We start from the raw sequence: 70,298 nt of genomic DNA, 5'->3' as shown, positions 1-70,298 counted from the left end.
GGAAAGTGCCCAGGTTGGACTCCTGAGAGTGGCTTTGGGCAACTGATTCAGCCTGTCCCAGCCACAGTATTCCATTAGTCAAGTGGGAATCATGGTAGAGCTCACCTCATGGGAGTTGTTGGGAAGATTAAAATGGGTTAATTGCTACCAGGCAAAGCACTTTCTTATGCCTGACACAGTGACCATAAACTGGCAGTCATTGTGGCTTTGGGGAGGACTCAGGTCTTCTGTCTCCAAGGTGGGGACGCAGTGGGGACGCTTGCGGGAGTGGGCCAAGGGGATTCCATCCGCCAGCCCGAGGATGGGGCCAGTGAATGGGCGTGCCCCGGCTCGCGGAAGAGCTTCCTGGGGTGGGCCCTGGCCGGCTGCGACCGGGTCTTGGCGCCAAGCCCACTGCCAGCGCTTCTGGGCTCGGGTGCTGGCCGCTGCCTGGCTTTCGTTCATTCTTTTCCGGTAATACTTGGGTCGGCGGGTTCACCTGCCTGCGGCTGGTCGCCGGAAGTTGCGCAAACGCTTGTTACCTGAAGCCCAGGTGGGCCGGTCTGGGCCGGAGGAGCTCAGTGTAGCGGTGCGGGCGCAGCCAGGTACGTGGGGGCCTGGGCTGGAGGCTCCGGGTCAGAGCACGGGGTGGTCCAGGCACTCCTTACTTCTCAGGAAGCCAGGACCGGGCAGGGCTCACCTTCCGTCCTGGATGGAGACCGCAGAAATCGTGCCGTCAGCCCCCTCACTTAAGACCCAGAGAGGGGCGGCCAGCGCGGCCAGAGTCAGTGCGCCGCCAGGCTCGCGGTTTCCTCCATCGCTGGGAGTCCCCAAGATCGCCTCGAAGTGGGGAAGGGTAGAAGCCAGACCTGGATCCGAGCTGCCCCTACTCCCTCTCTCCTGAGGCTGCCTTCAGGGAAGCAGGTAGGGAGGGGCAAAGTGGGGATGCATGCCCCGGAGATGCCAGCGAGAAGGGCCCGGGGCCGGAGTGATTGGAGCCATTTGTGGGTATCATTTGAAGTCTGTGGATGGCGCGTTGGGTGATGAGAGGAGGCTCATAGACTCAGGACGAGTCCCACCTGGGGACTGGGACCCCTGGGTTCAGGTCGCAGGAGCCGCGGCACTTCCATTTGCCCACCTGTGAAATGGGGCTTGTTTAGATCAGCTCATGGATTAGCCTTTGGCCCGTGCCTCCCTCGTCTGTGGTCCCAGCTCGAACAGACCCTTCCGGACGGGCTTAGAGACCCTTGCGAGGAGGGAGGGGGACGGTCTGCGGAGTTGGGTCAAAGTCCTAAGAAAAACAAGGAGTCCCCTTCATGGAGAGCCGCCTTTGTAGCCAGATGCTGAAGAATGCCCTCGACCTGTTTTCTCTCTCCATCCTCACAGTGACCTGGAGGCTCAGGGAGGTCTATTTTTAATCGCATTTCACAGATAAGGAAACGAGTCTGTAAGAGGCGCAGCTGCTTGCACAAAGCGCACAATTGGTGGGTAGCCAAACCCAAGACAGGCGCGCCAGCGACCCCAAAGCCCCGCATCTGTCCCTGGAAGGCCCTGGGGCCAACAGGTCCAGCTATAGAGGGTAGGGGCGCGGGGCTTCCGCCCTTGCCCACCTGACCGCCTTCTTCCCTGTTTCCCCAATAGTGGGAAAGTGCCGAGGAACCACCGCCACCGACGGGTTGGACTGGTTTGGGAGGCGACAGCCGGAGGTGGGGCAGTCTAGCTATTTCGACCGGGCTCAGTGAGGCTGCCATTCCTATCAGACCCTTCCCACCTGAGGTCTCCTGGGGGTCCGCTCTGAGTGGGGTGGCCTTCCTTTCCCACCTACTCCATTCCTTCTCTTTGGGAGCAGCTCTGGCTCTCGGCCAACAGCCTCCAAAGTTCTGCTCTCAACTTGTTGTTGTAGCAAAGGTCTCAGACTGAGTCTAGGGGCCAGATGGAAGGGGGCTGGTGACAGGTACGTTTGCAAACATGTTTTGTTTGCCCTGTACATGCAATGTTTTTAAAGTTATTATTATTATTATTGAATGTGGTAACATTTAAGAATCTAGGGTTTCCCTGCATTTGTGGATTTCCAGCTTCCTAGAATGTCCTACACTTACCACCTTGGACTTGTTGCCTGCAGTAGACTGGGTTGTGCCCCTCTTTAGTTTATACCTGGTCTGCCCATTCACATTTGGCCCCCATAGGCATTTCAGGTCAATAAAATTGTTTTGAATACCTATTATGTGTCAAGAGCAATATCTTGAAACTTAGATACAGTGAACAAAACAGATAGCCCGTGCTCTCACGGAGCTGATTGATATGTTAGAGGCATGGGAACAACATAGAGTAAAACTACCATACATATAAAAGATAAATGATTTCAGCTTCATATGAATTGGGTCTTATTCATCTGCTCTGGGACCTCTGTTGGTCACTTCTCTGAGTCTCAGTTTCTCCATCACCACCAATGAGGTGACAGTGACCCATCTCACTGGCTTGTTGGAGGATTAAAGGAGAGAACAGTGTCAAATATTTAGCATACAGTAGGTATCCCTACTTCCCCACCTCAATCTAGACTTTCCCTCCTGGAATTTTTGGTGAGTAGGTGGGGCTGTCCAATATAGCTTTCTGCTGAGGATGGAAATGCCCCACTCTGTGCTGTCTATTATAATGACCACTAGACGTGTATGGCTCTTGAGCACTTGAAATGTAGTTAGTGTGATCCAGGAACCGAATGGTAAGTTTTTATTTAATTTAAATCTGCTCCGGCTGGTGTGGCTCAGTGGATTGAGTACCAGCCTGTAAACTGAGGGGTTGCTGGTTCCATTCCTGGTTGGGGTGCGTGCCTGGATTTTGGGCTGGGTCCCCTGTTGGGGGAATGTGGAAGTCAGCTGATTGATGTGTCTCTCACACATCAGTGTTTCTCTCCCTCTTTCTCTCTTCCCCTCTCTCTAAAAATAAATTAATAAAAATTAAAAAAATAAATTAAAACTAAGGTTATGGATAGTGGCTATTGAATTAGACAACACATCTCTAGATGGCTTGAACTACAAGTCCTCTTGGCTGTCACCTAGACAAAGCCTTCCTCCCCCAATTAGCAGATGAGAAAGTTCAGGACTTGGTCTACCGGTTTTCTTCTGGCCCATCTCCAGAGAGGCTGCGGGGTCACTTTATGGCCCCAGCTCTTCTTTGCAAAAGGGGCAGGGCATGGCCTGATGACCGGGACACCAGGTTCTGATACTTGTGCACCTGGGTGTGGGCATTCCTGCCTGCTGGCAGATCAAGAGCTGTGTGATCTTCGGCATTTCCAGCCACTCTTGGAGCAGCACAGCTTAGGGTTGACGCTGCCCTGTGATGGGTGTTCATGGATCATCCTAGGCCTGGCATTGCAGTCCCATACTGGAAGCTGATGATATCTGTACTTCACTATGTGTGTGTGGGGGGCATTTTCTGCACTCCTCCCCCACAAGCTCTCCTGCTGTGCCTGGGGCCTGGCATGTCTAGGCGGGTGAATGGCACAGGGTAGCTTCCTGCCTTAGGTGCATGAGGGTTGGAGGAGTTACCAGGCTCCGTGTGGGCAGTCCAGATTGGGTTGGACCCCTTTCTCTTGGTCACCCAATCCCAAGACTTTTGTGCCAGCACCTCCTTGCATGGAGGCAAGGAGGAGAGCCACCAACTTGCTGAATTAATTTAATCAAGTTGGTTGCCTCCCTGGGCTTCTGTTTCTCCATCTGCAAAATAGAGTTGTTAAGAGAACTGTGGGGGTTGAGCCGGCTGGTGCCCAGCACACGGCTCAGAGCCCGTTTTGCTTCTTTTAAAGTGTGCCTTACCCTGTCTTTTCTGCTTAGGCTGCTCGTGTCTTTTTCTTCGGCAGCTTTTTCCTCTGCCAGAACAGGGCTACTGGGACCTCGGAGGAGGGCAGGGGTGTAGGCGGAGCCACAAACCCCAGCTGCTACTTTCTGCCTTATGATTGGATCCCTGTGAGCTAGGGGCGTGGCCTTCACTTTTAATGGGAAGGCGTCTGCCGCCTCTTCCAGTCGTTGCGGAGCCTTTGTCTGAATGTGCTCAGACCTTCCTTTTCTTTCCTCCCTAGCAGTCGTTGCCGGCGTCCAGTTGCCAACTTTCTTTCTGGATCTCTGTCTCCTCATTTCTTCGGTCTCCTCATACAGAAAGCCTTGGAATATGTAACAGCCATGCCTGTGGACAAGCTGTCTCCTGGTGCCCGGGACACCACTTCCCTACCTTTCCGCTTGCGGACCAAGGTCCCCGGCTACCTGCTACGTCGGCCAGCAGACGGTGGAGCCCGGAAACCTAGTGCTGTGGAGCGCCTGGAGGCCGACAAGGCCAAGTACGTCAAGAGCCTGCACGTGGCCAACACCCGCCAGGAACCTGTGCAGCCTCTGCTATCCAAGCAGCCGCTCTTTAGCCCCGGGACTCGCCGCACTGTGCTCACTTCTAGCCGCCGAGCCCTGCCTGGCCCCGGCCGCCGGCCCCAACTGGACCTGGACATCCTTAGCAACCTCATCGACTTGTGTGATAGTCCCGTGTCCCCTGCCGAGGCTAGCCTTACCCCCGGACGGGCAGAGGGAGCCCACCAGGACCCTCCAGCCACCCCACCACGCCCCCCACCCAGTACGACCGCTGTCCGCAGAGTGGATGTCCGTCCCCTGCCGACCTCACCTGCGCAGCCCTGCCCATCACCAGGCACGGCTGCCTCCAGTCCAGCCCGGCCCCCAGGTTTGCAACGCTCCAAGTCAGACCTGAGTGAATGCTTCTCTCGGGCAGCAGCTGACCTGGAGCGATTTTTTAACTTCTGCGGCCTAGATCCAGAGGAGGCACGGGGGTTGGGTGTGGCCCACCTGGCGCGGGCCAGCTCAGACATAGTGTCTCTGGCTGGGCCCAGTGCTGGGCCAGGCAGCTCCGAGGGGGGCTGCTCCCACCGCAGCTCTGCCACTGTGGAGGAGCGGGCTGTGGAACGCGTCCCCTATGGCGTGTCAGTGGTTGAACGCAATGCCCGGGTGATCAAGTGGCTGTACGGGTTGCGGCAAGCGCGGGAGACCCCAGCGGCTGAGGGATAGGCTTCCACTGGATTTGGCATTTGGCACAAGACAGATCTTAGACAAGTGGCGCTTTGACCTCTTCTGCATCCTTTCCCTGGTTTGGGGCAGACCAGAGACTGCTGCCTTTTGTGAACTTGGTCTAGAGGCAAAGGCTCAGAGGCTGGACCAGCATCCATCAGGCACAGAATGACCCTGGAGAGAGTTGCTTCTTGATCTTGGACCACTCCCCGTTCTTCACACATAGGGGTTTTGACCTGAGTGTACCTCTACTTGGTTCCTCTCATGGGTTTGAGGCACTTCTCCCTCCTCACTGAGAGTGAGGGACCAAGTATCTCTAGTAGGTCCATCTACCCAGTGGCTCTGTTTCCTCCTTCCTTGGCCTCTATCCTTTGCTGACTTCTTCTTCCTTAATCAGTGGGCCCCAGTTCCCTGGGAACTCATCCTGGGGTAGGGGCAGGGAAGAGTGTTCTTTCCAGGCCTTGGCAGCCTGGCTGAGGTGGGTAGACTACAGAAAGAACTGGTAAGAGTCTGCACTGTTCTGGCAACCCCCCCTTTGGTTAATAAACACAAATGCTTGTTTTTCAAAGGCTGGGTCATCAGATTCTTCTGTGTTCACAAGGGGTTAGAGGTGGGAGAAGTCTTAGGGTAGGGCCTTCCAAGCCTAGTAATTTTTTACCCCAGGATCTGATGGGCCATGAGGTCAGTGGTTGGCCTGGCTTGAGGGATCCTTAGGGAGGCTGGTGCACTTCCTTCCTAAAAGAAGAAACTGAGTCCGGGCGCTGAGTAAATCAGGATAGAGCTGGGACTGGGACTGGGGCCTTTCACCTGGACCAGGAAGAGGAACTGCAGGGGAAAGGCTTACATGGTCATGGACCCTCCCGACCACGAGTGTTCTGATTTTCCCTGTCCAGTTCCCAAGGGGACAGAAAGCTCAGAGAGGTCAAACTCTAAACTTGAGGTTACACAGGCCATAGAACTGGGGGTTGGAAGCGTGAGTTCTTGGAGGAAGAGGGTCTTAGAGTAGACACCACAAAATAAGTGGACTTGCCTCCAACTCTGGGTGACCCTGATCAAGCCAGTATCCCTCTGGGCTTCAGTGGAGGAGCTGGACAGCAGTCTTCTCTGAGCTGGAGGAAGAGGAAGAAAGTGGCCAGCACTAGGCTATGAGGTCTCAGCTCCTTCCTGTCTCCCTCCAGGTTAGTTACCTGTTAGAAGACCTCACCTTGGCTGGTGGAGCAGCCAATGCTAGGGTCGGGGACACAAAGGATGAAAGCCTGGGTGGCCTCTGCCCGCCCTTGGGTGGGAGAAAGGAGGGGCTGCGCGGTGCTTCCTTTCACACTGGCTGTCTTGGCTGCCACACTCAGAAACAGGAAGCTCTAATGGGGGCCCTGGTGACAGGTTTGATGTAGGTTTTATTTTAAGCATAAAGAGGAGATTTCCGTTGGGCTGTTGACAAACATCCAGGTCAGCCCAGCTGTCTGTCTGTCTGTCTCTCAGAGTCTGCAACCAGCTCCTGGGGGATTGGGCTGGGCCTGGTAGTTCAAGGAAACAAGAGGAAATTGGGTAATAGAAGAGGAGTCTGTAAGAGCCCTTGAGAATGGAGTCCACCCCCTCACGATGCAGATGAAGAAACAGGCACAGGGAGGGTGATGACCTGCCCACAGGTGCCCAGCAGGTTTGATAATGTAGAAGCTGGGCCTCCTGGTTCCTACCTGAAAGGAGTGATAAGGACAGATGGATAATCCGGGCAGGCTCTGCAAAGGTGGTGTCCTTTGAGGTGTCAAACCAGCCCCTCTGGGCAGCATGGCCAGAATTTTGTGCTAATCATTGCCCCTTGCTGTGACCTGCCAGCCCCTAGACACATGAGAGGGTGGGTTGCATTTTACCTATAAAGAAATTGAGGCTGGGAGGCCCTTTGTTCCTGGAGGAGGCTTAAAGTGCTAGACTCAGACCCTTTATACTCATCCTGTCATTGAGTCCTCAAGGTGACCTTTCAAAGGTCACCTTAGAAGGCCACCTTTTGTCTTAGCGCAGGAGGCATAGTAGCTGTGAGCTGCTCCAGAGCAGGTTTGTGCTCTGATCTGTGGACACCGCACAGTCAGGAGCACTCTGGCTCCCTGATTCTTTTGACACGTGCCTCACCTCTTCTGCATCCTGGCAGCTTTTCTTCCTGGTCACTTTATTGAGCACCTACTGGGTGCCCAGCAGTGGGTAAGACAAATGTGGGCCCTGCTCTTGTCTTGGGCTGGGGAGGGGACAGGCAGCTGTGCAGTAAACACATAGTCATATATCGTGGAGCAGATATGTTTAGGGACTTCTGACTGAAGACCAAATCTGGACCCGGGGTAGCTGAAACGGGAAGAGAGCAGGGAGGGAGTCTTAAAGTGGGGAAGGTGCCTTCTCCAATGGAGGTTTCCTGGTACTGGAGTGCTTTCCCTCTGCCAGGAGTTTGGAGCCTACCATCTCCCCATGTGGAGATCTGTGGATGCAGCAGATGGGGCTCCCACCACTCCCTGCAACCAGCCCGCTAGCCTCGACAGCCTCACCTGCCTCTGCCTTGGGGATCTGTGGAAACAGCCCCTCTATTGTTCCCGCTCCAGTTGGAGTGTGAAGGGCAATAAGAGGCAGCCCCTGCCTTTCAGCACCTCTGAGGGCCTGCAGCTGCTGCCCAGTCCCTTGGGCTTCCTGGCCCCCATAGCAGCTCCCCCAGGCCAGACTGGCCCCAGCTGCCTAGCCCCTAATTAGGCAGAGATGAGATCTGCCCCTGATCTATTTCCCACCAGCTAATTATATACACGTGGGCTTAGGAGACGGACAACCTGGCTGTTCACTTCTGTCATGAAAGTGTGATGGGCCCCTGGGAAAGGCACCCAACCCCACTTGCCAGACCTCAGTTTACCCTCTTGGCAGGGGATGGGGTGTAGCTAGAGGGCCCTATTACTGTCCCTGTACAATAAAGAGCTTCTGGTTCTGCTACTGAGGCATTCAAAGGGACCAGGGAAAGGAGATCCCCCCAGGGGGAGGGTGGAGGGGCTGGAGAATTAGGCTCTAGGTCCCTGACTATAGGGTCCCAGGGTACGGTGGGGACCTGGGGGAGATAATGGTGACAGTTGTCCCCGCCAGCTGGACATGCACGTGGGAGGGCTTAGAGTTCTGTGGGTCCATCCAGGCCCAAGGCAGAACACGCCACTCAGGTTTTTAAAAATTTAATATTTTTCAGATAATATAGTCATATATTTCCTCCAATACTTTATCAAGAAAAACTTCAAACTTAAAGGAAATTTGAAAGAATTATACAGTGAACACATGCCTATTTACTAAATGAACAATTCTTATCTTTTTGCTAGATTTGCTTTATCAGCCATCTATTCATCTATCCATCAAGTAAGACAGCTTATCTTTTTGAAGTAGCAAATATTAGTATAATTCCCCTTAAAGGCACTTTAACATACATATCATTAACTATAGTTTAATAGTATTTGTTTACAGTTTGTTTCTTTTGGGGGGACGGTGAAGTTTACATACAGTGAGATGCATAGATCTTAAAGGCACCCTTTCCTGAGTTCAGACAGGAGCATATTCTACCTCAAACTCCAATCAGGATACAGAGACAACACTATCAATGAGGAAAGTTCCTTTGTGCTCCTCTTTCAATCCCTGTCCCCTCCTCATGGGTGTATATCTGTATAAATTAAATAGTACTAATAAAAAACATACTCTTGCCCTGTCCTTCTCACTCCGAGCCCAGCTCCCCCAAGCAACCACATTTTGCTCTTTTAACAATTTCTTCTGGTACTTATTTCTAAGTAACATGCTTTTCCTGCTGTTTTTTAAAAATTAATTTTAGGCAAATATTTACCTACTTTCTGGTCTGATGTCTTCATCTATGGCTTCTGCCGACTGACTGCCTATGTTCGAATCCCCAGCCCTTCCCCTGACTGACCCTATGACCTTGGGCAAGTGACTTATCCTTCTTGTGCCTCAGTTTCCTCATATGTAAAATGAGAGTAATAATAATATTTAAGTTGCTGGGTTATTGTGAGGAGTCAACATGTAGAGTGCCTAAAATAATGCACATTACTCAGTGAGTGGACAAGACTGTTTCTGTTTATAATTATTATCAAGGAAGATTTAACTGTATTCACCCTCCTCTCTTTTCAATTTATATTTGTCACAATTTTCCATTAAGTGAATATTTAGTGTTATTGATATTATAATTATATAAGAATTGTTTCCTGCCAACACAAATCACAAGTTATGGTTACATTTCCTTTCTTGTGAAACTTTCTTTTTTTCCTGGAGTTATCACCTACCTGCTTTGCTTTTATTCCCTTAGTTTTTTCTTAAACCTTCCTTAATTCTCAGACATCCTCAATTTCCCCATAGTTACACATAGAAGATAACTTACTGATTCCAGTTGCTTTCCTGTAAACCTTCAAGTGCTTTTTAACAACCTTCACTTTTTAATAAAAGCAGAGGAACCAATTTTACAAATAGAATCTCAGGCACAGGGACAATTTGTAAGATAAGCAGTTGTGAGTGCCACTGTATGTACCTGCCCACATGCATTGCTAGGAGCAATAAAAACTGAAGCTGTGGCCCTGCTGCCAGGCCTCACCATTGACCCACAGGAACCCCTCAGCACCGTCTGCCATCCTACAGCGCATTCTTTGCCCTTTGCTTTATTTGTCCATTCATGCAGCAAAGGTCTGCTGGGTCCTTCTTCATGCTGTGCACTGTGCTGGCCAGTGCCAGGGCCATAGAGCTTGGGCAATGTCAACCCTCCCAATTCCAGGTTGGCATTTACATTGACATGCAAGCAGCCAGGAGAATGGTTGGAATAGAGAGGTACGTGGGGTTGGGTGAGGGCTGGTGTGTGTGTGTGACCTGTAAGAGGCGTGGGAGTGTCTGTGGGTGCTGACAGGTTTTCAATGGAAGGCCATTAGTGTACATTTATATGCATACGAGTATAGGTGTTGTCTGCAGTGTGTATTCACAGGTACGTGTATCAGTTATTCTTCCCTGCTTAACAAACCACCCTAAACCCAGTGACCTAAGACAATAATTTATCCTATGAATTGGCAATCTGGGCTCAGCTGGGCAGTTCTTTCTGTCTTACCTAGGCTCGCTCATGTAGTTGCAGTCAGTGGGGGGCTGGGTGGTCTTGGAGAGTCTCATCACAAGTCTGGCAGTTGGCAGGCTATTTGCTGGGGTGCCTCAGTTCACCTCTGTGTGGGATCATTCACATGGTAATTTAAGAGTTCCATGTTCAGCAAGAAAGGACAAGCTCCAGTGCCTCTGGTTGTGATTACAAATGTCCCAGACCATGTGACATGGCCAAGTCAGATTCAAGGGATGTAGAAACAGTCTCCATCTCTTAGTCATATTGCAGAAGGGCAGGAGGACAGGCGTAGAGGAATTATTGCAGCCAGTTTCCAATTGACAATATCCAATGTTGCCAGTAAAAAAGTATTGAGGAAAATCCCAGCTTGCGAATCATAAAAACCTGGATTTCTTGGTGCTACCACTCACTTGCTCTCTGATTGTAGTCAAGTTGCCTCACCACACCGAGCTGTGTAAACTGGATAGAATGGAATGATATGAGATATAAAGTGCCTATGATATTCAGTTGTCATTAATGCAACACATTTGTTTGGGCCTGCCATGTGCCAAGCACTGCCCACACCCTGAGGACATGGTAGTGAACAAAGAGCCCAAACACCTGTCCTTGGGAAGCTCTCTCTAGGTTTCGGACAGACATTAATTGATCATCCCAATAATTTTGTGGTCACAGAAGATTAGGTCCTGGAGGAAGGAAAGATTGCTGACCTGGCCAGGGAGGCCCGGAAGCCTGAGATACTTGAGCTAAGATGGGAAGGATAGGTAGGAGCTAACAAGGAGAAGAGTGGGAAATCAGGATAGGAGTGGGAAAAGATACTAGACTGAAGGAAGAGCATATGTAAAGTCCCTGTGGCAGGAGGAGTAGATTCTAAGAACAGCAAGGAGATGGGTGGGACCAGACCTGGAGCATTAAGAGCCAGACTGTGTGGGGTTATGAGTCTCTGAACAATGTGAAAGTCTATCTTCCCAGGAAGCCTGAAATAAAACCCAAAGGTCTAACTGCTCCACGAGGCCCTTGTGACCTGGATTCCTGTTACTCCTCCCACCTTCCCTTGACCTAACCCATGCAGTCATGCTGCCTCCTTGATGTTCCAGGAATACACCAGTCGCATTCCTACCTCAGGCCCTTTGCGTTTGCTGTTTTCATTGCCAGTATCTATCCTGCCCCACTTATCCACATGATTCATTCTCTCACTTCTTCATGCAGTTCTCTGCCTGCATGTCACCTGCTCAGAGAGATCTTCTCTGACCCACCTACTTACTGCCCTCCCTGGCTAAACCATCCGTGTCCCACAGCCACTGGCTCCCTACCCTGGTTTATTTATTTACTTATTTATGCTAGAAAAATACACATCACCTTCTAGCTCACACGTTGTCTGTTTCCCGTCTCTTTCTCTTACCAGAAATGCAGCTCCAGGAGGCAGGGACTTTCTTTGCTTTAGGCTGTGTCCCTGTGCCCTGGGGAACAGTAGGTGTTCCCTAACATTTGCTAGATGAAGGAGTGAGTGAAAACAAGCCAGCAAATGGCATGCTGGGAGGAACTGGCTCCTGGAAATGAGGAGGTCTGGGTTTCAGCCCCTCAGTGGCCTACATAAATTGTTTGCCTTTCTGTTCCTTGGTTTCCCCAGCTGTGCTATGAGGCCTGTGTGGTCTTTGGTAGGTTCTGGGTTGGAAGTCTTTAGGTAGTGGGACAAGACCTGTGGGGCAGGAAGGGAGCTGGGGCCTCTCCCTGGCCCTCCTGGGGATGAAAATAGCCCAGCCCAGGCCCTCCGTTGGCCCCTTACCCTCACTGTGGCATCCAGCTGGAGCCAGGGGGCTCTGTCTGGAGCCTGCTAGCCTGGCGCTGGGCTGGGATTGAGGCCGCCTGACAGCTGGGTCCTGCCATCCTGGGAGGTTCCTAAGGGCAAATTGGGCCTCTTGGATGTCCCCAACCTCCCTTCCCACCTATCTCTCCTCCCTCAGTGTCCACTGGTCATATAAATCCCTTAATCCCTGACAGGCCTGCAGCCTTTTCAGCTTGCAAAACTCTTGAGTCCGTGTCTAATTTCACCCTGTATGGTAGCTACTTTATCGGTGGGGACACTGAGGCTCAGAGACAGCTGCGTCATTGGAGGTTACACAGCTAGGACAGAGTACAGTTACTACTGGTACCTAAGTCTGACCCTGCCTTGTCTTGCCAGTGTGTGTGTGTGTGTGTGGGGGGGGGGGGGTGGCATGACCGAAGTTGAGCCTCACTACTGAAGCCCTCCCTTTACCGCTGGCCCCTGGGTGTCTGGTCCCTGATAGCACCTAAAACCAGGCTGCATGGGTATAAGTCCCACCTTTGCTACTTTGGGTGGCTGTTGGGTCTCCATCGACCTCCCATTTCAGTGTCTGCCAATAGGACAAATCCCTTAAGGGCAAAAATCCCTGGACATTGTCAGGACTAATCTTGGCACGGACTAGGTTTTAAAAATTTATTTAGTCACCTACTGTGTGCCCAGCACAGAGCAAAGTGCTCCCGGGGGAGTTCATTCGTCAGAGTGGGCACCATTGTGAAATGGGTACCAATGGAGGCACAGGAAGGTAAAGCCACATGCCCAAGGTCATACCACCAGAGAGCAGAGGCAGAGAGGGAGGTAAGTTTGGAGGTGATCGAGACCCCAGCACTCACCCCTCTGGGCTCCTTGGGACCCTGTGGCGTTCATTCAGACAGATGCTTTACCCCTGTCTGGGTCTACATGTTCCTCTTGGCAAAATGGAGTGGGGCAGTGCGCTCTGTGTAGGTGGCGAGGTACCTGGCTCAGTGAGCAAAGCAAGGTGTGCGACGGCGCGCACGGCGTGCTGTGCTTGTGGAAACCGGAATGAGTGTCCGCACACTCTTGGACCGGCATAAAATCTCCCTGGAAAGTTACACAGGGAACCTTCCACACTGGCTGCCTGTGGGGAAACCAGCTGGCTGGGGCCAGGGGTGGGATGGGTTTCACTTCTTACTTTAGGTACCTTTTGAATTTTGAATCATGTGAATGCATTAGCTATGCAGAAAGAATATAAAATAAAGTGAAATAAAGCAGAAAACAAGAAACCTGAAGCAGACAGACAGACAGGCAGACACCAGGACTGCAGGCCCAGTCAGCTCCATCCCTTCCCCCACCCTGGGGCAACCACAGACCACATTCTAGGATCTGCCCGGCTGGGTTTTGTGGCTCCACCCTCTACGGTAATATTTTGGTTTTCACACACACAGAGCACCCATGGGAAACCCCAGCCAATGGGCATCAGGTTCTGGGCTGGGCCTCCTGCCAAGGCCGGTGGTGGGTATGACACAGCCCCAGGTATGGCGTTGTCCAAATGCCTGGGTGATGACACAGCCCCGGATGGAAGGTTTACGCTTCCCACAGTCTGACAGGCCCTGCTGGTCTGGTGTTTGTCTCGCACCCTCAGGTGGGTGTGTGGACACTTCAAAACAGTCATCCATCAACTAGCTCTGAGCTTTCAGAGACTGAATCCATCCATCCATCCACCTATCCATCCATCCAATATTCATTAATCACCTGCTATATGCCAAATCTTCTAGGCACCAAAGATGCAGCAGATAACAAAACAAATAAAATCTCCCATTCTTGTGGAACTGACATTCAAGTGGGGAGATAGGCAGCACCTCTCAGAGAGTGGAAATGCTGTGGAGAGAAGTGAAGCAGGGAAGGGAGGCAGGGGACTAGGTTTTTCCCCCCTTTTAAGAGGTATAACTGACAAACAATAAAATTAACCCATTTTAGATATATAATTTAGTGAGTTTTGCCAGCTGTAGACATCTGTGTATCCACTACTTCAGACAAGTTATAGACTGTTTCTTTTTTTATTTTCAAAGATTTTATTAATTTACTTTTAGAGAGAGGGGAAGGGAGGGAGAAAGAGAGGGAGAGAAACATCATTGTGCAAGAGATACCTTGATTGGTTGCCTCTCGCACGCCCCCAAATGGGAACCTGACCTGCATCCCAGGCACGTGCCCTGACTGGGAATCAAACCGATGACCTTTTGGTTTGCAGGGCGGTGCTCAGTCCACTGAACTGCACCAGCCAGGGCTAGGCTATTTCTATCAACCTGTAAAGTTCCTTCAGACCCTTTGCAGACAATCCCCACCTCCCACCCACCAGGAAATTGCTGGTCAGTTTTCCTTCACTGTCAACTGGATTTATCTTTTTCTGAGGTTTATACAAATGGAATCTGGCTTCTTTCTCTCTGCATAATACACTTACGATTCATCCATGCTTTGTGTGTTTGTTCATTTCTATTTCTCAGTAGTATTCTATGGTACAAATGTCTCCTACCTGTTTATTCATCAGCCTGTTGATGGACATCGGGTTGTTTTCACCTTTTGGTTGTTACACATAAAGCTACTATGAACTCCTTGTGTTCACATGTTTTCATTTCTCTCGGGTAAATGCCCAGGAGTGGAATGGTTGGGTCTAGTGCTGAGTGTATGTTTAACTTAGCTAGAAGTGGGGATCATGCTTTTAAATAGGGCGGCCAGGGCAGCTTTCCCCGACCAGATGACATTTCAGCAGAGGCTGGAAGGAGGTGAGGCGGGGTGGGGGGCCTGGTGGAGCTCCTGTCTGCAGGGTGAACTGAGGTGAGTGGCGGTGTCTGATGTGTTTGAGGAGCAGCGTGGACATCAGTGTGGCAAGAGTGGAGTGAGTGAGGGGGAGAGGGCGGGGGTGGGGGTCAGTGTGGAACAGGGCTGGACAGTGTAGGGCATGATAAGGCCATTGGCTTCTACTCTGAGAATTCATGGGAGGGTTCTGAGCAGATGTGGGACATGATCAGACTTGTGTTTTAATACCCACCCCCAGTCCCTATCCCAGGCTGCCAAGTGGAGAATGAGCTGCTGGCAGCAAGGGGGTAGGGGGTGCGGCCGGAGAGGAGGCTACTGCAGGAGTCCTGGCGGGGGAGAAAGGAGCTGGACCAGGGTGGGGTGGGGGTGGGGTGGGGGGTGAGGAGTATTAGCTTCTGGATCTACTCTGAAGGTGGAGCCTACAGGGGAAATATCGATCAGGGTTGTGGGGTAAATAGGGACCTGAGGTGGCTTCTAGGGGTCAAGTGTGACCTCCAGCCGGCAGCCATAGGCACTGAACTTGGCTGACTACCCGAATGACCCTGAGGTCCAACAGAACACAGCCCAGGCCACAGCTTGATCTCAGCCTGGTAAGACCCTGAGCAGACAACCCAGTAGTGCTGTGCCCAGGTTTCTGATCTATAAAGCTGTAAGATTATTGTCTTCAGTCACCAAGTTTGTGACAGTTTTTCACTCAGCAGTAGATGACTAATATAGGCATCCTAGAACCTTACAATGTCAGAGCTAAGAGGGTCCTTAGCAACCACTGAGTCCAACTTCCTCATGTGCAAATGGGGAAACTATAGTCCAGAGAACAGATGGGACTTGAACCCTGGTTCCTACATGGGGGTGAGGTCAGGCAGAAGCTGCCCCAGCTCCAGAGGCTCTGCCAGGCTCAGCCTCTCCTCTCTTCACAGGCCGCAGCACCAGCCCCTCTGCTAACCCCTCCTCTATGGGGCCACTGGCCCCTAAGAGAGTCGGTTTCTGGTCACCCACTGAATACCCTCATCTCCTGGGGGAGCAAGCTCGGGCAGGCTCCCCTCAGGCTCCCTACCTGGCTGCCCAGGTGGCCTGTAGGAAGAGCCCTCACCCCACAGCACAGCATGGCCCAAGCTGCGGGAGCCAGACCTGACTGAATCTGGGAACTCAGGGGAGAGGGACACAGCACAGTCTTAGGTCAGAGGGACTCTGGCAGCAGCATCAGCTGTGGGGCCCTGGTTCAGGGACTTCCCATCGCTGAGCTGCAGTGCCCATGTCTGTGAAGCAGGAGCAATGCTTCCCTTCAGGCAGTGGATGAGCTAAGTAAGGTACACGGAACTCTGACAGAAGCTCCGTCATGTGCGAATGCTTGCCCCCAACTTCTTCCTTTTTGTGGGACTTGTTTTCCCCATCTGTTAAATGATTTGTACTGTAGATCTGTTTTGGAGGCCTAATAATTGACCATTTTAGGATTGAATCTAGCTCTGTTTCCTGTGTGACCTTGGATAAATCACTTAAGCTCTCTGAACCCCAGTTTTCTCACCTACAAAACAGGGCTATTAATAATACCTACCATTACATGAGAGATGCAGGTCAGATACCCAGCCAAGTGCCTCAAAAAATGTTAGCTAGCTTTATCACCATCATTATCATCATTCCGAGTGTGTGAGTTAGGTCATGCCTGCTGGAAAGGGCAGCAGGACAGAGCCTCCCAGGGTGAGGGATGTTTGGTTTCCCTGGAGACAGATGTTTGTGGGCTGGGAACATTTTTGTTCCTGCATACATTTCTGGGAAAACAAAATTAGTTCTTTTCCCTCAACTCTCTGTCCCTGCACCCATCTAACCCCCTGCCCCAAGTATCACTTCCTTGTAAGCGAAAATATGCATTAAAACAAAAATATGCGTTTATTTCTGTTCCCAGGTCTAGGAAGTACATCCTGCTTTTCTCTACAGGGATGGCAATAGCTTATGCAAATGGCCAGAAGTGGGAATGTGTGTCACTACAATGTCCCCACTGGCCTTGTTTGATTCATGCACACTGTCCTCTCTGACCAAAGCTGATTCCCTGGTGTCAACAGACACCCGACTGCAGGCTGGGCAGGTAAGAGTTTCTCCTGGGAATTTGAAACTTGAATCGCAGGCACACAGGCAGAGGGTGGTTGGAGATGTGTCATCCCTGGCCACTATCCTAGAGAGGACAGCCACAGGCTCTGCTACTGAGTCCCCCAGAGACCCCTGAGGAGTACTCATGCTGAGGGTTTGCTCTTCTCCCATCCCAGGAACCACTTCCCATAAATCTACTGATGGGCTCCTTGGTTAGTAACTTTCTGGTGTCTGCCACCCAACTTCCTTTGGTCAATGTGATGACTGGGAGGACAGAGCATTGTTGGGGGGTGAGGACTGACTGTAGAATGGAGTGGTGACCCCTCTGGTCTGTGCAGGCATCTGTGGGGAGCTTTTGTGCAGAAAGAACATTGGACTTGAATCTGGTTCTCTATGACCTATTGGCTGTGTGACCTTGGGCAAGTTACTGAGTCTCTCTGTTTGATCCAGTCGGATGGAACAAGGCAGTTCTCAATGAGTGGATGGGGAAACTAAGGACCAGAAAGGAAGGGCTTTACTTAAAGCCACACAACAGGTTTAGGACAGACTCTGGAGAGCTTCTGGTCCTCCAAATCCCAGCCCGGAGGGGGCAGTTCTTGGAGTAGGAAGCTCGTCTCTAATTAGTAGCAGGGCCTGTTTCCCCCAGATGAACTCCAGGACCCCAAGCACCTCATAGGTCACAAATTCCTTTTCCAACCAATCGTCATGTTTGGCCCAGTAATAGTATCAAAGTCACTTTGGGGGACTGAGCAAATTGAGCCCAGAGAGGGCCAGGGACTTGTCCAAGGTCCCACTATAATTTCATGACAGACTGAAGTCTGAGCCAGATCTGAAAAGCCTGTGCTTTTTGCTCTAAATCAGGGCTTCTTAAGCTTGTATCTGGGGATGCCTCAGGGATTGTGGTCAATGAGTTCTGCATAAGAATTTTAAAATCGTTTGCTTTTATTTTGATGAAAACCCTAGGAAAGTAATTCAAACCTATCATGAGTCATCTGCATGACTCCAGGTGACTTACCTGAGCTTGTATTTGGACTTGGGATCACACTGGCACCAAAGAATAACATTTATTGAGAGCTAACCATGGGCCAGGCACTGTGCTTAGCACTTTTCACGTCTCGTTCATTAACCCTCACAACAATGCTACAAGACAGGAGGTGCTATTATCATTCCTATTTCACAGATCAGGAAGTTGAGGCACACAGAACAGAGATTAAGTAACTTCCAACAAGGCCAATAGCTACTAAAGAGTGTAGCCAAGATTTGAACCCAGGTTGATTACAGTGATCTTGACCACTATACTTTATCACTGTAACCGTCTCTGGGTGTTGAGAACAAGGCAGAGGTAGCTTTACTATGTAAATATGAATTCCTGCTAAGTCCAGTACAAGTGATGCAGAAGCAGAGGGTGGGAAGCAACTTTCACTGTAGGTGAAATAGAGTCAAAGAGTGGGAGAAAAGTCATCAGAACACAGAGTTGGGTGGGAATGTGTGACGAACCCAAAGGAAACAGTAGCACAGTTGAGTGTCCCACATTCACTCCGCTAATGACTCTTCAGGTTTAGCAAAGCAACGTTGTGTATATCACTAAATTGATATTGGTACATTGATTCTATGGCAGCATACTTTAGTAGTTAGGGCCATAGGCTTAAGAGGCATGATTTTTTAGTTCAGACTATGAGCAAATCAGTCCACCTCTCTGAGCCTCAGCTTTTTTCATCTCTAAAATGGAATTAGAATAACACCGGGTCCTGGCCAGGTGGCTCAGTTGGTGGTAGTGTCGTCCTGCGCTCTGGAAGGTTGCAGGTTCGATTACCCAGTCAGGGCACATACCTAGGTTGCAGGTTCAGGCCTCAGTTGTGGTGCCTACAGGAGGCAACTGATCAATGTTGATATTTCTCTCTCTCTCCCCTTCCTCTCTCTCTAAAGTCAGTGGAAGAACAGTATATCCTTGGGTGAAGATTTAAAAAAAAAAGCACCTGAAAGACTGCTAGTTGCCTATGCAATTCCCTTCTCTTTCTTCCTATATGGGACTCAATCATTAAGAACAGAGCCCCAGCAGCCATGTTGGATAAAGAAGTGACCTTGACTATGAAGCCACATAGTAAGGGTGAAGCAACATGAAGCCAGAAGAAACCTAAGACATTGATGACCTCATGGAGATTGTATCAGCCCTGGCCTGGACTAATCTTTCCAGACTTTTTTTTTTTTTAAATAAAATAAACTTTTAATTTTAAAACAGTTTCAGATTTACAGAATTATTGCCTAGTTAGTACAGAGAGTCCCTATATAGCCCACATCCAGTTTCTCATATTATTAACATCTTATGTTAGTATGGTACATTTATCACAATTAATGAACCAATATTGCTATGTTACTATTAACTAAAAAGTCCATACTTCTTTCAGATTTCCTTGAATGTTCATTTTCTGTTCTAGAATCCTCTCCAGGACATCACATTACATTTAGTAGCCATGTCTCCTTAGGCTCCTCTTGGCTGTGACAGTTTCTCAGACTTTTCTTGTTTTTGATGACCTTGTTAGGTATTTTGTAACATGTCCTTCTGTTGGGTTGTGACAATTTTCTTATGATTATACCAGGATACCGTGCTTTGGGGAGACAATTACAGAGATAAAGTGACACACTTCTCCCATTCCACAGAGGGTAGCTGCACTATCAACATGACCGATCAACTGGATGTGAATTTGGGTTACTGTCAGTTACTCCACTGCAAAGTTCCTTCTTTTCCTCCCTTCCCATGCTATGCTGTTTGGAATAAGGTTATGCACAGCCCACACTTAGGGATTGGGGAGTTATAATCCCTCCTTAAGGGTAGTGTATCTACATAAATTATTTGGAGTCTTTTGTATGGGAGATTAATCTCTTCTATTTATTCATTAATTTATTTATATCAGCGTGGACTCATGGATATTTATTTTATTCTTTGGGTTATATTCCAGTACAACTTTTTTTTCCCCTCAAATTATTCCACTTTTGGTCATTGGGAGCTCTTTCAATTGACTTCCCAGACTTCTTAACATAAGAGAAAAACACACCGAAGTAGATATTTTTTGCAACTAAGGTCTTAAATTCCTTCCACTCATGTATGCTCACCCCTTTGTAATCTGACTTTTCAGTTTCTCTCTTCAAGACCTGAATCTCTTTTTCCATCCCTGGAATCTGGGCTGGGCCATTTGACTTGCTTTGGTCAATGGGAAAAAGCCAAAGCTTGAAAGAGCCTGTGTGTGGGGTTTGCAGGCCCTGGGACCCTGAGACTGCCATAGGAGCCAGCGCAGGTTTGCCTACCAGGGGATGTGACCGTGCGACCCAGTTACCTCCACTACCCTTGCCTAAACCCAGACAACAGCCATGTGCGTGAGGCCCTCGACCACAGCTGACTGCAGGTGGATGAGGGGCCCAGCCCAGTCCAACTCCTAACCCACAGAGTCATGAGCAAATCAATGGTTAGTTGAAGTCACAGCGTTGTGAGGTAGTTTGTTGTGTAGCAAAAGCTAACTGCTACCTAAGCCACTTTCTTATTGCAAGTCTGTTATTTGAGTTTTCCGTTATATGATGTCAAACCTCATCCTAAATGGACAAAAGTTTATTTCACAGGGAGGCTGTGAGAATTGAATGAGTGAAGCAGGGACATTACACATAACAGTGCCTGGGTATAATAATAATAATAATAATAATAATAATAATGTTTTGTAGTGTGTTAGTATTTAATTTGTAATTTTGTTTCAGATTTTAGTTGTTTGGAAATTATAAGCCAAGGAGCTGAGACCTCATTTTAAGTAATTTTCTGTTCATTCCTTCCAGCCTACGACCACCTGGAGCACATCTGAAGTTAGACAAGTTGGACTTTTCATTCTTTGTAGTGAGAGAATGCCTGCCTTAGGGAACCCTGGGTGTCTCAGTAAGAGGGTGTAAGAAAGGCTTTTTACAGGATTTGAGTTTGTGTTAGGTGAATTTGAGTTCACAGAAGTGGGGTGTTTCTCTAGATTGGATGCTGTCAGGAAGTGGGAGTAATTATATTGTTGGGAGCTTGATAAATCTCTATAGAAAATGCAGAGCTAGGCTAAGCTGTTAAGTGATAGAGGCCGCAGTCACTGTATGAGCCCCGACAGGGGGATGTTTGGTTGTTTCTGTGGCTTGGAAATGTTCACGTTTTATGTTCAGTCACCATTACAGAGTGGTCTTGTTTTTCTCTTGATTCATGAGTCACAGAACACCTTGTCTGACGTCGGTGTTCTGCGAACTTGTTCATGTTCAGCAGGACATCAGCTATTACCTGTGCCAGACAATTCGTCCCAATACCCAGGCCTTGCTGGTCACTGCCCAGGCCAGCTCCCGAGTGGCAGGGTTGCTTTTCTTTCTCAGTGTAAGTCAACACTAGTGCATCTGGGAGGGTTCCTTCCCCCTTTTAAAGATCTCCAGATAGTACTCAAGTTGGATCGACTAGCTGAAGCTCGCTCAAACGGAACAGGTGTCTGTAGGTGATTTTTTCTCCCAGAAGTTTTCCTTTGTTATTTATATATCATATTTAAAATATCTTAATCATAGAGTTATAGTTTTAATTATACGTAAGTGGATTATATTGCTAATAAGATATATTTATCATAACATTTATCAAGTACTTCCTATGTACCAGGTGGTATTCTAAGCATTTTATATGTATTAATTCAAGGATTCTTAACCTGGGCTCTTAATGGCATCCATGGGTGAAATTTATCTTCACTCAGCATTAACTATATTCAGCACTTCCTTTAATTATGAGTGTAGGACATAAGCCACCGTGGTGTCAGCAGTGCCTGGAACTTTATCACCATCAGAAAACACAGCTACTTTCATATTCTCTCAGTGGTTATAGAGATCTCAACATGTTAACACTCATCATTACTTTGAAATAACAGTACTTATGAGATCTGCCACTTGATCTTGTTATTTAAGTGTTAACAAAGAAGCATGTATGGTACTCTTTCACAGTTGTGTTCTTTAAAAATATTTTGATGACCATGTTTTTAATATAAGTTGTTTCCTTCATAATACATCTTATTTCAGCATTTGAAAACATCATTCTGAGCAGGGCTCCATGGCTTCATTAGATGCCAGAGGGCTCCATGGTCTGACAAATGTTCAGTCCTCCAGTGACCTGTGAGCCACTCTTAATACCGGCTTGTTACAGAAGGGGGTGCTAGGCACAGAGAGGTGTGTGGTCAGCTTCAGGTCACACAGATACTGAGTGGTCGTGCATTAGTAGCTCTGTCGGCTGTCTTTACAGCCTATGGGCTGTTGTGGGCTCGTTCTCTATATTAGGTGCCTGCATGTGAGTATCCTGAGGCAGGTGTCAGGCACATGTATGGATGGATCTGATCCTGGATGGGGCTGTGTGTAGTGCATACTGTAGGAAAGGGGACCACAAACCTTGCCCTCTCTGGGCCTCAGTCTCACTTCTGGGATCACGTCAATTAACCGCATCCTCACATCCCTTGGGCCCTGGGCTTGAAGGGCTGGGCTCGGGGAGGACTGAGGGGACAGGCAGGGGTGAGGGGACAGGCAGGGGGGTAGGCATAGCCCAGGTCTAGGCTTCTGGCCTGAATCTAGAGGTGTCACCTAGGACAGCTTGCGGGGAGAAAGGAATCTGGAGGACAGAGGATACAGTTTCCATGGTGAGTCCTTCTTGGGACATGAGGCTGAAGGATATCTGAGAGCACAGCCCCTGTGCCTGTAGGGGTAAGGGTGGGAGTGCTGGGGGCTGTGAAGGGAGCCACACTCCTGGGTTCCTCTGTTCTCCATACGCCTCTACAACACTGCGCCCCTCACTTCTGATGCCAGACGTGCGGGCTTGCCGCACATCAAGCCGCTCTTTCACATTGGCTGGGTGTCCTATAATTTAACTCAATACTGACACTTATCTAACTGGAGTTAGCAACAGATCCCATAAGATTGCCCTCCCTGCACCTCAGACACCATTTCCAAGTCCAGGTTGTCACCTGTGCTTCTGAGAACTGGTTACAAATAGGAGGTTCCCACGACCCCCTCCTTGGGTTCGATTTATTAACTGGTATTGCTCACAGACTCAGGAAACCAGTTCACTTACTATATCGCAGGTTTATGGTAAAAGGATATGACGTGGAATAGCGAGTTGGAAGAGATGCCTAAGGCACGTGATGTGGGAAGTTTCCATGCTCTCCCTGGGTGCACCGCTCTCCCCAAGTCACTTCATACTCTCCAATCCAGCATCTCTCCAAACCCCGTCTCTTCTTGGGTTCTTATGGAGGCTTCATTCCATAGTCATGACTGATTGACTCATTGGCCATTGGTGACCGATTCAACCTTCAACCTGTCTCTCCTGGGGGGCTGGACATTCTGGAGTTTCCCAGTGCTGGTTACCATGCTTTGGGGCTTCCCAGAAGTCACCTCATTGACAGAAACTCAGGTGGCAGAACAAGACATTCCTTTCACCTTTATGGCTCTGGAGCAATTTCAGGAACCAATGACGAAAGACCAAGTATAGCAAAAGTTGCTCTCATCGCTTAGAAAATTTCAAGGGTTTTGGGAGCTCTGAGCCAGAACTGGGGATGAAGACTGTCAATGTGTGAAACATTCAAAGCTGTAGAGAATTTTTTACAAGTTTATTTGAGCAAAACTGATGATAGTTGCTGGGAAGCAAAGTCTGAACAGACTGAGAAATGCTCCGGGGAATGGCAGTTTAGCTCCTTATTTTATACATCAGACTCAAAGGAGGAGACATAAGGGGGTTACATGAAATTCACTGGTGATAGATTAGGGAGGCGGGAGAAAGCAAAGTGGGGAAATCTCTGAGATTGGATAAAAAGTAAAATGGAGAGACACATGGTTCTTTTACATTGGCTGGTATACCATGGTTAACAATGAACACTTACAGCACATAGAGATGGTATGTGGGAGAACAAGATAACTATAAGGGGTCTTGGGTGGGGTGGTCTCTACTCTGGTGCGAGATTGTGCCCTGAGGGGCCTGGCAAAAGGAAATTATCTTGACCTTCCAAAGGTATGTTATCTTAGATGCAAAAAGACAACAGACAGGCTCAGTTAAGGTAAAGATTGACCTTTGTTAGGAAAAGATAATGGCCTAGGACGTGACTACCCACCATGAACTGCTTTTAGTTAGATATTTTAAATGTCAGACCAGCCCATGTGGTTACTTTAGGTCTCTGAGTTTGTAGGGCTGCCACACAGGCCTCTCCTGAGCTTGTCAGGTCTTGCATGTGGCCCCTTTCTTCCACAAAACTAAATCCATGTATTTATTATTACAGATCACAACTATCACAAGAGCTTAGAAAGGCCTGGCCCCTACCCACACAGGGGACCGGGGTCCATAGCCTGAGGGAGTGAGTCCCCAGAGGGGTCTTTGGATATGAGGCACCCACAGAGCTAAAGACTCTTCCCGCCACATGGCTGCTGGGACAGGAGTCCCCCAGAAGGGTCCCTTTGATAGCAACTCCCCTCTTTCTGAATATCCATTTCTCCCTCTCCCCAGATGTGCCTTTTAATGTAGTCTTCAAAATGTCAACAAGTCTGGTTAATTGTTTTCTTCTCCAAAGCTAAGTGATATCAATAAAAAGTACATACACATCACATGGATTATCCATGATCATCATTTGCTAGTTCTCATACCTGTGCCATACTGGATCAATTATCACAGCTTTGTGATGTGCTCTCTAAGGAGCGGAGGCAGTATGGAGAAATCACGGCAAGTCGCTTCATCACATTTGCTCATTTAAAGAACTGGGACAATTACTTCCTGAGTTGTGAGGATTAAATAAAACATTGTATTTCCTCGATTCTAAATGGTAGGTCTGTCCAGAAAGTATCCAGCCATGTACTATGAAAAATAGAGATATTCACTGAAAAAGATGGAAGATATAAGAAACCTTGTACATAGGACAATGATGCCTCAGTCCCCTTCAAAGTAGGCACCCATGATTCATCTCTGGTTATGACCTTCTTGAGGAAGTCTGGTTCACTGGTAGGGGTTTGAATCAAGTCATTAGCAACTGCAGCAGGATGTTCCTTCTGCTCTGGTAGCAGGACCCATGGAATGAATTTTGCCACAACATGTTTCATGCCAAAATCCTGTGTTAAAATCTTTAATGCAGTAGTTTTTGGAATTGCCAGATCAGCTTCTAGTTCTTGCACTGTCTGTTGCTGACCTTTGTTGATTGCGGCCCGTACACGTTCAACATTCTTGGGTGTTCTGCTTGTTGCAGGCCTTCCAAAACATAGATCCCTTTCAACAGATTCTTGACCATCTTTGAAGCATTTTTGCCACACTTTTATTTGCACTGCACTTACTCTATTGTCCCCGAAAGCCTTCTGAATCATCCAAATAGTTTCCGCGGAGGAATGTTCAAGCTTAACACAAAATGTGATGCAGATTCATTGCTCTACTCGCTCAGTCATTTTGAATGGGACGGCCACAAACTACACATGCTCACTCAGAGGTGTCTACTGCCCCCACTGACTAGTACAGTGAAGTCATCATTGTTCACACATGCTCATTCCAGTCCACTCTTCTTGGCTGCCAGGTTACATCAATGTTGCGCAAACCATTCTCGTTATATTAACAATGGCTGAACTTTTTCCGGACAGACCTTGTATGTCCAGTTGATGCTATGAGGAAATCTGGGCACAAAGAGAAAATAGTGACTTGTATTTTATCTAATGCCTAATTTAGTAACTTAAAAAAAGCTTTATTAAAGTAAAATTGACACGTGATAAACTGCACATATTTAAAACGAAGCACTTGATAAATTGTAACATGTGTATACACCCCTGAAACCATCATCATACTCAAGATAATGAGCATATTCATTACCCATAAATGTTTCCAACTGTGTAATTTAGAGAACAGCATTGTCTCAGAACTGGGGCTGTGGGAACTCTCGTTTGTCTGTGATTTTCAGAAAAGATGAGAATAGCCCTGGCCAGTGTGGCTCAGTTGGTCAAGCGTCGTCCCCGCAAAGCAAAGAGTCACCGGTTTGATTCCTAGTCAGGGCACATGCCTGGATTGTGGGCCAGGTCCCTGGCTGGGACACGTGTAAGAGGTAACCAATCAATGTTTCTCTCTCACATCCATGTTTCTCTCCCTCTCTTTCTCCCTCCTCCCCCTTTCTCTGAAAATAAATAAAATCTTTAAAACAATAGATGAGAAGAGTTTTCAGTACATATCACCACATCAAGGCTTACTTGCTAAGCCCAAGAAAGATCACACCAGACACCTGTGCATCCTCTGCTGACTTCTGAAACCCCTCACTGCCAGGCCCCGGTGTCATTTGGACTTCTTTAAGCTGCAGGTGACAAAATTCCAACTCCAAGCTGCTTGAGCAAAGCAGAGTTTTTATTGGTTCAAGAAGCTGAAGAGTCTGCAGTGAATCTGGTCAAGTGCAGCTTGACTCAGGACTCCAGGCCTCATTCATTGCAAGGCCGTGCTTTTCTCTTTGTCCTCCCCCGTGGGCAGGCTCCCGGCAGGAAAACAGAAGACGAAGCACAGGAGGTGAGGCTGGAAAGGTAGGGAGGGGTCAGACCCTAGGGTGTGTTCTTTACTCAGGAGTCAAGTGGCAGCAGCAGCCTTGGAGGGGATTGTAAGCGGGAGACAGATTAGATCTGAATTCTGAGATCACACCAGCCATGATGCAGAGCCAGAATGGTAAAAAAAAAAAAAAAAAAAAAAAAAAAAGTCTTGCTTGAAAAATCCTTTCTTTTAAAAGAATCACGATAGAGTTAGCACCAGGTAGCATTTTGGGTTCCTTTTGTGGGGTCTCATGTCTTCCCACAAGTCCCTGAGGAAAATGTGTATCAGTTAAGATTTGAAGTTCCAACCAACAGTGGCTTAAATAAGATAAAAGTTTGTTTCTGTGTAAGGTGGTCCAGAGCTGGTACAGCAGCTCCATGATTAAGAGAAATCCAGGCTCCTTCTATGGTCCTGCCCCACCAGCCCAGTCTGCAGCTTCAGTCCTCAGGCTCACTCCTGGTCCAAGCTGCTGGTGCTCCGGCCATGGACCTGCACCGTGGATGAAAGGAAAGGGGGCGGGGAAAGCGGTCCACCTCCTGATTGGGCCAGCTTTCCCATTTTCCTGACATGACATTTCTTCTTACATATCATTGCCCAGAACCTAGTCACATGCTGTACCTTAATATCAAGGGAGTCTGGGAAATATGATTTTTCTTTTTTTTTTTGCCACATTGCCACCCAAAACAGTGTGTGTGTATGTGGTTTTATTTTATTTTATTTTTAAGGCTGTACATTCTTTGATACTCTTTCCCATCAAGAGGTGGGGTCTATGACATTTAGACCAGTAGAACAGGGTGGAAATGAAGCCTCTGTACTGTGATTTTCCATGCCAGGTCATAAAAGGGCATGCAGCTTCTGCCTGTTTGGCTTGGAACCAGGACAAGCTTCCTGGGAGCGTGACCTGTTTAGCTGCACAAGGCCCTGTGCCAGAAGGCTTATTCACTTGTTTTAATGCTCTGCTATAGTCTTGACATTTATAATGGTTTTTATCTTTGAACTTGTGTTTTGTAAGAGAAGTCTTTGGGACAATGAAGCATGTACCTATGCAGAGGATATGTGTACACTAGGTCCTGGCCACCCTATTAGTATATGCGTTTTCAATGCCTGCTACATGGCCTCCATTAACATGCTTACCTTGCAGAAGCACTCCCCTCTTGTCTTAATGCCCTACTGTCACCAGCTTGAAATTGTTAATTTTATCCTTGAACTTGTGTATTGGAAGTGAAGTCTGATGGGGCAATGGATCATGCATATGGCCAGAAGAGATACACACATTATGGGTGTCCACCATTCACATGCAGCGTTCACAGTGCCCCGTGAGCATAGAATTGTGGCGAGCCCACAACACATGGATGTTCAGAGAGACTCACAATGAGAACAAGGGAAGCCTGTGATGTCTGTGATTAAGCTGGGGCACAGTCCAAGCAGGTCATGCTCTTTGTTCCAACTAGAAGTTCCTTTGGTCACAGAGAAAAGGCAGTGGCACTCTAAGCGACGCAGACAACCAAGGAAACTTACCCTATATCCTTCCTTATTCAGGTTGCTTTCCTGTGTTACCCAACCACTAAAAATGATGACATAGAAAGAAAGGGAAACATAGGGCATCCCATTGTTCCCTTTTCTCTCAGTCTTCCTTACTCATCCGTAAGTAGGAAGTAGAGGATGTTAGTAGATGCGTGCATATCAGGAAGTGAAATAAAGCAACTCTGAGTCTGGTGCAGCGTTCCCACTGCTCTGGTAAGCATGAAATACACACACCTGCATGAGTTATGGAAGTCCCAGTGGTGTAATTTCAGTGATTCTACCTATGAGTTAGATACTCTTACATTTGCATTAAAACCATCATTGCACAATATAAAGATGAATGATAAAATTCATGCACATTATTTGAACTAAAAAATCTTTTTTACTTAGAACAACATTTAGTAGCAAATAAAAAACACCATGACAGGTTGAGAGAGAGAGAGAGAGAGAGAGAGAGCAGAAGAAGGGGAAAAGCTTTATATTTCAGTACTCTCACTGGCACTTTTTTCCTACTTTTTGAACAAGGGACCCCCCATTTTCATTCTGCACAGAGCCCTGCATGCTGCTGGCCCTGTTGGATATGCTTGCAGTCAGAATGCTTCCTTTCAGCACCCAGTGGTCATGTTGGGAGGGAGCCCGAGACATGGGGAGAGGGCATGTGAAGGTGTTCCCATCAACAGCTCAAGCCCAGTCTTTGAGTCCCCCAGCCCAGGTGACAGAAGTAGTGTCCAGAGGATTCTATCCCCACCTCTCCCAGCCTTCCCCAACCCTACCCCAACTTCTAGACTCCTCCATCCATCTGGGTCTTCCAGCTGAGGCCCAGTCCTTACAGAGTAGATCCCCATTGTTTGTTAATACAAATGAAGTTGCAATAAGTAACTCTGTGCATGTGTTATACAAATTCAAGGCAGATTCCTAGAAATGAGGATTACTGTGTCAAAGGGTAAATGCATATGTAATGCTTTGTAGCTATTGGCAAATTCCTCTCTAAACTTTATTTTTCTCCAAATAGCTTTCTTTGTGTTTACAGTATCTGTATATTTGTACAACCCCCCCTCCCCAATATGCCCACATACAGAGAAACACACAGAGAAAAATGAACAAATAAAGATATAGCTTGATGAATTCTTGCGAACTGAACACATATGTGCAACCCTCACGTGTGTCAAGAAACATATATTCTTAGCACCCCAAAAGCTGCCCTGGTCCCCCTTCCCAGGGCATACTCACTTCCATGGTATGAATGCATCATTGTTCATCTATTTCCTCTTGACGTTTCCAGTTAGGGGCTAATGTGTGCTGTTCTCCTTGGCTTTGTACAGTCCTCAGAACCTGCTGCATGGATGTCAGGCTTGTTAGGTCCTCCTTTACCTTTCTGTTGGGTTCTTGTTTTCAAACTAGGTTCCCATAGAACCCTGGAGTCCTTTCCCAAACAACAGGAAATGAACAAAGGCATGACTTGGCTTCTCTCAGTTCCAAATTTTCCCTAAAAACTTTGGGGTCTACTCCCACTTATCTGCTACCAAGTTTCAGCAATGATAGATGTTCAAGAAACAGGAAGTAATGGGAAAACCCAGAAATGCTGCAGCCTGCGTTGAAAATAACAGTGGTCGTCATTTATAAAGAGGTCTTCTGCGGATAGGTTTTCTCTAACGTCTTGGCAAAATAGGTACCGTGATTCCTATTTCACTGGGGGAGAAAACCCCAGTTCTAGGAGGGGAAGTAACTTGCTCAAGTTTATACGCTCATATTGGAGGATGAGAAAGCCTGCAGGCTCTGAGCTGCCCCAGGACGCTGGCTTCCTGGTGTTTAGGCCCCATCTTCTTGTGTCCTCTTCTCAATCTGGCACCCCAACCCCCACCGAAGCCCGGGCCTCCGCTGCCTGAGTGCTCTGAAGCTTTCCTCTGGGCCAGCCCCTGGGCTTCTGCATGTGCTGTTTCCTCTGCCTGGAATCCTTTGTCCTGTTCATCTAATTCCTCCTCATCCTGCGAGAATGCCTTTCCCTGTTAAGTTCACGCCCTTGCTCCAACAGCGCTGTATGTTTCCCCGTCACAGTCATTGTACATTTTGTTGTTTGGTTACTTTCTATTGCATTTCTGTTTCCTCCCACCCACTCCTGGCCCCATCCCCAGTGACTAGTATAGTTGCTGGCACATAGGAGGTAACCTATAACCACTTGTCAATGGAGGGACCATCTCATTTGAGACTCAGGGCAACCCTGTGAAGCAAGCAGGGCTCACTCCCATTGTATGGAGGAGCAAGTAAGACCCAGAGAGGGAAGGGGCTGGTCCAGCCTTCTGATTTGTGGACATAGACCTGGGCGACTATGGTCCTGACACCTCTCCCAGACACCAAGTGGCAGGTGAAGAAGTCTGAGGGAAGGGGCCTCAGACAGCCAGGAGGCTTCCAGCCTTCCCTGATTAGAATCAAGAAGTATGGCCTTTCCCTCACCCTGCCCAGGGAACAGGGGGAAGGCCAAAGAGGTTGACAAGGAAGAAAACTAAGTGCCACTCAGGAATGAGCTGGGGGTGGTGGGCTTGTGGCCATGTGTTCTGAAGGGAAGCCAGGAAGTCAGAGCAGGAAGGAAGGTCCTGTCCCTGCCCCAGGGGGGGTCCAATGGGGACAGTGGTCCTTCACTTCCTGCTTGAGTTTCAAGCATTGGCTGACCAGCTTGAACTTGGCAATTGCTTATGTATTTATTTATTTCTTTGGTCTTGGTCACAGGGAACATAAGATCAAGGTGAAGCATGCTCTGGAGTAGGTGACTTGGGTTCAAAGCCACCTCTGTAAGCTCTCCTTTTTGTGCATTTGCACAAGTGACTTCACTTCTCTGGGCCTCAGTTTCTCCACCTATAAATGGAGGAGATGATAATAGTGCCTATCCCATTGTGTTGTTTGGGGCTTCTATGGCTACTCTAAGGGAAATTGTTCATGAGGTGCCTGGCATAGAGAAATATCCAGAGACAACGTCGCCGAGAGCTTACTACATACAGGCCTGTCCTAGGTGCCTCACAATTTACCAAGTCCTGATGGTGATTTTGGAGGCTCTAGTGTTAACCTCGTAAGGGGCACAAGTGGGACTTGGACCCAGATTTCTGGAGAACCAGAGGGTGGAACCAATAAAAATGTTCCTTAGGGAGGACAGCCGCTGCATGCTGGGCCCTGCGTTCTGTGCCATAGGAACATAAAGGTCAAGTGGAAATGGGCAGTTCTTCCAGGGCAACTGATAGCTGTTTGGAATCCTTTCTTCAGAAGGAATGTTTGAGGCCTGAACTGCTGAAGTCCAGTTTAAGAACCCCTAGAACAGAGGTGGAGCTGGAGAAAGACTGAGCTAGGTGATGAAGGCCCTGATTGTGAGCTGTGTGTTAGAGTTCTTCTCAGGGTACTGGGGAGCCACTGAAGGCTCTAGGCAGCGGAAGGGATCTGACTGTAGGCCAGGAGAATAAAAACCTGTGGGGGTGGGGGTTGGGGTGGGGGCGGCACGTTGTGGGTACCTCTTGTGAGGCTGCTGGAACATTGCAGGCAAAAGGTGAGGCCAGGGTGAGAGGTGGGTTCTGGAAGGGAAGCAGTGCTGGGTGTCGTTTCTTTTCATGCCAGGTGGGAAATGGTGCCTTTGGGTGCAGCTGCTCTGGCCTCAGAGACGGAAGCTGTGATTGAGGATGGCAGAGCCACCCACCAGCCATGGACCACTCAGCTCTAGTGACAATTGTCAGTTCTTCCAGGACAACTGATGGACATCTGGGACCCCTTCTTCAGAAGGCATGTTTCAGGCCCAAAGCCTCTGAACTCCAGCTTAAGAACTTACACGGAGAGAAGTAGTTAACCTATTGCATTTTGGGGTCTTTTAGCTACAGCAGCTTCGCTGTATCCTAAGTCACCCTGTGACCTTAGGCAAGGCACTATACTTCTCAGAGCCCCAGTTTCCACATCTGTAGAATGGGGTAATCATAGAACCTACTAGGATTCAGAGATGGTGCCTGTAGAGCTGGCCTGGAGAAGGCAGTCAATGGCTGACCCCATGCGAGAGACACCCTGTACTCCCCATTCTCTCCCACTTCTGATTCCCCCAATGGCACTCAGCTCGGGTCAGTGGACACACAAGGCCCTGGACCCAGATAACAGGATCTGGATGCCTTTCAGACATCCCTCGCCTACATTTTACAGTTTGGAACACTGAGGTCTAGATGGGGGCAGGAGTTTGCTCCAGCTCCAGAGTGATTCAGGCCTAGTGGTGACTGAATCCAGTCCTTGGCAGGTGCTGGGGTCGGGGTAGGGGGCGAGGTTTGATGTAGGTGCTCGGAGGGCACATTCTCCCTCCACTTTCCCCCTTGCTCACTCTGCTCCAGCCACACTGGCCCCCCTGTAGTTCCTTGTGACCACCTCAGGGCCTTTGCACTTGCTGTTCCTCTAGTGGGCCTATTCTTCCTACAGCTCTTCTCCTGGCTGCCTCTTTCTCATCTAAATTTTCCTCAATGTAAGAATCACCTCTTCAGAGAGGCTTTCCCTGATTTCCCCAAATTGGGCCTTTTGTAATATTTTATTTCTACCTCCTATTTATTTTCCTCAATTATAATATATGTATTTTTAAATTTAGTTTTTAATTTTTAAAAAATAATTGGTTTTGGCCAGTGTCTCCCTCTAGACTGTTAAGCTCTAAGAGTACAGAACTGTGAACATGTATCTTGTTTACTGCTCCATTCCGATCACCCATCCAGGCCTTGACCCAGGTGGGTCCTCAAGACACAGTTACTGTGTGAATAAATGAATGTGTGCATGAATGAATGAGCCAGGCCTGGATGCCTACCATCACATTAAACTTGCACGACTTCCCTGAGCAAGACTGCAGTCTCCTTATTGCGCATGTTTGGAAAGGGAGGCTCAGAGGGGTCTCACCAGGTAGGGCAGGAACGGGTTGGACACTGAAGGCTTTTGGACTTCCTGCCCTCAGGCCACATGAGAACATCAGCTGTGCATTCCCACATTGGTCTAACACAAGAGAGTGACATATTTGTGCTGGGCATGGCCTAGACCAGACTCCGTTCTCGGAGGGGCTGTTCCACCAAACGATGCTGCTGCTGGTGTTGCCAAGGCAATGCTGAGAGCTTCCTGGAGCATTTTTAAATGGCAGAGGTGAAGGTGCACACAGACATTGAGGGGTGGAAAATCTGGAAAAAGTGGTTAAATCCCTCAGCCACCAAGACAATCCATCCTTATGCTGGCTCCTCCCCTAGTTCCTGCAAAGGGCCACATTCTGCCTGGCCCATGGCTGTCGTCTCTGGGGTATGCACAGTGAACTCTCTCTCCCCCAGCGTGGAAGCTGCCTTTGCTGGGAGCATGCAGAGATCTCCTGTCTGTCTGCCTCCATCAGGACCTGTCAGGTGCCAGTGGGAAAGACAGACAGGTCTTGGAGAGCTTTCCAGAAAGTCTCTTCAACCCTTGATATTGGTGGAGGGGACACCACTCCAGCATTTTTGTGGTTGGTGTCAAGATGCCTCCTGAGAGCTCTGGACAAGGGAGGCAGCTTATAGATACGTGAGCATTGGAGGTGGTGGAGGCTGTATCACCTTAGATGAAGCCCTTTCCTTTTCTGAGCTCTAATTTCTTCATCACTAAAATGGGAGAACAATGGTCTGATGCAGGGAGAGGTGACATAGATTCTGCACAGAAACCTGCAGGTGCAGGTATCCGAGAAGCCAGTTCCTATGAGCTCGGATACCTCCAGGAGATGCAGCCAGCGCCAAGGCCACACCAGCCATGCCCCCCACAAGGCATTGTGCTGCCTGGGGTCCTTCAGCTGATCTTGTCTGCAGCCATCATGACTCAGCATCATTGTCAGGAGGGCTTTCAGAGGTCTGCAGGTGTCCCATCCTTATTGCACAGACGGAAAATGGAGCTCATAGAGGGCTAGGGACTCTGGTCCAGGAACAGAGCCAGTACTATGAAGCAGGGCCTAACATTTCCTGGGCAGGGCACAGCTGTGTCCTTGATGGTCTGGGGATGAGCTGGAGACTGGGCCAGGCCTTGGAGTCAGGGAGGCTGGGAGAGGAGGCAGAGATGGAGAGAAGAGATGGGAGTCACCGAGATGGGTGGCAAACACATGATCACTGGTTCTTGCCTTCCCAGCATCGCTGCTTCCTGAAAGTGTCTATTTCCCCACTGCTCATCCACATGATTTGGGTGGGACTAACCCTGTCCCCTGGTTCTGGGCATAATCATGTGACCCAGGTCTGGTCAGTGAGAATCACAGTGATCAGTGAAGGGATGGGCACAGGCCCAGGGCTGGCTGGAGGGAATCATGCCTTTGCTGGGACAGGTGAGCTCTCTGCCTCAGAGATGCTGAGCTGGGAGGACATGAGCCCAGGACTGGTGGGGCCATCTTGTCAAGAGAGAACATGACTGGGAAGGAAATCAATATGGCAGATGGCAGAACTGAGAAATGAAGAGGGACGTTATTTGAGTCTCTGGATCTAACCGCACCTGAATCCACTTCTAGACTTCTTATTAAGTGAGCCAATCCATTCCTTAGGACGGGCTTTTGATGCCCTGAGCTGGAGAGTCCTGGCTCAGAGGAGGAAGGAAGGTGAGAGGGGAGGGTGACTATCTAAGAACAGGTGTCTGAGAGTAACCCAAGTCAGCTGCTTGGCCTTTTTAGAGAACTGGGGTGCAGACAGGTATTTGGGCCTTCACCCCACCCAGAGGAACCTGTCCCTTGGGGCTGACAGTGTCACCCTCATCTTCGCTCCAGCACATAGCAGCATAAAAATAAATGCTGTGGATATAGCAATAAATGCTTACCTTGCCTGGGTCCAGGAGAAGGGATGACAGACACTAGAGGTTGATTTCTCACCCATTTGCCTCTCTGGGAACTAGTATTTATTAGGCACCTGCTTCATGCCAGGCTCTGCTCTGAAGCTGACACACATGGTCTCATCTCCTCCCTGCCTCAGCCCAGAGAGGACTGACTATCACCATCTCCCTTTCACAGACAAGACAATGGAGGCCTTGAGAGGCTGAGCTGTGGGACTCAAGTCCAAGAGCTGGAGCAGGTTTGTCTGATGCCAAGCCCTGCCTACGGTACCACACTGTACACAGCAGGCCTCACTGGGACTGGAGAGGGTGACCCAGTGATGGGGGTGGGTGGCAGAGTGGCTGTGGCCCCTCTCTGACCTTGTCCTCTGAAAGAAGCTCATGAGGAGCCCTTGTCTCCCAGACCCCCAGCTGTAGCACCATGTTGGATGGGGCAGGAGGAGAGGGGTAGGGGTTCTGGGTTATACTGGAAGGATCTGGACCTGGAGTTTGGTGTCCTGCCCAGGGCAGTGTGGACACTTCACGGCAGTGCCCGTACATGAGCTATGGTGAGCGGGGCTTACAAGGAGTGCTGTGGGCTTCCCTGGGCAGAGAGCTGGCATCCTGGGGCCAGAAAGAGCTTTGGAGAACACTGGTCCATGGCATAGACAGGAAACTTAGTTCCAGACCCTTCTTCAGGGACGGTGTGTGTCTATCTTAATCCAAAGTTCCCTTCCAGTTGTTTTAGAGACTGTTTGAGACTCGCTGTGGCTTTTATAGCCAGAAAGGGTGAGTAGTTGGGGTGGGGGGTGGTGCCCTGGGACTCCTCCTCATGACTCTTGAGGACTAACTTTTTCTAAGGGTGTCTGCAGCCCCGAAAGATGCTCTGGAATAAACAGGGCCCATTTTCAAATAAGTACATTTGGGGAGAGTTGCCCACTCCAGCCCCTATATGGGCAGTCATATTAAAGGCTCTGACAAGTCCTGTGGCAAATAATGCCTGTTCACATTGACTTCACCTGGTGCTTCCCTCTCACTTGACCATAGGAACTTTGAGAGGGGAGTCGGAGTTATTTTCTGTGGAACTCGTTCTGGGGCCTGCCTGGGGTAAAGCAATCTCTCTTAGATCTCCTGGAGCCACTGGGAGACCAGGGCTGAGCTCCAGATGTTGGGGCCTAGGAGCAGTTGACAATGTGGGGTGCAAATGATTCCTATTATGGGGTATATGCAGCCTTGGGCAGAAAGTTCAAGGACATCTCAAGGCTGAGAAAGCTTGGAACAGGAGATGGCCTTCCCACCAGCCCTGGGGACAGAATTGGAGTCTTCATCTGAGCAGTTTCCTGCCTGTAAATACCTTCCCACCTGCCTGGAATTCCGTCATTAGCCAAGTATTCCTTTGAGGAGCCAAGCTGTCTGCTCCCAGCTCATTTAGGGTAACGTGACCCTCAGAGTGACAGGGGGCCCCTGTGGAAGACTGGAGGGAACAGAAGAGAAGGATCCTGAGGAGACAGGAACCCCGAAACACCCACTGTTTCACAACCTGAGGGAGACAGGGAGGCAGCTGACTCTCGGGGCCTCCTTGGGCGAGGAGGGCTGGCTCAGCAGATCCGGACGTCCAGGACCTGGCACTGTGTCCCGTGTTTGGGTCCTGCTTGTCCGAGGAATACCAAGTCCTGCCTCCTCCTGTGGGTCCAGCCTCCATGCGTGGCTGCCATTAGATGCCAACGGGACGCACCATCATGCGAGTGGCACGCAGCGAGTAGCTGGCGCCCTGGAAGTAGTGCCAGCGGATGCCGTTGAGCTTGCGCATGTGGTTGTGAGCTGGGTAGTAGATGCCGTTGAGGTTGGAGAGGCCACAGGCATCAAACCACCACCCTGGTGGAAGGAAGGAAGAGGCTTTGGGAGGCTGAGGGCCCACCATTGGGGTGAAGGCAGCGTCCTACCCAAAAGGTTAATCAGGCTGTTGCCTCCTCCAGGAAGCCAGCTCATGGGAGACGGGGCTAGGTGGGAGTGGGCATGGGGGGTGGGAGGGAGACTCCCAGACGGGCAGCCTAAGGCCTCTGGAGGGTGGCCCTGGGCTCCAGCTGCCCCTCTCGGCCCCTCCATCCCCCAACCTTTTCCCTAACCCCTCTGTGTCCCTGTCTCCCTCCCTCACCTACCTCTTTCCTGCTCTCTCAAAGTCTCCATTCCTCTCTCTCCATGGACTTCTAATGCTGTCTGTCATCCTGAGTCTCTCACACCCCGGGCTTGCCTCTTTCTCTGACGGTCTCTGTGTTTGTCACTCTGCGGGTCTCTCTCAAACTGTGCTCTTCTCTTTCTGATGGTCACTGGCTCTGGCTCTCTGGGTCTGTCTGTCTCTTACACACTGTGTTCCTCTTTGTCTCTCCCTGGTCAGCATTTCTCACTCCCATTGTAATGCTGTCTCCATGGAGCTCTCTGTCTCTATGTCAGTTCTGGTGTTTCTCTCTGTCTCCATTTGTTCCTGTCTCTGTGTCCCCTGCGGTCTCTCTTCCCTCCCAGCTGTGGATGGATGGGGCTTCCCCCCACCCAGCAGCACCCACCTCCAGACAGCATCTGGGCACACTTGCAGAGGCAGTTGTCATTGTCTGCATCCTGGGTGCTGAAGTTGGTGCCCTGCAGGACCAGGCCACTCTGGCGTCCCGCTGAGCCGCTATACCCGCTCAGGGAAAGCCTGGAAGCCACCAGAAGTGGTGGTGGGAGAGAGAGGGGTCCAGAGTCAGGTTGGGCCCATTGAGGAAGGTGCTCTAATCTGGTTGTTCTGGGTGGGGGGAGCCCCAGCCTGGGGTGCTTGGCTCATCTCCCCTCCTAGATTGCCTTCTGTGTCTGCTGCCTCTCAGGGACCAAGCACCCACTCTGTGCCCAGCCTCCCTCATCTTGCTGAACCTGAGTCTCATACAGGAGCCAGCATGACTAAGATAATAATATAGTAAGGACAATGGCTAACATTTAAAAAAAAATCTACCGCATGCCAGGCATTGTTCAAAGTTTAACTCATCTCATTTAACCCTCACAACACTCAGTTATTCCATTTACAGATGAGGAAACAAAGACCCCAAGAACCAAAGGAGCAAGCCTAAGGCCTCAGAATGAATGAGAGTGAAAGCTAGATCCCAGCCCACTGGGGCCTGACTTGGGAGCTATGAGCCTTTTCTTCCCCAGCTTAGGGGACTGGAGGTAGAAATCCTGGAAAGCACAGTGAGGCCTGGAAAGCTAGATCCCAGCCCACTGGGGCCTGACTTGGGAGCTATGAGCCTTTTCTTCCCCAGCTGACCTTCTGCAACCCCAGCCTCATCATACCTCCTTACATCTACCCACCTCCTCCAGGAAGCCTTCTCTGACCACACCAGCCCACTTGGATCTTTGCCCTGAGTGAACCCCTATCCCTGCGACTTCCATATCTGCAGCCAGCTGGGGAGGGTTTATATTCCTCTGACAGCCTGTGAACCTCAGTTCTGCCACTCGCCAGTTGCATGGCCTTGGGCAGACTGCTTCACGTCTCAGCTTCAGTTTCTTCATCTGGAAAGGTGGTAATGATAGTATATTATCAGTGAGGACTTCAGGCAGCTACTGCGATTTGGTGACTTCAGCGTGTGATGGGTGCAGAGCAGTACTGACACATGATAAATGCTCAGCACAGGTAATGCTGCTTGTTATCTGTCCCTGTGTCCCTGGCCCATGGCACACAGCTGGCCCAGGGCACAGCCTTCCGCTTGCCTGGTTGGAGAGTGTTGGGTGCTTGTAGCAGAGAAGGGGCTGCACTGGCCGCTGAGGCGAGGTGCCAGTTTGAAAACGATTAAGAAGGTCCTACAGGTGAAGGCAAGTGGACACCAGATGTGGCCAGGGCAGCTCAGGGAAGCTCTGGTTCTTCCAGGAAAGGGCCTGGGAGATTTTCCCAGTGAGATCCAGATGGAATGTGGGGCCTAGACATATGGCCTGGCTGGGTCCCTGTACCTCCCACCCATGGGCTCTGTCTGTGGTGAGGCAGGGGCATGTCCAGATGGCTGTGGCCCCCATGAAGCTCTGTGTCCTTAAACATGCCACCTGGTGCTCAATAGACTGGTGTCGCAAATTGCCCTGCCAGGAGGCGGGTCTGGCCCACCTGATAATATGGTTCTGACTTTTTCTTGTGGCCATTGAGGGCTCCTCTTGAGGGCTTAGTGATGTCGGTTCAGAGCTGGGCTTGGGCACAGGGTAAGGTTTGGTGTCAGACGTAGTCTGGGACTGTGTAAAAACCAACTGTTCTCATGGGTCATTCCAGCGGCACTGGCCTCTCCACAGTACCCAAGTCCTCAGCTCAGGCTCTGCCTCTCTTCCTCTCCCCTTTGGGAGCCAGCGTGGGGATCTGTGACCTCTGGCGGACCCCCAAGTCATGGACCAGAAAACCCCACTTGACCCATTGTTCAAGTATGCTTTGAAAATATTCATAGCTCAGTCCTGGGGAACCCAAACAAACACACAAGTCTCTGGGGACCCCCAAGTTAGACACATCGGGTGTGTCTTCCATGTGTCTGTGGATGTCTCTGTAGTGTGAGCACTCAGATACCATCTTCCTGCCTGCGTGTCTTTCGTCTGAGTTTGTGCTAGAATATCTATTGTGGGTCCAAGGGTGTGCTCTGAAATCTGCCTTCGTGCCTGGGGTTGTGCGTATTTTACCTGTGAGAGCTTCTGGGAGGGACATTTGCACACGTGTCTGGGTCTGTGCCTCTGTTTGTTTGTGTAGCTTTGCATCTGTGTGATATTGTGCTCTGCATATACCCCAGGGGTGTGGCGAGCCCCTGCATGTGTGCATGCATGTCTGTCTTGGACGTGTAATCAGGTCTGGTGGGTAAGGGCCTCTGGGAGGCATGTGCCTGGTGTCTGTGTGTGTCTAGTATCTTGTCTGTGCTTCTCCTCTTCCCTCCCCATGGGCTACTTTCTCATCAGGCCTATGCGTGTACCCCAGCTGGGCTCCCGAAGCCCCCATTATTGTGACTGACAAATAAGGGTGCCCCTCCCACCCCTGATGCCCATGCCCCAGCTGCTGACTGCCCACACATTGCTGCCTCTGGGCTTCCTTATGGGTGTTCTCCCAACATCACTAGCTGGCTGATTCTGTATGGTGGTGGCAAGGGACCAGCGGCTGTTCTGTCACTTTTCCCCTGGCCTTTCTTTGGCACTTTCCAGGCCTCACTGTGCTTTCCAGGATCTCTACCTCCAGTCCCCTAAGCTTTTCCTGAATGAGCAGGGGCTCTTCCTTATGATCTCAGCAGTCTTTGAAAGAGCCTTGCTCAGGTTTCAGGTGTCTGTGGCCAGCTGAATATCAACTCTCTCTTTGTCTTTTCTCAGAACATTCTTATTGTCTGAGATATCCTTCTTATTCTCTCTTTGTCTGGAGAATGCCCACTCATTACAGGCATCACCTCAGTGCCTCAGTTTCCACATCACTAAAGTAGGTACAGCAATGCTTACCTCAGAATGTCATGGGACATTAAATAGAGTAATGTGCGTAGAACATGGTAGGTGCTCAGTAAGTGCTCATTCCTTTTCCTAAACAGATCCAAGGGCAGGCTGAGGGAGGGAGACCTTGATGATATTATAATATGCTCATATTTAAGCTCATCTGGTTGTTAAGAAGCAGAGGAGCAGAGGAGCAGAGAAGCCAGAACTTTGACTCATTCAAGTTTACCAAGTGAGCTGGAGCAGAGCCTGAATGAGCCCAAGTCCCCTGAGTCCCAGCCCAGGGATCTTTCCATCTCTCCTCGCAGTATAAGGAGGTCTCCTTGCCTCTTCTGGGCCTCTGTAAAATGACTGTGTTAGAGTGACTGACCTGGAAAGGCCCTTCCTGCCATGAGAGATGGCAGCATCAGCAACATTCTCTCCACCCCACGCAGTGGCTCGGATGTGCTGAGTGCTAACCAGCCGCCTCCAGATCCTGTGACGTGTGCCCAAATGGGGGACAGATGGTAGGAACAGGAAACACCCAGAGACAGACCCTTGGTGCAGACTCTGTAGCCACTAGCCAAAGGTCCTCAGCCCACCCACCAGCCTGGGCCCCGAGCCCACCTGTACAGCTGCTCCTCGCTGCCCAGCTGGAAATGCTCATACTGGGCATAAGCCTTGTTGCCTTCCCAGTCTTGCAGCTCCAAACGCAGAGAGTAGGCTCCCCTGCTGGTGAGCTGGTGCACCAACTCGTTGCCTAGCCAGTGCTCCCCAGCCGGGTCACCGAAGCCCTAGGAGGAAAGGAGGGTCAAGGTGAACTGTATGTTAAAGAGCTGGGCTGGGCCAGAGTCTGGGGCGACTTATCCAAAACCACTTTACCTGATGATCAAGTTCATAAAGTACAGTGTGGGCAGACTTGGGGAGAGGGGAGCTCCTCAACTTCTAGAGCAAAAAGACTAAGACTTTTTTTAAATGTAAAAGCCTGTTAAAAATAATTGAATCACATTCCTATTAAGTTTAAGAACAGGCAAGACTAATGTGTGTTGATAGAAGTCATAATAATGACTTCCTTTGGGGGAGTACTGACTGGAGGGACACAAGGGGAACTCCCGGGTTGCTGGAAGTGTCCTATATCTAGCTATGAATAGCGGTTACATGGGTGAGTACATATGTAAAAATTTACTGAGTCTAGTATTTAAGATTTGTACACTTAGTGCATGTTGTTAAATCTCATTTAAAAATTAAAGATTTTATTCAGCTGCATAAATGGTAGAGCAAACTTTGTTCAGTGACATGAAAGCCATTGTAAAATTTCATCAACATAGAGCAAAAAGGAAAAAGGACTCATCAACATGGACAAAAGGGTAGGGTTGTGGGAGGGGAGGGGTGTATAAGTGGGATAAATGGTAATGAAAAATACAACCAAAATAAATAAATGAATACATAAAAAATAAACAGTGAGGTGGAAAAAATTCAGAAACATAGAAATGTAAAGAAGTGGGAGACTCTGGTGCCCTAGTGTGACAAGAAACCAACGCCCTTGACCGGAACAAGAATTCAGCACCATGGACAGGGCACGCTGAAGCCCCACTCCCCATGTTAGTCTTGCTGTGCCGCTCATTAACTTAATGGTTAATATTCAGCACTCTTTTTGTGTATTTCTGCACCTGAGCACCCCATATGTCTTTGCTATTCTAACAACCGTTTTAAACCAAATAGGTTCAAGAACACTCATAGCTTAGTTTGGTGTTTATTTTTAAGTATTTATCAATTGGACAGCAAGCAGGCACAAAAAGTAATATTGTTGCATTTCCTTGTGGGCATCTTTGTTCATTTGTTTTGCTTTTGAAAGCTTTGAGTTTTTCAGTAGGCTTGCCAAAAGTCCTTTATTCAAAATTTAATTTAAAAAGTTGGAAAACAATTGAATGCCATTTCTCATCTTGTAAAATGAACATGGTCTCTGAGCCAGCAATTCCACATTACAGAATCTCTCCTGCAGATGTGGTCACATTTGTGTACAAAGACAAGAAAATTTATTTAAGCAATTCAGCCAGGAGTGGGAGAAGGAGATTATTATTTTTCCGGCCCTCCCTTTTTTTTTGTATTATTTAAGCTTAAAAGCAATGTATATACATTATATTTTCTAAAAATTAAAACAAAAAGAAAGTTAAACTTTTGTTATTAGGATATATGTTAGAAGTTGCAAAAAGAAGGTTAAATTTCAGAACATGAAGTCCCTGAACGGTTAAGGGCAAATCATTCCCCTGCCCACAGCCCACCTCCCACACCAGGTTTCAGGGCTGGAAAGCCCCTCCTCATGGCAGTAATGTTACCTGTTTATAATCTTTCCATTTCCGCTGAAAATTCACGCTGCCGTTCTCACGGCGCTGGATGAGGGTCCATCCACCTCCATTGGTAACCATGTCACAGAAAACCTGAGGGAATTGGTGGAGGGAGGGGGTTGGGAGCCCTTAGTGGCAGCCAGAAGCCAGGTATGGGCCATCTCAAGTGTGATCTGGCCAATATAACAACAGGTGAGCCTGGTGGTCAAGGGCATCAGAACGATCCAGGTGTAAATTCCCCACCCATTGTCATCATTTTTCTAGAGAGCAAGTCACGCCTTCTCAGAGCCTTAACCTCTATGCGCCTCGGTTTTTCATCTGCCAGCTGGGGCTGTTGTGAGAATTAAATGAGATGAATCATCTAAAGAACAACCTGAATAAATGCAGGCTTTTCACTCACTATTACTGCAGGGCTGCTGTAAGGACTAAATGCTGATAGGTGTGAAGTGCTTGGCACACAGTATAGATTCGAGAAATGCTATTCCATTCAGGGGACAAATTTTTCTGGACACTTCCTATGTGCCAGACTCCATTCAAGGCACTGGGTGCCAATATGGATAAGAAAAAAAAAAAAAAAAAGAGTTCTTTCTCTCAAAACTCATACCATCTATGACAATCACATCTTTCAGTCTGCCTTTGCTCCCATATTATTTTTTTCCAGCCAGTTCATTACATGGTCCATGTTCAGTGAGGACAAACTTGGTGCCTAGCACTGGATCAGAAGTGTCAGAGACAAAACAGACTTAAATCAACTCTCAGCATTGACTTGGTTTGGAGGAGGCAGTGATAGTGCAGGCAGACTATTGATGACAAACATTTGGGCAGCTACAAGGAGAGCCCTCAAAAAGGAGTCACTGGAAAACACTGGAAGTCTTCCCAGAGGAGGTGGCATTGGAACATGGCCTTGGTTGATAATATGTCTGCTGGGTAGAGATGAGTGGGAATGGCAATTCCAGTGGAAGGAGCAGCAGGAGTAGAGGCTCTGAGATGGTAAAGGCCTGCTCAGTGAGAGAAGACAGTGGCGTCTGCTGTGACGGTAACAGTAAGGGAAACTGAGGCCCAGAGAGGAGAAGGGACTTGCTCAAGGCAAGTGAGTCTAAAGTAAAATTTAGGTTTGAGCCCAGATCTCTTGCCTCCTAGGCCAGCTCTTCCATCTCTATCAGTGTCCCCAAATTTCAGCCATTCACACCTTCCTAAATTCAACCAAAGCTAAATACCTATTTACATATAGAATATTTATTTAAAAAATGGTATCCCTCCTTTTCTTTTCTTTTTTTTTTACTTAAGTAATACCTAGACTAAATGTATTTTAAAAGGACATCTTATCAGTACCATAGGTGGAAAACTAGTAACACTTGCCTTTGTTCAGAAAATTGTGAAATAAATAAAAACAAAATAGTGTTGTGAAATTCTAGCTAGAAATTAAGAGACTGATCTCCTTTTGTTAAAAGGGGGTTCTGGCAGGTGTGTTAAAGACAATCTGGAAACAAACTGAGCCATTCCCTTTGATGTATTCAGAAGAACTGAAAGGAGATTAAAAAGGGAAGTACAAAGTGTGAATACTGGAAAATTGTTCCCCACACCCTTCCACTACTGGGCCTGGCCCCCAAACCCTTCCTCCTGACCTACACATGTTCCCTTGACCCCCTTCTCATCTGATAACTGGACCTCAAAGCAACCTTGGGAGACACTCACTGAAGATGGCCCCTAATTTCCCATGTGGGGCAGGGTACCCCCACTCCTGACTTCAACTGACTGTATGTAAACTGGAAATAAACTTCTTTGCGTTAAGACCCTGGAATTTCAGGATTTGTTTGTTATGTCAGCTAGCATTACCTTCAACACAGATCTATTTTCCATGATTCCAACTTAAAGAGAAGATGCAGGAGAAGGATACACTTACAACTTTGGGAACTTCTGCTTTAACCCCATGATCTGACCCCTCGCTGGGTGAGGGGCTCCAGAAGGGAGGGCCACCCCCACCTTCTTTGAAATCTAAATCATTGGACAGGCCTGAAGTTGACAGGGGAGGGGTGTTTGTCTGTGAGGCCCTAGGCTCAGCACCTCTGCTAGCTTCAGCCCCCAGAGAGCCCCCTAACCTTCCTGGGCTCTGTCATATTGGCCACATGGATGGTGTAGATGCCACTGACATTGGCCCCGAAGCGCTGGATCTCTGCACAGTCCTGGAACACTTGCTCAGCTGCCATGATGGAGGCTGCAATGGGACAAAGCAAAAACAACTGGAGGTGAGCTTAGGAGAGAGGGGAGGGGCCAGGTGGGCACTCCTGTCTGCTCTGTGCCAGGTTCTGGGTTGGGAGTGGCTCGGGACAGGGAGAGGAATCAGACCTGGGAAGGTTTCCTAGAAAAAGTGACAGTGAACTGGGACCTGGAGTTGCCCAAGTGGTGAAGGAGTGGGTGTTCCAGGCAAAAGGAACAGCATATGCAAAGGCTCCAAGGTGGGAACAGTCCTGGTGTGTGCAGGCAACAGGGTGTGGTGAGGGGAACTGAGTGAGGCCAGGAGGGGAAATGACTCATGCCATGAGAACAGGGCTGAGGCCAGAGAGAGCACTGGTTGTTTGGTCAGCCAGAGAGGAGTAGGGCAAGTCTGGCTCAGAGGGGTCACCAAAGAAGGACACATGAGGCTGAAGTTTCAGCAGGGGCCAGGTCAGCCTTGAATGCCAGGCTGAGGAGCTCAGACTGTGCCAAGGTAGAGCACTCTGGCCAGAGTGTGGAACGGAGACTAGAGGGGACAAGACTCAAATCAGGGAGGCCAGAGATAAGGCCACTAGAATCTTTCAGGAGAGGGCAATTGGGGTCTGAACTCCAATGGGGCACTCCCCACTTCCACAGCCCAGAAAACTGAGGCCCAGGAGTGAAGTAACTGGCTCAAGGGCACACAGCTGGCAGGGGCAGAGCCTTCCCTCACCCCAGGGATTTGTCCTTGGAGCTCCCTTGTGTGGGAGACCCAGGGTTCCATAGCCCACTGCTCAGCTGGATATCCCTGCAGCCCTGGAGCTGACCACTGGTCTTAAGAGCCCATGTTTCTTCTCTCAGGAGAATTATAATGACTGAACCCCACTGGCTCTTGGGGGCTTCAGGTTTGCCTGAAAAGTGACTGTGGACAAATAAACAGAGAGGGCTTCAAAGTCCCCTCTCTGTCCCCCTTTAGCGGGATCCAGTGAGAGGTTTGAGCTGTGAGTCTACCTGAATCCAATCTCTAGGTAGGTGGTTATCCAAGGATGGGCCTAAAATTCCAGATGGATAGGTATCCTCACCAACGAGGAACCAGGAGGCTACCAGGGGGCAGGACTTCCTGTGTTGGCCTCATACTTGAATCTGGATCCTAGGTCCTGGAGCTGGGGCACCTGTTAGAAGGAGGCAGTTTTTCCTAGATCACAAAGGAAATGACCAAGGCCCCAAATCCACCATACATAAACACTCCCTGGGCAGAGTCTCTGTGGCCTCAGCTTTCAGCCCCCTGGTCCAAGGGAAACTGTAATCCAGCCAAGACCGGGAAGGTGCAGGCCTGAAGGCGAGCAGGGACAGTCCCCAGCTTTCCCCAGCCAGGTGAGGTCAGAGCTGGGAGTTGGTCTCAGATTTCCAGTCAGCCTTCCCAAGGCTCTCTCCACTATCGTTTTCCTTAAGTCAACAACGTAGCGATAATGACAATAATAATAATAACAATTAAAGTGAGATATCTATTGTGTATTGGAGTGTTTCTTAGCCAGTGCTGCCAGGGGCAGTCTGGGGCCAGAAAAAATATTTTCAGGGGGCTTAACAGTAAGAATGGGCTGGTATTGATATCAACATAGTTTGGCCCAGCCCGGGTCCCTTTGAATCTCTAGGCTGGTAGTTTGTACAACACTGTCCCATTTTGGTCTTAGGCACTGTGTTCAGCCCCTTAATGTACATGAACTTATTTGATCTCTGTGCAAGAACTCTGTGCAATAGGTGCTGTTATTATTCCCATTGTATAGGTGAGGAAAGTTGAGGCTCTGAGATGTTAAGTGACTTGGGCAGATCCCAGGGCTAGTAAGTGAAGAAGCTGGGGCTTGAACTCTGGTCCATCTGATTGCAAAGCCTGTGTTCTTCCTACTACCCACTTCCCCTTGGGTCTCCACTACTAAGCCTATATAAGGCTGAGCAAACAGACTGTGTTAACGAATGCTGCTTCCGATACTGCGCATGCGTTAGGTTTTTTTCTGCCTGTGTCCCAGTCCTTATAACCTTCTAAATGCTATGAGTTCTCCACCCATTGCCAGCCTCCACCTCCCTAGGACAAAGCAATGCAGGCTTCCTACTAAGCTTCAAGGATGCCTGGTTCCTGTGCCTGTCTCCATCCAATCTTTTGTTCTACACCTGGTGACTAATCCTCTTTCAGTTTCTTCATTTAGATGGGGAAGAGAAACAATGCCCTACTGCCCTTCCCTAGTGACAGTGCAGCAGGAGAACAGGGCCTTTGGGCAAAGGGTACCGGAAGTGAGGTGTCCAATACAACTTTCCCCCAGACTGGTGAGCAGACATTGGGCCACAGCTGGAGGCTGGGTTAGTGGTGAGCCTGCAGGGACAGGCATCATGCCGGGACCCAGTGCCCTGGGCTGAACTACAAGGAATCCATACATGGGATTAATTTCAGCAGCCTCCCTGCCAGGGCAATATACCAACTGGTGATGGGTTCAGGTCACCCTGTACCTCAGGATTTGGAAGATAGCTGCTTCTGCTGCCAATAGCTTCCTTGGGTCTCACACCCCTATCCAGTAGTGTCTGCCTGACTTAGGTGGAGCCATGGAGCCATCCTCTGGTCCCACACTGCTGCCAGCCACAGTGCCTGGCATCCAACACCATTGCTAGATTCCTTGTGCTCTAAAGGCTTTCTAGTCTCCCCTATCATGATCCAGTAGCAGCAGGAACCCTTTCTTTTGTCTTTTTTTCTCACTAAGCCATCCTCCACTCCATGGTTCCAATCAAGCTTCCTAAAACAGTCCTACCCTGTTCACAGTTCCCTAGGGACTGACTCCCCGCTGCCTTCAGGTTCAAGTTCCCTTTCCTTAGCACAGCATTTTTTAGGCCTTTCATGGTCTGGAAAGTTCAGAAACACTGCTAGCAGATCATCTGGCACATAGTAGGCACTCAACAAATATGCATTTCCTTCTCCTTCCCTCTGAGACCCACAGATGGGGGAGGGTGAGGGGTGGGCATTTTTGCAAGAGACACAGGCCATGGCTATGTTGTTCACTGCTGTAAGCCCAGCACCTAGCACTGGGCCTGGCACATAGTAGGTGCTCAGGAAGTGTTTACTGACTGAGTGACCGAAGCTGGAATCAGGAATGCCTTGGCCATTCCCAGGGAGCCCCATAGAAGGAGCCAGTGGAAAATAGGGAGCTAGCTCATGCATTGTTCTCTTTTCTCAGAAGTCAGGGCCAGAGGAGCCTCCTCACGTCTCTTTGGCCCTCTTGGGCTCATGGGAAAGGGTATTAGGGTGAGAGAAGTCCTTAGGGGTGCACTAAATCCAACCTCCCCATTCTATAGGTAGGGAAACAGGCCCAGGGAGGGGCGGGGCAAGCCCAAGCAAGTGGGAATGGAGTATGGATTCTGGAATCCAAAATTGTTAGTCTAAGCTGGTGTTGTCCTTGTTATTATCATCATTTCCATTAAACAGATGGGGAAACTGAGGCCAAGAGAGGGATAGGGGCATGACCAGGGTTTCTCCTAGAGTCTGGAGAAGGGTCTGGATTGGCTCCTGTTAGGACTGTTGTCATCATTATTATTATTGTTTGTTATTTCCATTTCACAGGTGGGGGGAAAAGGATGAGGCCTTCCTGGTGGTGGCTTCCAGGCCCGTAGGGTAAGCAGTGTCTGCGGCCAGCCTCTTCCTGCCCTCTTCCCGCACTGTGCGTACCCCGCTCACCAGCGCCCTGGGCCACCAGGCGCAACAGGTGCTGCACCGACTCCAGCAGGTGGTGCTGCTGCAGCTGCAGGAGGTTGGAGTTGCTGCTGGCGGCACGCAGGCTGCGCTCAAGGTCGCTGAGGGCGCCGTTCTGGCGGCTCAGGAGGCGCCGCAGCTGCTCCTTCTCCCCGCGGAGGTTGGCCAGCTCCGCCTGCTGCTGCGTCTCCAGGGCTTGCACCCGCGTCTCCAGCGCGCTGCGGGGCGGGGCGGGGCGAGGCGCACAGGGGTGAGCCCGCCGTCCTCCGCAGGCAGCCACACTTGCACACTTTCCCCTGGCTCCCAGGGGGACTCCACGGTACAGAGAGCGGCCCTGGGGCTCAGAGAGGTGGAGCGTCCAGTTCAGGGTTGCGAAACCCAGAGGTCCGTGGCGCAGAATGAGGATTCGAGAAAACAGCAAGATGGATTTGGGCCCAGTAGAGAAGAGAAGTATGGGTGGGAGGAATATGCCAGCAACCAGGTAGCCAGAACCAAATCCCAAATCTGCTGCCCTTCCATCCAGCAGTCCCCTCTCAGGAGGTAACTCCCGGGAGCAAGGACAAGATTGTCCGCTGGGGGATGGGTTGTAATAGGATAAAACAAAACAGCCTAACCGCCTAGTAGCCAAGGCTAGCTGAGTCCGTTCTGTTTGGTGCCCCTGGAAATATTCTGGAGCCCCGAAGAGGAGGAAGGCAGAATCATTTGCACAGAACTGGAAAGATGCTCAGGACTTGGTGTGGGGCCACAGCAGTGCCTTTAGTCTAACTCCACATGTGGGATGATGAGAAAGAGAGGAAAAGAAGTATTAATGTGAACAGAGAGAGTTACAGGTGAACTTACAGGAAAAGGCGCAGAAGGACAGTGGAAGGACACAGTGGTGCCTGTGCAGTAGAAAAGGGGAAGAAAATCCGCTGAGTGCTGCTACTTCTGCTGAGCAGTTTTGAGTGGATGGGGTAGGAGAGGAGGAAGAGGGGCTGGGTGGAGGGGCCGACTTGCCCTTTCATTTTACACAGGTCTCTATTGTCTGATGATATGAATATGAGGCATTTTTGTAATGAGTTTTAAAAAAGAAGAGCCCCACCCACCCACCCTAAAGAAAGGCTTTTGATTCAGCTCTTTCATGTTTGGCGTTTTATCCCACAGATCTGCTTATGGGTGTGCAGTGAGACATAGATGTTATTCATTGCAGTACTGTCTGCAACTGTAAAAAACTGGAGACAACCTCAATACTCATTAATTGGGATGTGGAAATAAATGCAGGGACAGCCATACAACAACCATGCAGTTGGAGACGGGAATGAGCAAGGGTGTCATGCACTTACAGAACCATCTCTAGGATAACTGAAAAAAAGAAAACAACAACAATAACAACAACAGAAAACACCCCAAAACAAGTCGTGGAAGAGTGGAATGCTACATTTGAGTTTAAATGGGGCAAAAAGGGATTACTCATACCTGTTTATAAGAAACATGGAATATCAGCTTATAGAATGTCAGCTTTACCAGGACAGGGGTTTTTGTGTGTTCATTCACTTCTGTAACCCCTGGGTGTATAATAGTGCCTGACACATGGTAAGAGCTCAAAAAAGAATTCCTTCCCCCTCCCCCTCCAAAAAAAATACTCTTGGTTGAATGAACAGAAAGACACACAACAAACTAGGAACAGCGGCTACTTCTGCGGTTGGTGGGTGGTTGAGGGAAATGGAGAGATTTTCTTATGTGTGAGGTTATGCTGACCTATTCTCCAGACTAAAACACTAACTAAGTCCAGCCAGGGCAGAAGGAGTTTCCCTTGGATCACAAGTTATGTTGCAGGAAGAGAGAACTTGGGCACACTTAGATTCTAGAGTTTTAGCCAGCTCCATGGACCAAGACTTTATTGATGACATCCATCTTCACTGACTTCTAGGCACCTGGTGCCAATTTGGAGTGATGGAAACTGTCCCAATCCTTGCCCTCCCCTGCCTTGGGGTGGGAGCATAAGAATGAGAAGGTGACAAACTATCATTAACTGCACCCAGGTCAGAGGGAGCTGGGAGATCCTTATGGACTTATCTTGACCCATCATCTGAGCAACAATAACATTGCATCCTGTACACAGGCCTGTGGCTGTCTCTCTGTGTGGGTTTTGCCTCCTCCAGCACCCTGACCTTGGCAGTTTTTTCTGTACTCAACTCGAAACTGAGATGAAATCAGCTTTGGATGTCTGCTCTTCTGCCTTAGCTATATCCCATGACTTTTTTTCCTTTGTAATTTAAAGGGTGTTCCCCTCATGGGTATCTGCTTATAAATGAAGAGATTCTCCACCAGTGCAGACAAGAAACTGGTAATTATGGTTGCTTCTGGAAAGGAAAACTGGTGGATGAGATCAGATTTATTTATTTACAAATAAATAAATCAAATTAAAATATACAGGGTAAATTGTATGGTGTGTAAATTGTAGCTCAATAATGCTGTTAAAAATTATGAAATAAATAAATGGAGAAAGGAAAAAAGAAAGAAAAAAGAAAGAAGGAAGGAAGGAAGGAAAGAAGAAGGAAAGAATCAGGGTGTTCTGGGCTCTAGGAAAATACCTGTCCCCTCTCCGCACCCAGGGCTGGGTAACCAGGCCTTATACAGCCTGGCCCCCAGTCCCAGCCGCAGCCCAGCCCCAGTGTCTACCTTCACTCCTAGCTGCAGTCTGGTCTTCAGCTCTGATTTGAGTCCTCACCCCTGCCCTGGCCAAGTCCCAGGTGTAGCTCTAGCTGTAGCCCCCAAATGGTCCCTCACTCCAGTCCTAATCCAGGTCTGTAGTTCTGTCCCCAGCCCCTGTCGCAGGCACGAGCCCAAGTCCAGCTTCCAACCCTGGCCCTGGCTCCAGCCCGGTCCTGGCTCTCATGCTCACCCGGACCCCAGCCCGGCCCTGGCTCTTAGCTGGGGCCCTGGTGCCAGTGCCCACCTGTTGTGGCCCTGCAGCTGGTAGAGCTCATGGCCCTGTAGCAGCAGCTGCTTCTCCAGCTTGTTGGTGGACAGTGAGGTCTCCAGCAGCTGGATCTTCATTCTTGATGTCTGGTTCAGTACCTGCTTCGGAAAGCAGGAGGGGTTGGGGTGCTATGTAAGCCCCGCAGGAGGCCTGCCAGCAACCACCTGTCCTCCCACAGGCTCTGTCATTCCAGAAACTTGCTGATCTGTCTCCACCCTCCCAGTAGTTAGTTCCTGTGGTTTATTCACTCACTCACTCACTCACTCACTCACTCACTCACAGGCCTAACTGAGCCTATGATCCGCTTTCTAAATTTGCTCTGCCCATCGCTACTGCTAAGGCCCCAGGAGGACTCACCCTTGGCCTCTACACCTAATCTATCAGCAAGTCCCATCAGCTCCATCTTCCAAATGACTACCTGACCACTTCCCTCTCCCTCCATGGCCCACACTCTGGACCTGGCCTCTGTTATCACTCTGTGTCCTGTGACAGCTGTTCAGAGTTCCCTGTTCCTGCCTTTGTCCCCTACAGTCTATTTTCTGATCAGCAGCCTGAGGCAGCTTTTTAAAATGTGGCCCCTCTGCTCAAAAGCTTTCTGTGGCTCCCACCTCATGAAATGGAAAAGCCCAGTCCTCACTGTGGCCTTCAAAGCCCTGAGATGCCACCTGCCCCTGTCGCCTTTCTGACCCCTGGCCCACTACTCATCCCCTTGCCACTCCTGCCACACTAGTTTTCTTGATGTTCCTGGAGCTTGTCAGCCTGGTGCCATCTTTGGGCCTTTGCACATGCTGTTTTCCTTGTCTGGACTCCTCTCCCAGTAAGCACTCCAATACTATCTTCTCGGTGCTGCCTTCCTGGCCTCACTGTCTAAACCTGCAACCCATCCCTGTGGCTACTCCCACCACACATGGGGCTAGGGATGCATACCTGTTTTATTTAATGCTGTAAGCTACAACCAGGCACCTACAGCAGTGCCTGGCACGTAGTAGGGGTTCAAAAAACACATACCCATTTGTCAGTTACCTTTCACCCATTCACTTATGCACCATCCCATTTATACAGCTGTCTCCTCTCTCAGTCACTGGTCCCTTGAGGTCTAATGAATTGTTTATTATCTATCTTCCCTGGTGAGCCCCCTGGGGTCAGGGGGTGGTAAGCTGTCTCCCTTCATCTCAGTGTCCAACATGTATCAGGACATTGGAGTCACAGAAGCCAAAGAGCCAAACCCAGTGTCACCCCCAGGACTCATGGCCTGATGAAAGGCAATTTTGTGACAGGGTCATCAGGAGGGACTCTGGGGGGAGGGGGAGGGGTGTTTATAGGCCCAGAGGAGGCCCTGATGTTATCCGGGAACAGAGGTCAAGGCAAGATGACCAGGCCCCTCAAAGCCGCCCGCTCACCCTCTGGTACCTGAGCCTCCACGTCAGTCAGCCTGCGGGTCCGGGCAGTGGTCTGGTTCAGGAGGCTGGTGCCCAGCTCCAGCATGGTGGCCGTCTGGTTCTGGACTATATGGTGTTGCACCTGCGCCAGCTCTGGCCTCAAGTTCATCTGGATGTACCTTTCTAGCTGTAGGGAGACCATGGGCTGAGGTCACGGGCAGGGGCTGGGGGAAGGCTCCTGTCCTTTCTCTGGTCCATGAAGGACACAGAAAAACCAGGAGAGGCCTCCCTGCCACGCCAGGCCACGATTACCTCTCACCTGGACTATTTCAGCAGCCTTTCTGCCTCCACTCTTGTCACTCTCTGGCTAGTTCATCCTCCACTCAGCAGCCAGAGGGATCCTGTTAAATCTAAGTTACATCACATTCTTCCTCTGCTCAAAACCCTCCAAGGGTTTTCTATCTTATTCAGAGGAAAAGCCAAAGTCTGCTATGACAGTAGTTTCCTGTATGACCTGGGCTCCCGCTACCACTCTGATTCTCTCTTTTACTCTTATCTTCCTCACTCGCTCCAGAAGTACTGGCCTCTATGACATCTCTCCTACCTAAGGCCTTTGCACATGCTGTGTTCCCTCTGCTTGGAAACCCTTCTTCTTACCATCCCCATAAGTATGGCTGACTCCCTCATGTCATTTCAGGTCTCCTCTTACTACTTATCAATCCCTGACTTTATAGTATCTATCTGTTTATTGCCTGTTTTACTCTTGGAATGTCAATTCCATAAAGCCAGGAAGTTGGTCCTGCTCACCCAGTTTATCTCCATGGCTAGCACAATGCTTAACACAGGCTGGGTGCTCAAAAGATATGAATTCAATGAATTAATAGAAAAGGAGAGCAGCAAGGGTCAGCAATAGCCCCCAAAGTCAGACCGATTATCCAGCTTCCCAGGGGACAGCCAGCAGCAGAGGATGGGGAGACATCTTTCTGAATATAAGAGTTTGCAGACTTATCTGCCAAACAGGAATTTTTATTTTCCTGGCCCTCTCCACCTGCCAAACAGGGCTGATAAACCTAGTCTCCAAGGGTTCTCCCAGCTTGAAAGTTCTGGGATCTGACAAGATAATGTTCATTTCTTTGATGGGGCTGTTTTTTTTTTTTACCCCAAGAGCAGAAGTTGGTCTGGCTGTGACACCAGGATCAAGTTGCAAAGGTGAACAGTGTGTTCTTAGGGCTCAGTGCCCCTCCTCCACTCCCTCTCCATTCTGCACACATGCCAGTCTCTTGCTACTCCTTTTCCCCCACCCTTCCTTCTTCCACCTTCTTTCCTCACTCTCTCCCTCAGTCTCCCATGAGGTCCCACAGAGCAGCTCCCAGCATCCCCGGGAAGACTGGTTCTTCCAAGAAAGAGAGGTGGTAAGCTTGGCTGCTCCCATCCTTTCCTCTCCAGAGGGCTTTTGAATGAGCACCTTTCATTGCAGTGCTAGATCAAATCCTGAAGGGGGCGCATGTGGGCAGGCGGTATTCATTAGAACACTGGTTTTCAAAGTGTGGTCCTTGGAGCAGCGTCTCCACGGAGCTTGTTAGAAATGCACATTTCTAGGTCTCACCCAAGACCTGCTGAATCAGAAACTCTGGGTTGCACCAAGCCATCCAGTGAATCTGATCTGGACTCAAGTGTGAGGACCCTGGGTGTAGAGGTCACAAAGAGAACCGAGGACCAGGGAGACGAACACTTCCAAGCTTCTCAAGCCTCTGTCCCGTTGCCCCCCTTCTTCCGTTGCATCCTCAGCCCTCACTCACTGTCCTCTGCAACAAAACATGCTTCAATAGCTCCCATCTAAAAAGTAAAGAAAAAAATATCCCGGACCCCACAGACCCTGTCAACCGTGCTTCTAATTTCTCTGCTCCCTTCAACAACACAACTTCTTGAACAAATCATTACCATTTTCTCACCTCCAGCCTCACCCTCACCTTAAAAAATTTAAGAACATCATTATGGTGTACTTCACATATATAGGAAAAAAGCATAAAAATAATATAATAAAAGCTGTGTATTTATCCCCCTTAAGAAATAAAAAACCAAAAAACAAAACCCAGTCCTGTTAAATCCTGTACATTCCCCGGCCCCCTGCCTGTCTTCCCAGCCCTGGACCCCCTTCTTTAACTCGCCTTGTTCTGGCCCCCTTGACAACGCAGGGTCAAGGGACACTTCTGTGTTCTCAGCAGCAGTTAACCCAGGTGACCACTCCATTTTTCTGGAAGCACTTTCCCCTACTTATACTTCTCTCTCCCCCATCACCTCCTCTCTGTCTCCTCCTTAACTGGCTCCTACATGTGGCTCATAGCCTAGTCCTGGGCCATTTTCTCTTGGTATATTCTCTCCCAAGGTCAAGGGTCCTTAACGGGACCGCAGGATCTGTGAAGAGAAGTCGAGAGGGTCCATGAATATGAATGAGAAAAAAATTTACATCTTTTGTTCACTAACATGTAATTAAAATTTGGCATTTTCTTTAATTATTAGCATAGGCCATGAACCATAGCACTATTTAGCCAGCCGATCCTGGGACTTTGTGACCAACAGAAATCACATGTAATTTCATATCACAACACACATGTTACAGTATCTTAACACACTGTTTTCGCTCATTATGACTCTGGAATTAAGGACATTCTTGAACTGACCATTAAATAATGCTACAGCTAGAGCACCGATTTAATTTTAATATTTTGATTACAATGGCAACATCACTGGGTGTTCTTTTTATTTTTATTTTTTGCGCTTTAAAGTATTATTCTGGAAAGGCTTCCATATGCTTCACTCAGGATCAGATGCCAAAGTGTCTGAGGCCACAGTGCATTAGGGTCCTGCAGGAGGTGCTCCATCAATTCTAGGACTTCTACAGCCCCCTCTAGACTTCTCCCTGAATGTCCCACTCACTCGTTGTCTCTATATGGGTTTTCAACAAGCATCTCAAGCAAAAGCATCCAACATGGAACCCTTGGTTCCTCAGAGCCCAGCACCCATCCCTGCACTCCTACCCCATTCTCCCTTTGTCTTTCCGCTCTCAGCAAATGGTCCCACCCAGTTCTTAAGCCCCAAACCAGACCTCATCCTGGACTCTTCTTTTTCTCACCTGCCACACTCAATCCACGAGTAAGTGCTGGCCACTATGAAACCAATGCGCGTTTTGAATTGGTTCACTTCGCTCTGCCCGAGACCCAGCTACCATCATCCCCAGGGGCCAGACCCCCATGCTCCCCCTCCCTTCATCCTTCTGTCAGCTCCCGGGTAGTCTAACTGGTGGCTGGCCAGGGCACACCAGGGTGGGTGAGGGTAAGCAGAGTTACACTGAGGCTGCTCTTGGACTTTCCCATGAGTCGTGAACCTCCTGGGACCTGGTTTAACATACAGGCCCCTAGGCCCTGAGTTTCTGCTCCATGCTGAGAAATAGCAAGTTCATTCCTACCACAGACCCTCTCAGGCATCTCCCTCAAGCAGTTTACAGATGGACAAACTGAGGCCCAGAAGGCTTGCTAAGGTCACTATTTGGTGGGCTAGGTTCCAAGACTCCTTGCTCAGGGGCTTCCTCAGGTCTGCAAAGCTGGGTGGGACCTCAGGGTGGTTTGGGGTTATTTTGAGTGACAGGAGCTCCCTCAGAACCCTCACTGGTTCTCACTTGTCCTTTGGATGCAGTGGCTGGGTGGGGCAAATGTCACCTGCAGCTGGGGCCCATCAACCAATTTTCCACCTGGGATAGGTAATCCAGGCTAGATGGGCCACGATGGCCCAGGTGGGGCTCTGGTGACTAATGTCAGCCTGTGTGAAGGGGGTTGGGTCTGGACCAGAGCTCAGGAACCAGCTGAAGTAATGGAAGAAGGATTCCAATGGAGGCATCAACATGGGATAGGCTCTACCATGGCCTCCCCCACCCCGTCAGACCTGCCCCTTCTCTGTCATCCTCATGCTGGCGAATGTTCAGGGCTCAGATGGGGAGTGGGGCCTGGATTCCTAACACCTTTCCAGCCTGCAAAGAGGCTGATCTTTGACGCTTGGCTTCCTCCCCTTTCTTCTTGGCCCTGGGTTTGAGTTCTGGCTCTATTCTGCTCCAGCTGTGGGCCTCTAGTAGTTGAGGGCTACATTTCTCTGAGCTCACTTTACCAATCTGTGACATGGGGACAGTCAACCCTGCTCCTTATTGGGGAGAGGGCATTTGCGAAGGGCCTTGATGGAAAGTGGGGCCGGGGGAAGAAGAAAGGTATTTCAGAAAGACAGCAAATGAGCATCTGTGGATGAGCAGTCTCAGTAGCCAACGTTGCTTTTCTCTTGCATTGTTTAAATAAAAACGACTTCAACTAACGAACAGATAAACAGCTTTGTCCATCCATCCAATGGACTCTACTCAGCAATATAAATGAACTCTCACAGTAATCTGAATGACTCTCAGGTGCATTATGCTGAGTGAAAAAAAGCCAGACTCAAAAGGCTACATGCTGTTTGATTCATTTATATGACTTTCTGGAAAAGTCAGAAGCCATGGTTGCAAGGCACTTGGGCCTGGGGGCAAGGACTGACTCAAGGAACACAAGAACTTTTCGGAGTTTGGCAATATCCATATCATGATTATGGGGGTAGTTACATGACTCTGCACATTTGTCAAAACTCACAGAACTATATGTAAAAGGGTAAACTTCACTGTATGTGATATAAAAAACAATAGAAAACAAACCCACCAACACAAGGTTCTTTCAAGCATCTGATATATATCATCATAATAAATATGTTTCCTCAAAGTAATTCCTCACTCTGAGTTTCACTCATGTATTCCCTCAGGAATTATTTCTTGAGCACCTACTACATGCCAGGCACTTTCCTAGGTATTGGGTTGGTCAAGAAGTTCATTTTGTTTTTTTCTGTACAATGGTTCTAGTAGTGCTTAGTTGTCCTTAACTTCATTCAAAACAAATTTGTTAGATTGCATTGCGACAGCTGTCATATCAGCGTGCATTTAAAAACATTTTCAAAATTGGTGAATTTTTGTGCAGCCATTTTAATATCGAAGATGGAAGAAAATGTGCTTTATTATTTCAAGAAAGGTAAAAATGCAACTGAAAGATTGAAATGCATTGGAAGATGTTTAGCAGCCCCCCTGGCCTCGGTCCACTAGAAGCAATAGCAGGAGGTAGCTGACATACTCAAAATATCCAAATCAATCAAGTTATTGGTGAAAATGAAAATTTGTCTCTTATTTTACAGAAAAAACTAAATGGACTTTTTGGCCAACCCAATATTAGGGAATCAGGAGGGAACAAAACTGGCATGTTATATGATTCCAGTGCATTCCACTAAATCCATCAGTTAAATTCCGATGGTAATGAGTGCTATGAAGAGAACAAGATGGGGTAATGATCGAGTTCAGGGGCAAGTTTAGCCAGAGTGGTGGGGAAACCCTCACGGGAGGGGGCTGCTGCGCTCAGAAGATGAGAAGGGGCCAGCTATGGGGAAGTCAGAAGGACGGGAACTCCAGGAGAAGAGAAAGACAAGTGCAGAGGCCTGAGGTCGGAGGGTGTCTGGTGTATTTAGGTGTGACTCTGACCTCACCCTTCTTTGCTGTGTCACCTTGGGCCAGTCACATCATCTTTTGGAGCCTCAGTTTCCCCATCCATTAATGGGCAAGCACTCCTGCTTCATAGGCTTATTGTGAGAATTAAGTGCAATAATCGTCTCAAGGCACATAGTACAGCATCTAACACACATTCAGTGCTTAGCAGATGCTGGTTATCCTTATCCTGTGCTGTCTCTGGGAGACAGGGAGTATTCTGAGTTCCACTTTCTAGAGGAACCAAATGATGCAAGTGCCTGCCCCAGGACCCTACAGCTGGTTAGTAGCACCACTGGGACATGACCCCTTGACCTCAGCTCAGCCCCCTTCAGATCCCACAGAGGGTTTCCGGGGTCCATTCCAGGCATTTCAGAGCCAGCTCTGTGGTTAAGCAAATGCTCAGAGGCCAGAGGTGTAGGCTCAGGGGACAGATGTGGGGCCTATTTTCTCACATTTCCTGCCCAATGAGAGAAGAGGGAGAGGGTCTGTGTCTGTCCAGCCTGCTGAGCTCTGGAGCCTCGAAGGAAAGGTGGGCCACACTGCTTGAACAAATATACCTGTTCCTCTGGTAGAAGCCATGCTAGGGGCCTCTGTGGCCACTGCTCCCAGGCCATCCCTGGGCTGAGGGCATCTGTGCCAGCCTTTCTAGGTTCCCTTCTTGGAAAAATAACCTTATTCCTCCAAGAAACAGATGCTGTTTTCTCTACTCCATCCCCCAGCCCCAAACAGAAAGCAGCCAGTGGTAAGGTTAGGAAATCAAACCCCAAGAGATTTGGTTTGGCAACCCAGATTCATTTCTTGTTTGGATAACCCAAGGCTGAAAATGCCAAGAATTTACGGGCAGCCTGGGGAGGCCGGGGAAGCTGGGAGTCCCAGGCGAGTGAGGGAGGGTCTCGGGCTGGGTCAGGACCCCACGCTGCTTTCCCGCTGGATGTGCTTTTGACCCATGTCCAGTCAGGCAAGGCTTAGCAACCACCAGGCTGGGGCGCTGAGTTATTCTGAGGTTTGACGTCAGGGACCTGAAGCAAACAGCAGAGGCTACGGGGCAGTGCCAGGTTGGAGGCTCCTGCCCAGCCCCTGAGCCCTCCCCCTGGGCTTTGGGTGCAGAAGGAAGAGAAAGAGGCCCCTGCTGAGTAGCCTGGTTGAGGAGTGGGTGCTGGCCATTCGGTGTGTCCTCCAGTGCGGACAGAGAATGTGGACACTGGGGAGGTAATGGTGGTGGTGGGGAACAGATTGTCTAGTGGTTAGAGGAGAACTTGAGAGAATGACAAGGAGAGACTCAGGGAGACAGCAGCTGGATAGGAGAGCGAATCTCAGAGTGACAGACACATACACAGAAACCAGAGGGCCACTGTGAGAGCCACAGGAGAGACAGAGACATGAAAAGAGAGTGACAGGGACAGACGGTGACATAGGCACCAAGGGCTGGCTGTCACTGGTATAGGGGAGAAAGTGGAGAAACCCAGGGTTTTGGGGTTTGGAGTCTGCCCTGCCCCTGGGGCCCCAGAGACTCAGTCTGGTGCTGAGAATGGGCCAGGAGCCTGTGGGCCGTGTCTGGTTCTAGTGTTCCCCACTCTCCTCATCTGCAGAGTGGGCCCCTGGCCGGGGGCGTGAGAGAGGGCCAAGCATGGCACTTCCTGGCTGGGAGAGCTGGGCCAGCTGGCAGGATGACAAGACTAAGAGAGCCTTTATTGGGAGCGTGCTGCAGGCAGATGCTTCCCAGCTCTGCTGCTCTTGACCCCACATCACATGGCTCACCGATGGGGCACTGAGTGAAGAGCACTGACCCCGGGAGGCCATGTAACTAACCACAGCACCACACGGCTCAGCTACGGAAGCCTGCTCCCCAGCCAACTCTGTCCCCCAACCCCCTCAACATTCCTGGCTGCTGCCAGGAGCTGATGTGCAGCCCACCAATAGTCCGGACGTGAGTCACTGGGGCAGAGGCTTTCCAGAAGGAAGGAGGAGGAGGAGGAGAAGAAAGAGAGGTGGAAGGAAGGTGAGAACAGTAGAAGGAAGGAAAGGGAGAGGGGTTCAAGGGAGGAGAGCGAGAAACAGGGAGAGAGAACAAGGGCAGGGCACCCCCCACCCCATGCACATCTGAGTGCAGGGCAGAGGACATCAAGCCGGCTTCATGCTGGGAGAAGAGTGGGGGATTCAGGAATGCTGATGCAGAAGGGGACGTCTGCTGCCTCTCAGACCTTGCCCCCCCCACCTCCCTGACCCCCTCCTGTAGGAGAAAGAACCTGAAGTAGAGTGAGAATCATGATTGGTTTTTGCTGCTGCAGGACTTTGGCAAGTTCCTTCCCTTCCTCGGCCTCAGTTTTCTTATCTGTACAGGAGAGGAACTGGGGGCACAGGCTGGGCAGGCGCAGGCCGTTGGGAACTTGCAATGGCACCCCTGCACCTACCCAGATGAACAGAACTTTGCTGGGTCTGGGGAGGCAGATGATCTCCCATCACCCCTGGTCATACCTGATGGCCATGGTGATGGTGATGATGATGCTACTAGATAAAGCTATTTGAAACTCAGTTTTTTTCTTTTCGGGTTATTATAGCAGAAGACCAAAAGAGGTGTTGGAGTTTCAAAGACTCTAGACTGAGAGAATGCCCAAGGGAAGAGCCGGAGGAGGGTCATGACCATGGCCACAGAAGGTAGCAAGCATTCCTGGCTGGGGCTGGGGGAAGTAGGAGGGAGAGACATGACTCTTCAAATACTGCCTATTCCTGAGCCAGGGGAAGGACCCAGGAATGATAGGACTTGTGTTTCTATTTCCAGGGAAAGCACCTAATGGAAACAGCCCACATTTATGGAGAGTTTACTGCATGCCTGGCACTGGGTCAAGGACTTCATGTGCATCATCCTGTGGTGTCACTCCACTCTGTAGGTGAGGAAACCGAGGCTCAGAGTGGTGAAGCAACTTGACCCAGGTCACACAGCGAGGAACAGGCAGAATGGGTCTCGAATCCCAACTGTTGGGCTGCAGAGTTGGGGCTCTCACTTTCTAGGCTCTGCTGCTACCCAACAAATGACAGGACCCAGGGGAAAGTGACTGCCAGGTGTGTTTAGGCCTTCGTGCCTGACCTTGTGGCAGGCTCCCCAGGCACAGAGTGACTTGGCAGTGATCTGGTCACTAGGGGTCATGAGGGGAGCACTCAACCCGAGGGCCCCTTACCTAGGAGATGATGTGGCAAACACTTGCATGAACTCTGCCGAAGACCAAGCATGATTGGGGACCCGTTGAGAACACAAGCAAGGACAAGTGACATTCCCAACCCTGAGCTTATCTGCCACCCTTGGACTGACTTGGCTGAGCGTCCCCCTCCCAGTGGTGTAGAGCTCAAAACAGAGATTACGCTGAATTAAATGAAAGCCCATTGATCTACTGCATTCTTGCCCAAGTGGGCTACACGTAGCCCTCACGTAGCCCAGCAGCAGGCTGACAGTGGCACGTGACAAGCTCACCGGTCTTCCCAGCCACCCGTGACACACGATCATTTTCTCCATTTTGTGGATGGAGAAACCATGTGGCAAGTCAGCGCAGGGGTCAGGATGTGAACTTGGGCCTGCCTGCCTCCTACATCAGTGATATTTGCCCCACGGCATCCCCAGCCCAGATTACCAGGCCAGGTGGATGGACGCCTGGAGAGAACATTCCACTGCATGCTGAAGGGATGAGCTGGGTGACCTTCTGACCCAAAAGCCTTTAGTTTAAATCCATCCTTTGGCTTGGCCAGTGTTGCCCAAGCACCAGGCGCCCAAGGGAGCCAAAGATGGATGAGGGGGTGAGACTTGGGGTGGAGAACCCAGGTGGGAGTTGATGAGGCCTGAGCCAGGGCAAGAGCCAGGATGACAGAAGACGGATACTGATAAGCTGAAGTGGCAGGATGGGTGGGATCTGCTGTCTGGGGGTGAGGAGGGGGTGAAGAACAGCCCCATGGTGCAGAGGCCTGCTGGCTGGGTGGTAATACTTTAAACAGAGAGATTTGTGGGCAGGGAGCAAAGAGCTGAGTGTCAGACAATTTTGGAGTTAAGACACTTAGAGGTCTCAGAGGGGAGATGTCTGGGTTCCGGGTTTGAGGCACAGGAACCCATCAGATGCCCATTTGGTGTCATCGTGGGGCAGTTTGGAGACAGGGCTGCAGGAGTGTGGGCAGCCCTGAGGACAGTGCCACTGAGTGAGAGAGGAAGCCAAGAGCTGAGACTAAGTCCTGGGAAACACCAACAGTGCAGGGTGTGAAGAGAAGCAGGAGCAACCTGAGAGGTGGGAGGAACATCTGTGCATTCAGGAGACACGTTTGAGCGCCTCCTGTGAGCCAGGCACTGTTCTAGGCCCTGGGAACCCAGCAGTGAGTGAAACAGGCATGGTCCCTGCCTTCATGTAGCTCACAGGCCAGAAGAACTGCTTTTAAGAACAGGTGGTAATAAGTGCGAAGAGAGAAAACCAAAGCCAGGTGAAGGGATGGAAGGAGGGTGGCTATGTAAAACAAGGTGGACAGGGACAGCCTTTCTGAGGAGGTGACATTTAAGCAGAGACCTGAGGGAAGTCAGGGGTGAGACATGTGGCTGTCTAGGGGAGTGTCCCAGTAAGTAAGGATTTTTGTTCTTATTCCGCAGAGATGGGAGCCCTGGGAAGGCTTCAAGCAGAGGAGGGACAGCATCTAACAGGTTTGGATAGGACCCTTTCCCTGCTGAATGCAGAAAAGACAGTGGGGGCGGGGTGGAGCCAGGGAGTTCAGGCCGCTGGCCGTTGGCCACGATGACCATCTAAGTAGGAAATGCAGGTGGCCCGTCCCGGGTGGGGCCGGGAGGTTGGGAAAGCAGTTGGAACAGCATGTTTTATCGATGAGGATTTGCTGAGGGAGACAGTTTCTGGACGGATGGTGTTGGGCAGCAGTACTAAACTCATCGAAAGGGCACCTGTGATGAAGACCGAGCTGTGGCCATTGGTGTGGGAAGTGGCCATTGGATGTGGGGGAGGCTTTAGGGGAAGGAGGAGATGGGCAGTGAGGAAGCAGAGGTAGAGCACGTGGATTCCTGAGAGCTGTGGGCCGGAGAAAAGGCTCATTTCCTCTTGTCCTTTTGAAACAAGGAAGACACTTGGATGCAATTCCACACGAAGGGGAAGGACCAGCAGAAGGGAGAAGCGGATGGAGATTCAGGAGAGGGTGGTTGGTTTGAGCAGGTGAGGGGCTGCAGAGGTTGGGACGCCAGCCCAGGAGGGAAAAGTGCCCTTGGCCCCTGGAGGAACCGCTTCTCCCTGAGCCCGAGAAAGGCCCTAGGGACTGGAGGGTGCACAGGTGAATCTGCAGGTGTGGGGCAGGCTGCTGAGGGTCACCTCTTTCCTGGGCACCACTTCTTGTTGCAGTAGGAGATCCACGGTCTGGTGAGAGGATGGGGTGGTGTTTGGGATGGAGGCCTGAGGAGGGTGAGGTTTGGAATAATCCCTATGGGACTGGGAACAGGTGTCTGAAGAGACACATGCAGACTTCAGGGCAGTATGGAGCCGCCAAAGGGTCATCTCCAGAGTGTAAGGCCAAGAGCTCCCTGGAGGGGGACCTGAGGGTGGGACGGTGGCGGCTGGGACTGTTGCAGGGCAGGTGGTGGGAGGGCTGGTGGGCAGAGAACTATGGGACGATGGTGGGCAAGGGCGGAGGAGACAGATGGTCTGGGCAGGAATGCAACGGGGGTTGTGCGTGTGCACAAATGTGTTTGCAAGTGTGTGCACGAAGCAGGTTGGTTAGATAGGTGATGTGCAGCCTCTCCACCTGGAGGATGGATCAACCAAGGGTGCGCACAAGGCAATCCTTTAGAAAACAGGAGGAAACTACAAGAACTTCAATATACATGATTTTATACGTCATCTTTTTTTTCTCCTTTTATTGATTCCAGAGAGAGGGGGTGGGAAGAAGAAAGAGAGGGAGACAAACATTAATGTGAGAGAGAAACCTTGATCGGTTGCCTCTTGCACGCTCCTGGACTGGGGACCAAGCCTGCAACCCAGGCATGTGCCCTGACCGGGAATTGAACCCACAACTTTTCAGTTTGTGTGATGACGCCTACCCAACTGAGCCATGCCTGCCAGGGCCATCTTTTTAATGCCAGGACATCTTTTTAATGTCCATTTTCATCTGTGTCATACCTTATACATATTCTCTTAATATATGTGCACATGCATAAATATTAAATAAATATGCACATGTTAGGAAGTGGATGTTGCTGATTGGGCACATGATTTGAACAATTTGGAACCCATGGGGTAAGAAGGGACCATTTCTTGGAGAGGCACCCTGGGTAACATTCTTGCTTCCTCTGCTCTCATGTTAGTCTGTAAGCTGCTACCTGCTGTTTAATACATTTGAAAGCTCCAGGAATTGGTTTACTCCCCTCCACCTCCTACTGTCAATCAGACTGTCTCCTGGGCCTGGGGCCTGGGGCTTGTTCTCTCCCTTGGTAGCTCCTACTTAGGGGGCCAGCCAGGTCCGTCTTGGATGCTGCAGGATGCCCATCCTGCCCCATGCCCACCTCTGTACCTCAGTGCCTCACCCAGGGCCTGGCACACAGTAGGAGCTCAGAGCGTTTGCTGAAAGAATGAGGACAGGAGATTCTAAGAGTGGCCTGGCCTTGGGCCTCAATGGCGGTGGTGTCCTCAACTTGCTCTCTGCCACCCCGTATCCAGTTTATCAGCAAAGCCCATTAGCTCCCCCTTCAGAACATACTAGAATCTGACCCAGGTCATCCGCTCTGCAGCCTTGTCCTGCTTCAGGCCTCCATCACCTCTTGCCTGGTGGCTGCAGCAGCCTCCTCGCTGGGCTTCAAACCTCCACCTTGTTCCCTGTAGTCTGATCTGTTCAAACCAATTCGGGTGTGTGTCTCCCTGCTCCAAACCCTGCAATGCCTCTCATGATTCTCAGAGCAAGAGCTAAAGTCCTCTCGACATGGTCTGCCTTCCCCTCACCTCTCTGACCCCTCGGTCCCCCTCCCTATCTACTCCAGCCACACTGGCCACCCTGCTGTTCCCCAGGCACCCGCCGTTGCATTCCCACCTCACAGCCTTTGCCTTTGCTGGTCCCTTTGCCGTAAAAGCACTCCCTCCTCGGCCCCCACCAGAGACCTGCACATGCTGCTCCTTCACTTGACTTGTTTTCAGGATTCGAATGTCACCTCCTCTTGGCTTACTTGACTTCGAAGAGCCACCCCTGGTCACTTCTTGCCTTTTTCCCTCCATTTTGCTTCACCATCTGACATAGTAGATTATTATTGTTCATCTCTTTATGCCTCTTATCCCCATTAGTCCAAAAGGAGATGCACTGTTTGCTGTTGTATCCCCAGCACCTAGGAAGGGCCTGGCCTGTGGTAGCTGTCAACCAATTTTATTGGGTGAATGAATGAATGACAGTTAGGGAGTCAGGTTTCCAGTTCTGACCCTGCCCAGTTTTGCTCTGTGGCCTTGGGCCCATTGCTGGCCCTCCCTGGCCTCATTATCTCAATCTGTACAATTCAGAGACAAGAGTCCCATTGGCCTGGCCCTCTGCACCCAGGGAAGACCTCTGAGGTGGATGCTCCAGCTGCCAGTCGCTGCCCAGCCTCCCCTCTGCAGGCCCAGCCGTACCTTCTGCAGCCACTGTGTGTTGTTCTCCAGCACCTTCTCCAGGCGTTGCACCCGCTTGGTAGGCCAGTCCCCCAGGTTCAGTGCAGCAGCGGGCGAGTCCCTCTGGAGGCTGTTGGAGCCCCTGAAGGCCTCAGGCTCTGGAGGGCAGGGCTCAGGCTCGGGCAGCACGAAGGTGTAGCTGCACTGGCCATACTGGACTCGGTGAGCTCGGCGGCGCCCTCCTTTCTCCTGCCCCCTCCGCTGGGCCGCAGCCATGGTGGCCACAGTGAGCAGGAGGCCACCTAGCAGCATGGCTGGCTGGGAGAGCATCTGAAGATGTGACAACGGTGAGAGGTGTCTGCTCAGAGCCCCAGGGCCCCGCTCCGTGCCAACAGTGGACAGGTCTGCCTGCAGAGCCGCTGCAGCTGCAAACTTCTGTTTGGCCAAGCTCCACCCGGACAGCTATTTATACTTGCTCCAAATGCCACAGCTGCTCAGCTCCTCCCACCGCCTCGTTCTCCGGCTCCGGCTGCAGACTCTCCCTCACCTCTATTATTCCCTCCTTCCCTTCCTTCCTCCTCACTCGCCCGCTTACTACCCCTGTCGGTGCGCTGGCCTTGCTCGGCCCAGGGCCTCAGAGCCAGTTGGGGCCGGGCCTCCCAGCCAGAGTGCAGGAAAGAAAACAACACCGAGACACGCGCACACACACTCACAGACTCAAACACAGGCAAACACCAAACCGCCAAGGCTGCCTGCTTCAGAAAACCAAATGCAACTGGGCTCTCTTCCTGTCTCTGTCGCTCTCTCCAGCGTCCCCCAACTAAGGCCGGAATCTGAAACTTCAGCAGCCCCCATGCCTTCCCTTTCTCTCCCTCCCGCCAGCGCATTCCCGCTCTGGTTCCATGTTAGCACTTGGAACACGAGTGAAGTGACCCCCCGGAGAGCGTAAAGGGAGGGGGCAGAGGAGTGCAGCTGGGGAGGAGGCAGCTCGTTCAATCTTTTTCAGGAGACAGAAAATCCTTACAAGGCCAGGGAAGTGGACGCTTCACCAGGGAGCTGGCTCCGTCCTCCTATCTCCCTTGGGGCCTCAAGGGGTGTTGTTCCCTGAGGTGGCCCTGGCTCAGTTCCTGTGACAGTACTGAGAAGTTGCCCTGTCCTGGGGCTGTTCTGGGGCTGCCTTTGGCTGGAGGGCGGAGGGGGTGGAGGTAGATTGTAGGCAGAAGAGCTTGGGATGCAGCCCCGGAGTCAGAGGCAGCTGGTTCTGAATCCTGACCCCCAGCTGCTGACCCTGAGACCCTGGGTGGGCAGCTTCACCTCTCCGGGATGCCATATCCTGATCCGTCAGCTGGATAAGCCCCATCTCTTGAACAGGGAACATATGTGAATTCTCAGCATGGGGACTGAGGGATCTTTGATTTACTTGTTTACCTGTTTACTGCTTCAAATTCTGGCTCCATGACTTACCAGCTGTTTGACTTCAGGCAAGTTGCTTACCTCTGTGCTTCCGATTCCTCTCAGTAAACTGAGGAAAACACAGGGCTGTGCAAAAGTAGGTTTACAGTGGTGAGTACATGAAACACAGAGTTAATAAAGCTATTGTAATAATTATAACCTGCATGTCTTTTCCCATCCGAACTACTGTAAGTCTACTTTTGCCCACTTCTGTGATAGCATCCATTTCACATGGTGTGAAAAGTAGGAGCATTGGAGCAGCGCTGGCACTGGGTGAGCACTAAATAATTAGTTTGAATTGTTGTCATTGTCATAGTTATTGTCTATCTTCCCTCCCCCAGTCCATTGGAATGTTAACCCCACGAGGGCAAGGATTTGGGAGACATGATCACCGGACATGAGGTGCCCAGGAGTTGGCTGAAGCTCTACCGAGTGGGGTGTCTCCTGCCTTTCTGTTCTTTTTCTCAGAGTGGAGGCAGATCCAGCTGTTTGGTATTGTTTTTTTCCCTTTGTTTTCCCAAATCCTGTCGGAGTTTTGAACAGGGCAGGCTGCTTGGGACAGTGGCAAACTGAAGGCTCATCTGGGAGACTGAGAACATTCAACCAGGTGTGCGGGGCTTCAGCCAGAAAAGGAAAGGCAGCTGGTTATCAGGCTCTGAGCTTCCATGTGCCAGGAACCCTGTTCTCACCTCTGCCTCAACTGTCCCCTCCGACCTTGCAAGGAAGAAGCGTGTTCACACAGGCTGAGAGTTTATCATGGCGCGTGGCACAGATGAGCCCAGAGTAAAAGTCTGTTGTTAGGAGTCAGCAGCTTGAGCTTCGTGGTAATCCCAATGAAGCCAGCGTTGTTATCCTCCCATTTTACAGAGGAGAAAACCCAATCACAGAGTAGGAGAGCGATTTGCCTAAGGTCACACAGCCTGGAGGTGTTTGACCTGAATTGAGGATGGAGGACAGGCTTAGCCTCCGGGCTGGCTTCAGAGTCCAACCTACTTCCACCCACTTACCTTCCCAAGCAGTGTGCAAGGACAGCAGCACCCCACCCCGAGCCTCAGTCTCCTCATCTGTGTGCTGGAGAGAGTATTAAACCTCCTCGCAGGCCATCAAAATGAGGATGGGAAGCTCCCAGCACAGGACATGCCTTTAATCTTATTGATGGAAAGAATGAATGAATGAAATGTAATTTCCTTCCCTGCACAGGCTTGAATAGACATGGATCCTGAAATTATACTAGGTCTCTCTGTATGAAAGAGGAAATGTAGATGGGATCAAAAGAAGAGTTTTAGAAAGCCTGGAAGGTGGTCCTGCCAACCTCTGCACCTTCATTTCTGCACCCCCTTTTCACCCCAGGACCTTTGCATATGCTGCTTTCTCTTGTTCGGGGCACTATTGTCCACCCAATCTCACCCCCATCTTTCATCAGTTTTCGAGTTTCTGTGGCTGCCAACAATTACCCCAGTACTTAGTGGCTTAAAACTAAAACAACCATTTATTATCTCTCAGGGTTTCTGTGCATCAGGAATTTGGGAGCAGCTCAACTGGGCAGTCTGCTCAGGTCTCTCATGAGGTCACAATCAGACAGTGGCTGAGCTAAGGTCATTTTGAAATCTTCTGGAACTCACTTGTCAACACCTTGGCATTCCCCGCTTAGCCCCGGTCATAGTATCTTTGGGTGGTATCTCCAGCGTGGTGGCTTCAGGCAGCCAGGCTTCTTACATGGCCACTCAAGGCTACAAGAGTGCACATCTTCAGAGAGCCAGGTGAGCCCAATGTGCCAGTGCTGGAAGGCAATGTTCAATTTTGGACCTGGAGGGTCCTTTGGTAACCAGCATGTTCTGTGCATGAACTTGTGGCCACGACCTCATTTCTGATCCCCAGACTCAGAGCCCTCTGCCTTCTGGACATGACCCTCAAGGTCTCAAACACAACTCCTCATTTTTACTCCCCTACTGTGCTCCAAACAGGCTTCTCTCAGATTCTCCCAGCACCGGTAATTGCTCAACCTTCACCAGGCGCCTGAGGCAGAAACCTGGTAACAGGAGTAGTCAGCCTCCTGGGACCCAAAGGGACTGAGGGAAGGGTAGGGTGGTTCTCAAGGAAACCGGAAAGGAGATGGGTACTGATGGGCACAAAATGCCTGCCCACTTGCTTCCCCATCTTGGCCACTCACCGAGTGAAGCGGCTTCCCACTCTGAGCCAGTGGAACGTTGGCATATCTAGGATGCCATGGACCCTCACCTCGCATTTAGCTCATGAGAAAACAGATCTAGAGATGGAGGCAACTTGCCCAGAGTCCCACACTGGAATCTATTTTCCTCGAAGATCTGATCTTTTTGAACCTGGGAGCAAAGGCAGGAAAAACACATAATTCCTGGAGAGTCACTTGCCGATTTGGGGCTCCTCACCTATTTGGATCCAAAGAAGAGGATTAAGTCACCAGCTGAATCTCCCACTCCTGGCCTCTTCTCAGAACCCAGCACTTCCCCAGCCCCCTCCCTTTTCAACTCCCTGTATTTCAACACCCAGGGTGATAAATAAGGGGGGGCAAGCCTGGCAGCTTAAAGCAAACCCAAAGCCTCTTGTACGGTGCTGTCCACACCCCCGAGGACATGACCTGGGCATCTCTTGGGGCCACTGATGGCAATGTAGTGAGGCCCCGGCAGGAAGCTCTGGGGCTGTCGACAATCCTGGGGATATTCTGGCAGTGTCCCCAAGGTGTCCAGGGGTGAATCTGTGAGGCAAGAATCATTGTGTCCCCATGAAATCTTCCACACAGATAACAGTCTGTCAACTGTTCCCCACCTCCATTTTCCAACACTGTAAACCCAGGGCCACAACTCAATTGATAGATCGAAGGGACCTAAGGCTAAGTTTTGAGGTCACCCTTGTGACCCAGGCCTAATGATTAAGAGCACCAAACTTCTG

At 50.0% G+C, this 70,298-nt stretch overlaps 2 protein-coding genes across 8 annotated transcripts in view; one reads left to right on the top strand and one right to left on the bottom strand.

The window, feature by feature from the left end:
• Positions 1 to 5,607, top strand: part of FAM110A (family with sequence similarity 110 member A) — an 11,661-nt gene extending 6,054 nt beyond the window's left edge. For 3 of the 6 annotated variants that reach the window (XM_090286172.1, XM_090286171.1, XM_090286169.1), the window contains exon 2: positions 4,058 to 5,607. In XM_090286172.1, the coding sequence (XP_090142298.1) occupies positions 4,155 to 5,039 (885 nt within the window). In that variant the 5' untranslated portion in view covers positions 4,058 to 4,154 and the 3' untranslated portion in view covers positions 5,040 to 5,607. Of the gene's footprint in view, positions 1 to 423; positions 585 to 4,054 lie in introns of those variants that run through there. The other 3 variants (XM_090286168.1, XM_090286173.1, XM_090286170.1) reach the window with 3 other exon arrangements.
• Positions 5,608 to 34,734: 29,127 nt separating this feature from the next.
• ANGPT4 (angiopoietin 4) lies at positions 34,735 to 66,305 on the bottom strand. Of its 2 annotated transcripts, none has more exons than XM_090286166.1 (9): positions 65,943 to 66,305; positions 52,762 to 52,917; positions 51,328 to 51,452; positions 48,366 to 48,607; positions 44,566 to 44,681; positions 42,458 to 42,559; positions 40,749 to 40,915; positions 37,247 to 37,377; positions 34,735 to 36,560 (listed from the first exon to the last, which is right to left on the bottom strand). In XM_090286166.1, exons 1-9 carry the CDS (start codon positions 66,249 to 66,251, stop codon positions 36,400 to 36,402), a joined length of 1,509 nt encoding a protein of 502 aa, XP_090142292.1. In that variant the 5' UTR covers positions 66,252 to 66,305; the 3' UTR covers positions 34,735 to 36,399. The 2 variants fall into 2 exon arrangements, with proteins under 2 accessions (XP_090142292.1, XP_090142293.1); XM_090286167.1 differs by having other exon boundaries at positions 51,328 to 51,449.
• Between the last annotated feature and the right edge of the window lie 3,993 nt (positions 66,306 to 70,298).

The sequence above is a fragment of the Furipterus horrens genome, unplaced genomic scaffold (genome assembly GCF_987537825.1).
Source record: "Furipterus horrens unplaced genomic scaffold, mFurHor1.1.pri manual_scaffold_8, whole genome shotgun sequence".
NCBI lineage: Eukaryota > Metazoa > Chordata > Mammalia > Chiroptera > Furipteridae > Furipterus > Furipterus horrens.
The sequence above is the reverse complement of the archived record's forward strand: the minus strand, read 5'-3'. Positions and strand labels throughout refer to the sequence as shown.

Coding starts and splice junctions, on each gene's coding strand:
- ANGPT4 (XM_090286166.1), bottom strand. CDS start 66,251: ATGCTCTCCCAGCCAGCCATGCTGCTAGGTGGCCTCCTGCTCACTGTG. Junction 44,682..48,365: donor CCAGGGCGCTGGTGAGCGGG/GTACGCACAGTG, acceptor GTCCCATTGCAG/CCTCCATCATGGCAGCTGAG. Junction 36,561..37,246: donor TGCCCAGATGCTGTCTGGAG/GTGGGTGCTGCT, acceptor TCCTTCCACCAG/GGTGGTGGTTTGATGCCTGT.